This window comes from Hetaerina americana, unplaced genomic scaffold (genome assembly GCF_022747635.1).
Source record: "Hetaerina americana unplaced genomic scaffold, ioHetAmer1.1.p SCAF_247, whole genome shotgun sequence".
In the NCBI taxonomy this organism is placed as follows: Eukaryota; Metazoa; Arthropoda; class Insecta; order Odonata; family Calopterygidae; genus Hetaerina; species Hetaerina americana.
The window spans coordinates 258,282-319,515 of record NW_027286816.1 but is presented as its reverse complement, the minus strand read 5'-3'; the positions used below and the strand labels follow the sequence as shown (position 1 = coordinate 319,515).

Sequence of the window (61,234 nt, the reverse complement as noted above, 5' to 3'; positions counted from 1 at the left end):
AGAACCCCGCCAGTTGAGAAGTGAGGGCAGCGATTAAATTCCTCAATGCAAGAAACGTTCGCCCATGTGATATTCATCGCCAATTAAAGGAGGTGTATGGAGACAATGTAATGGACGAGTCGTCTGTTCGGCGGTGGTGTCGCAACTTCAACATGGGGAGGGGGAACACACACGACGATGAGCGTTCGGGGAGACCGTCTGTCATTACAGACCAACTGGTGAGCTCAGTTGACGAATTCGTGAGGAACGATCGGCGCGTCACAATTGATGACATCTGTGAGCATTTTCCCAATGTTTCTCGAACAATTGTTCATGAAATTGTTAAACACCATCTGCATTATGCAAAAATTTGTGCAAGATGGGTCCCTCGCAAGCTTACAGATGAGCACAAAACCAAGCGTATGGCTGCAGCACTGACGTTTTTGGGACGTTATTCTGATGAAGGAGACTCTTTCTTGACTCGCATAATTACTGGTGACGAAACATGGGTTTGTTATGCATCACCTGAGAGTAAACGACAGTCAATGGAGTGGCATCATGCTCATTCACCAAACAAACCAAAAAAATTCAAGACAGTTCTGTCCACCAGGAAACTCATGGCAACCATTTTCTGGGATCGACGAGGTGTATTGCTTATTGATTTTATGGCCCGTGGAGACACTATTAATGCCAATGCGTATTGTGAAACATTAAAGAAATTACGGCGGGCAATACAAAATCGGCGGCGAGGTCTATTGTCTACTGGTGTCATTCTCGTTCATGACAATGCCAGGCCTCATGCAGCTGGGATAACACAAAAACTTTTGCAGCAATTCAAATGGGAAACTTTCGACCATCCACCGTATAGCCCGGACTTGGCCCCTTCATATTTTCATCTCTTTACAAAGCTTAAAGACTTTTTGGCAGGAAAAAGATTTGACAGCGATGAAGAACTTAAAGAAGGAGTGACCCTGTATCTCAATGAGCTGGCGGCGAAGGACTATGCAGCAGGAATACAGAAACTTGTCACACGTTATGACAAATGCCTTAATTTGCTTGGAGATTATGTTGAGAAGTAGTTTAAAGTATCCTCTTTCAAATAAAATTTTTTATGTTTGTTAATATTTACTTTTGTGTCTTTATTTCACGAACGGGTACTACTTTCCGGATGACCCTCGTACATGTAGACGTGACAGTCCGAAGAGATTTATTCTCTATTCCCTCATCGTTCGGCTACGGAAGAGTGATTGAAGATTTGCGGGAATTAATCGACATTTTGATCCCCTGATCTCCTACAATGAACATTATACTAGAAGGGCTATCTTAGTGAAATCTATGTATTTTCATTTTACCCACCGAAATGGATTTCATTCGATAAATATTAGTACATAAGTTCGTTACTCTGTATCGTTGGCTCAAACTTTCGTTTATGAACTTTAGAAGAACGAAGGATTTTTATGTGGTGCGAGACATCGTCGTAAAAATTTTTTTTCTCATTAGAGTTTTTATGAAGCATTTGGGAAAAAAATTATAATGGAATAAATTTTATTGTGCTTGGGGACAAATGCCAGGAGAAAAAAAGTAAAATTTGAGATCAAACGGTCAGAACAATGATTTATGTGAAATATATGAACGGATGATTTTTGCTTATTTTTATAAGCCAGTTACACTCATAAGAGTAAGGTCAATATTAAACGGTGATAAGAAAGAAAATAACATGTCTTAAACACATTCTCGTTCTTCTCAAATAGATATGACAATTAAGGATTCATTTCACTGAGCTGCTGAAAATAAAGAATCAGTTAAGAAATAGATTTGTTAGAATATTTTACCATATGGAATTGAAACTAGTGCAACTGCAAGATGTGTTGGAGACATACTAAAAGGCACAATACTCTGCTGTAGATTAAAGGCATCAATTAAATTGGAGAGGTGATCCGATAATGCGAGTAATTATCAACTCCAGTAACTATCAATTTAGAGAATATGAGCTTTCAGGGAAAAATCAGCTGTCTGCATTATTCAGTTTGTATTTATTTCCCTATATAACTCCGTGATGTGCTGGTGCTTACGCTATGGACTTCTCTTTGCACATTTTATGCATCCCAAAATGTCGTACCACTTTTTGCCGAACTACTATGCATCACCATTGTCCATCCAGCTGTCCTCCACGCCTCTGAAATATGGGAATTCTCCCTGTCACGCACTCATCTTTAAAAAATCCAAACCTGAAAAATAAAGTAATCAGATAACTGACAGGAGCACGATAATTCCACTCGAACAAGCCATTGCCCGACGAGCGGGACCTCCTCCCTATATGCGAACATCTGCTCCTGAAAGCAAAAACTTTGCGAATCCGCTCATAAAAACCTTACGGAGCATGCTAGTGAACCAAACATCCACCTCGGGCCATCCTAGACTACGATGGACTGCGTTCTCTCCCGATAAACAAAGAAATATCAGAATCCATCCGAGCATAATCCACCTGAACATTCCACCACCTGTTTAAGCCAGTCCTGCTGAACACAGGAGTACCGTAGGAAGCAGATGCAAATGCAAATATTCCTGCCCCCTCCAGCACGGGACTAATCAGGCAACCCATTTATTGAATGCATGTAATAAGGAACCTCCTCCAATCTCACATCCCGACAGAAAATTAAATCACAGCAAAGTATTGCGTACTCGAAAACAAATGATAGAAATAAGAAATAGGCATATAAACAAATAAATCATAAAAGTCAATTAACAATATATGCGGGTGTGTATGTGTTTATATATATATATATATATATATATATATATATATATATATATATATATATATATATATATATATATATATATATATATATATATATATATATATATATATATATATATATATATGGCTGACACAACATAACACAAATAGAAAAGAATAGACACATATAAAAGAACACTTACACGGTAAATTGTTCGAGCTTTCGGCCCTCTCAGGGGCCTTCTTCAAGAGAGACTGAAAATATGCTATGGAACAGGAGAGGGGAAAGAGTTATGGGCGTGGAGGGGAGGTGTGGAGGGAATGCTGGGAGGGAAATTAAATATGGCGGTTAAGGGTGGGAATTTTAAAGGAACGGAAGGATAGTATGTAGGCGGATTCACGAGTTCTCACCTCTATGTTGGTAGCTGAATCAGGTAGGGATTCTAGGATGCTGAGGGAAAAACACTGGTCGAATGAAAGGTTGTGGGAATTGGCGTGTGAAGGGATAGGAAGAGAAGAGAGTGAGGCAGAATTACAGGAGTATCGGTGATTATTCATTCGGATGGATAAGGGGGTAATGCATTCACCTATGTAGAAGGAAGTGCAATGCTTGCATGATAAAAGATAAATAATATTTTTTGAGAGGCAATTAGCGTGGGAACGAGGTGGGGGGGCTATGAGGGGATGTAGGGAGAGGGGAGTAGGCATAATAAGAGGACAGGTTTTACATCGGGGGCGGTTGCAAGTTGGGGAAATATTGGGAAATTTGTCACGGGGGGGCGCCAAAGGGTTGGTGGATCTCAGAAGGTTTTTGAGATTGGCGGGTCGTCTGTATGCGATAGATGGGCATTGGGGTAGTAAGGATGAGGTCGCGTCATTGTCATGTAGAATTGGGAACAGTTCTTTAAGGAGGGTTTTCAGTCTGTGTGATCCGGGGTAATAGGTGGTGCAAAGGTTGAGTCCTGCGTCAGATGTGGGCTTGTTATTGTGTGGTGTGTGTGGTCGGGTGGAACGGTGGATTTTATTTCGTAGCAACTTTTCTGGGTAACCGCGTTTGAGGAGTGCAAGGTGTAGATTGGCAAGGTATTTGTTGAGAGTGGCTGTGGTGTTGCAAATTCGGTGTCCGCGGATAGAGAGAGAGTTAGGAATCGAGCGTTTTGTGTGTTGAGGATGACAGCTAGTGTGGTGAAGGTATTGCTGATGGTTAGTGGCTTTGATGTGTACTGAAGTAGTGAATTTGTTGTTTTGAAGTGAGATGTCTGTGTCAAGAAAGGTGATAGTGGAGTCTGAAATGGAAGAGGTGAATTTAACCGTGAAAGATGAATTTAAGGCGGATAAGAAGTTGTTGAGAGAGTCAGAGCCATGTGTCCAGAGAATAAAAATATCGTCTATGTAGCGGACCCAGAAAAGAGGTTGAAGGGGTTGCTGTGACAGGAAGGTCTCTTCGAGATGGCCCATGAAGAGATTGGCGTATGATGGTGCCATCCTCGTTCCCATCGCTGTGCCTTTTGTCTGTAGGTAAAAACAATTTTGGAAAGTGAATGCATTTTTTGTAAGGACGAAAGTGGCAAGATTGAGGAGAAATTCCGTTGAGGGGCGCTGGGGTAGGGGGCGCAGAGAAAGATAATGCCGGAGGGAGGATAAACCTTCTGCATGGGGAATAGAAGTGTAGAGTGAGGTAACGTCGATGGTGGCCATAAGTAGGTTGGGTGTGGAGGGAATAGAGACGGAATTTAGACGGTCGAGGAAGTGGTACGTGTCTTTCGTGAAGGAGGGCAAGGAGAGTACAAGTGGTTGTAGGTGGTGGTCAAGGAATGCGGAGATTCTTTCGGTGGGAGAATTGTAACTGGAAACTATAGGACGACAGGGGATGTTGGGTTTGTGTATTTTTGGGAGGAGATAAAACTGGGGTGTTCTGGGGTTTGGGGGTGAAAGTAGGGATATGTCTTGGGAGGTGAGGCCTTCTTCTGGTCCGGAGTGGAGGAGAAAAGACCGAATTTCGGTTTGGAAAGTTTGTGTTGGGTTTTTGGTTAGAGTGGTATATGTGGATGTATCATTCAGGTGAGCGAGGGCTTTGGAAATATAATCTTTGGTGTTTAGAATTACAACAGAGGAGCCTTTGTCGGCGGAGGTAACAACGATGTTAGGATTGGACTGTAGGGTTTTTAGGGCATGACGTTCGTTCATGGAGAGGTTATTTTTCGGTCTGAGATGTTTTCTGAAGGATTGATTGGAAACTTTTTCGATGAGGAGACGTATAAAAATTTCGACAGGATGGTTACTAGGAAGGGGTTTTGGCTCATGAGTTGAAGCCGGGCGGAATTTGTCAAGTGCGGGATTGGTTTTTAGGTTACTGAAAGGTTTACTTTGTGATTTCCAGAAGGCGCGCCATCGAAGGTTTCGGCAGAAATTGAGGGTATCAGTGAGTATGTTTATGTGGTTTATTTTTGGTGTAGGGGAGAAGGATAGGCCTTTGCTAAGAACGGATATTTCATTGTCTGAAAGGCTGGTGTTTGAAAGGTTTACAATGTCATGGGCATTGTCGGGGGGAGGGGGGGTGTTGGGATTGTTTGGTGGTGGCTGGCGTTTTGGAAAAACCGGAGGGCCTTTGGGAGGAGGGGGAAGGTTGTAAATGCTGCGGAGGTCAGGCTTATATTGAAAGAGTGGGGGTGGTTGAGGAGGAGGTGGCGGGAAAGGGTGAGAGTGTGGAATTTTGAGACCAACTCGGAAGTAGGAAATATACAAGTTGGACAGCTTTTTAAGGAGAGTTTGACGTTTTTGTTGGAGGGAACGTAGGGCAGACGAAATTATGGCGTTGAGTTGTGGAATTAGGTGAGCAGAAGCCAAAGAGATTATTTTAAAGAGGGAAAAAAGGTTTGATTTGTGTTGTTCACGAATGCATTGGTATTGCATAAGGATAAGGTGGGTGTATTCTAAAGATTTTTGGTAAGAGAATGCATTAAGTATGGGGTGGATATCGGGAAGAGTAGCAGATAGTGGTAGGGAAATGACTAGACCGTTGGGAACGATTCCTAAGGACAGGCAGGAGGTGAGAAACTCGGTGTGGCTTGTGTATTTGGCGAGCTTATAGGCGTGACGGCGAAAATTTCGGATCCAAGACGGAATGGGATGAGGGTGGTACATGTTTAGGCGATTGAGAAGGTTGTGGAAAATAAATAGGAAACGAAGGAAGACAGTGGTGAGGGAAAGGATAGCACATTCAAAATAGAGCAGAATCCGCGGCGCAAAACCTGGTGCTGGATCCCACGACGAACACAGAAGAGACAGGAACAGTAGCTAGGTAGCTTAATATCACGATTGTACGGAAAAACTCATACGAGCGGCACAATAATTGGCTGACACAACATAACACAAATAGAAAAGAATAGACACATATAAAAGAACACTTACACGGTAAATTGTTCGAGCTTTCGGCCCTCTCAGGGGCCTTCTTCAAGAGAGACTGAAAATATGCTATGGAACAGGAGAGGGGAAAGAGTTATGGGCGTGGAGGGGAGGTGTGGAGGGAATGCTGGGAGGGAAATTAAATATGGCGGTTAAGGGTGGGAATTTTAAAGGAACGGAAGGATAGTATGTAGGCGGATTCACGAGTTCTCACCTCTATGTTGGTAGCTGAATCAGGTAGGGATTCTAGGATGCTGAGGGAAAAACACTGGTCGAATGAAAGGTTGTGGGAATTGGCGTGTGAAGGGATAGGAAGAGAAGAGAGTGAGGCAGAATTACAGGAGTATCGGTGATTATTCATTCGGATGGATAAGGGGGTAATGCATTCACCTATGTAGAAGGAAGTGCAATGCTTGCATGATAAAAGATAAATAATATTTTTTGAGAGGCAATTAGCGTGGGAACGAGGTGGGGGGGCTATGAGGGGATGTAGGGAGAGGGGAGTAGGCATAATAAGAGGACAGGTTTTACATCGGGGGCGGTTGCAAGTTGGGGAAATATTGGGAAATTTGTCACGGGGGGGCGCCAAAGGGTTGGTGGATCTCAGAAGGTTTTTGAGATTGGCGGGTCGTCTGTATGCGATAGATGGGCATTGGGGTAGTAAGGATGAGGTCGCGTCATTGTCATGTAGAATTGGGAACAGTTCTTTAAGGAGGGTTTTCAGTCTGTGTGATCCGGGGTAATAGGTGGTGCAAAGGTTGAGTCCTGCGTCAGATGTGGGCTTGTTATTGTGTGGTGTGTGTGGTCGGGTGGAACGGTGGATTTTATTTCGTAGCAACTTTTCTGGGTAACCGCGTTTGAGGAGTGCAAGGTGTAGATTGGCAAGGTATTTGTTGAGAGTGGCTGTGGTGTTGCAAATTCGGTGTCCGCGGATAGAGAGAGAGTTAGGAATCGAGCGTTTTGTGTGTTGAGGATGACAGCTAGTGTGGTGAAGGTATTGCTGATGGTTAGTGGCTTTGATGTGTACTGAAGTAGTGAATTTGTTGTTTTGAAGTGAGATGTCTGTGTCAAGAAAGGTGATAGTGGAGTCTGAAATGGAAGAGGTGAATTTAACCGTGAAAGATGAATTTAAGGCGGATAAGAAGTTGTTGAGAGAGTCAGAGCCATGTGTCCAGAGAATAAAAATATCGTCTATGTAGCGGACCCAGAAAAGAGGTTGAAGGGGTTGCTGTGACAGGAAGGTCTCTTCGAGATGGCCCATGAAGAGATTGGCGTATGATGGTGCCATCCTCGTTCCCATCGCTGTGCCTTTTGTCTGTAGGTAAAAACAATTTTGGAAAGTGAATGCATTTTTTGTAAGGACGAAAGTGGCAAGATTGAGGAGAAATTCCGTTGAGGGGCGCTGGGGTAGGGGGCGCAGAGAAAGATAATGCCGGAGGGAGGATAAACCTTCTGCATGGGGAAGTATTTTTACTCTTGTGATCTGCTTGATTCCGCCTTCCCCACCTCTTCTGTGTTTGTCCTTTATATGTATGAATATTTGTTCGCCGTATGGCGGGATTTCGTGTTTGAATGTGTGTATAATAAGTATATAAATACTATATATATGTATATACATATATAAATACATGTATATACATGTATAAATACTATATATATATATATATATATATATATATATACACACACGTGTGTGTATATGTATATATATACACATACATACATACACACACACACGCATGCGGACACGTCTGTACACATTAATAGAATAATTTCAATAAAAGCCATGTCGCCCAGGTAAAGACCTCCTGAAGAGGAATACGAAAAGATACAAATAGGTATCTGCTAACACAGCTACTGCTGCACTACTTTTTCTTGGGCGTATTTAAAATGTTCACGAAATTCGATCAAATCAGTTAGTGACTAATGCAATGGGAATGCGCTAATGAGGGAGTGCCCATGCAGGGAAGTAAATTCATTGATGGAACAAGCATTACTAAATTGAACGTTTTAGCTTCTGTTACATTTTTTCACCGTAACATACGTGGTGATCCTCGGACACAACTTAATAAGAGAGAACAATCGGAAGGATCCAGAGCGCAACATTTCCAATTTAATTTCCTCTAAATTTAATGTCCAATTTCGGTTAATTTATTTATCTCCATTTCCAGGCATGATTATTTTAACTCTTGGCGATATCACGTAGTCACGTGTAATAATTATTTGCCCAATTGGTATTCGGTGAGTATTATGGAATAGGTCAGGCTCTAAACCCTGTCATCAGCCTGGGAAGCTATGTTTAGCCGTATTATAATGTAAGCTGTTATAGATTACCGAGGTATATACATGGAACACAATATGATTTAAAATTTTTCATGTACACTTTTTTGAATGGAATTTTTCTGGCCAAACTTTCCTTAGATATAATTCATTTATGGAGCTGGCCAATGCAAGGTTGCTAGGCCTTAAGATACTTTCTGTTTATTACGTAAATCTACATTGTACATCGTAAAGCTAGAATCTGAAATACTCTCTATCCAGGTGGGTATGAGGAAAGATATGCAGGTCAATGTTCGTACAAAATATTAGCGGATTGAACTAGATGACTGACAATAGTTTGCTAGAGTGTTGAGAAAATCTTTGCCTAGTGTAGCCTGGACACACATTCACATCGAAATGTCGCCCTCACATCATGACTCTCGCAATGGCCTCCGGTGCAATTGAGGACGGCGGACGGCTTTTATTAATATAAGATTCACCTCGAGGTAGTGATTCGATTTAGAACGGTTCTTGTGGTATTAATATCTCATGCCTAATTCGAAAAATGTTTTCACGTAAAACGATCGGCGAGCGATAAAATAGAGCATCTCAACTTTAGGAAGATAATCAATAAATGGTGCAGGATACTCGCGCAGGAAACCTACCGTTAGGCAGGGCTGCGAATTATCCCAGATATGGAGAATCATGGCCGTCCAGTTATGATGCACCCGAAAATGTAGTTGCTTGAAGTCCATATTGCTCATGTTCATCTTATTTCCGAATATAACGACATATCCTATCAGTGCAGTGCCGTGCCGGTTTATCCCGGTTAGGGTTGATCGGTTGCGTGATAACCCAACGGTCGTCGTTATGACACTCGCCGGTAGTGCTTCATGCCCTTCACTGCATCCCGATTTCCTGGTGTGTTGCTCCGATTCCCTTGATGGGAAGGGTAAGGGGCGAAATGAAGCACTTCCGCTTACCCGATGAATACTATAGTCACTATTTTCCCCTTTGCATTTGTGACATTTAGTGACCAAGCCCTTATGTCTCCTAATTAAAATTATGGATAAAGCATTGTCTTCATTTGGTGGATTGCTATGTCGAGGCTGATGAAAGAAATGGCAAATAATTGCGCATTCGATTGAATCGAGAGAACAAAATAGTTAAAACATTAGGAAATGTAATTGAATACCCTAAATTGAGGCGAAGAATTTTTTGAACCTTCAACGGTGTGTGGCTGTGAAGCGAGGAGTAAGGGCGAGTGGGACCTTGAGTTGCCGGTTGAAATAAAGCGTGTGGTTGGTAATACAATGATGCATGTTCACCAGGGCTCTTCAATGATTTTATGAATTATCGTGTTTGGCAGTAATGCATAGGTGAGGTGGGTATTATGGGTGGAGGTGTTGATGTGCGCGTTCTTCTATGCGTCGACGATGCGACATTGTTGGCTGAAACCCCACAAGACGTACGGGATTAGTTTCTGTGAAGTAACAGAGAGAGAGTGAGTGAGTTGAGTTGATAGTAAACGTGTTCAAAAGAAAGTAGTTTCATTTGATTAGGAGAATGGAAAGAATGAGTGCATTGTATTAAAGGCGAAATAATTGGGAAAGTGGATGATTTCATGTGTTTTAGCAGAATGTTTATAAAAAGATAGCAGAATAGATGAAGAGATTAAAAGACGCCCGAATTCTGCCGAAAGTCGCATGGTTTTTTGTCTCTTCATCTTGAAAGTATTGACTGTTTGTTTTAGACAGAAAAATACCCCTCAACTCGAGGAATATTAGAAGTATCGGAAAGAGAAGAGGACGTATGAAAAGTTGATGAATACGACGAAGACGAGAGATGCACGCAAATATAGGTCAGTTTGGAATAATTTTTAAAAGAGAGGAAGCATCCTGTAGTAAAATTAACGAAGATTGTTACCTCCGCATGTCCCTAAAACGAACGGTTTGAAGAGTATGTTTGTATGTATGTGCGCAGCTGTGCAAATTTAAACCAATCAGAAAAACCGGGTGGATAATCTTAAATATTGTCTGTAAGAATTATCAGCATTTTCGTTTATTATTAAGGGCGTGGTGCCTTTTCTGCCTCATAAGGAGGGACAGAATTTGCATTGGAGCAAAGTAATTAAATTTATGGGATAAATTTTAAAAATGTGTGTTGATCTCGACTGGTAAGGTTGAATTGGGACAGTTACGGGAGAAAGAAGGCGAGGGAGGGGGGACACCTTGCATCGCTGATGCTGGCCCGGCTGTGCGGCTTTATGGGGAGGGAGTTGGGGGATGAAAATGGGGACGATGGTTGTGATTGCCGGTGTTATTTTTGGGTGAAAGATGCACCACAGGGAGGATGACAATAAAGGGTATTTATTTAATGTCTGGGGTAGATTTTATATCAAAATTAATAGGATGTCTATTATGAAAGATTTTCTTTCTTTTTGCCGCGACTCTATAAAGTGTGAAATACATAGTTTTTGCTAGTAATTGAGATATTTAATTAACTCGGGGAGAAATGAAAAGGAGCGGGCAAGTTGAATTGAAGAGGGGGCAAATGGTCTCTTTTCTACCCCCTGTAACCATCAGTTTGTTTTTTTCAGGTTCAAAATCGCGCGAAAATTCCATAATTTATGTACTTAAAAAGGTAAAGATTGGACATGTACTGCTCAAAAATTAACACATATTCCTTTGATAATTGCTTCTGAATATAGTTATTTTTTGGGTAATATTTTTAATAATTGTGTGTATATTTTATATATATATATATATACAAACACACACATATATATACACATAATATACATATATATAATATATATATATATATTTATATATATATATATACACACACACACACACGAGGTATGTTCAAAATGTATGGCAAATTTTGAATTTTTGTGGGTTTCGTTTATTTGATTTTCGATTTTTTGTGGCGTTATGTTGGTACTTATGCCTCTCACTTATACCGAAAGGTTTGGCCATTTAGAATGTTCAGTTAATTGTTGACAGCTGTTTTGGTTGGACGTGTTTTAGCTTGTCTTCGATTTTTGCTTGTTCCAAAAAATGGATCAAAGAATCTGTGTCAAATTTTGTGTGAAAAACGAAATTAAGTGTGTGGACGCACTCCGAATGTTGTCTGTGGAATGTGGAGAAGCTATCTTGAACCGAAGCAACGTTTATTGGTGGCACAAAATGTTCTTAGAGGGCCGAGAAGATGTGAAGGACGAAGAGTGTGCCGGACGCCCGAGCACGTCAACGACAGACGAAAACCTTGATGAAGTGAAGAAAAAAGCATTTGCCTATCGTCGAATCACCGTTATAAGTTTCTGAGGACCTAAACATATTGATTGGCTCGTGCCATTCCCGTGGCCCGTGCATATGTCACGGGTCGCCGCGAAATTAGTATCAAAATTGCTCAATTTAGACCAAAAACAGCAGCGCATTAACATTGCTAAGGAGGTGTTGGACTCTGTCCGCCACGACCCGAATTCGCTCCAGAGGGTCATAACTAGTGACGAATCATGGGTTTATGGTTGTGACGTGGAAACTAAAGCTCAATCATCCCAATGGAAGCAGAGCCAAGACCGAAAAAAGCGCCCCAAGTTCGGTCGAATGTGAGAGTTTTGCTTACAGTTTTCTTCAATTACAGGGGCGTGGTGCATCATGAGTTCTAGCCACAGGGTAGAACGGTAAATAAGGAATATTACCTGCCTGTTATGCGCAATTTGCGTAAAAGCAATCCGCCACAAACGCCCGGATTTGTAGAAGAACAAAAATTGGCTTTTGCACCATGACAACGCCCCTGCTCACACATCCTTACTTGTGCGCGAATGTTTGGTCAAAAACAACATACTAATGATGCCGCAGTCAACGTATTCCCCAGTGACTTTTTCTTGTTCCCGAAACTGAAGAGGCCCATGAAAGGACGACGCTACGTTATGATTGACGAGATAAAGACAGCATCGAAGGAGCTGAACAAGATCACAAAAAATGATTTTTTGAAGCGCTTCGAGGATTGGAAAAAACGTTGGCACAAGTGTATAATATCTAATGGGGATTATTTTGAAGAGGACAAAATAGGTATTCATGAATAAATAAATATTTTTTGAAAAAAAACACAAACGTCGCGATATTGTTTGAACATACCTCGTCTATTCGTTCACATGGAAATAGATGGAAGGAAAAGGGATAGGAACGCATAGAAAGGACGAACACCAGAGAGGTGGGGAATTCTACGATTTCCCCCTCCCAAATCATCTTCCTAGATGTAAACGTATCATTTATAGACCAAAAATTTTACACTTCTGTACATATAAAACCCACCCAACAAACAATAATACTTACATTAAAACAGGTGCCACCCACATCACACCAAACGCTCCATTCCTTAATCCATGTCCATAAGAGGACACAGAATCTACACCAGTCCTCCTTGACGAGATTATCCTGAATCCCTTCTTAACAAAAGGATCCGAAGACTTGCTTACACTCCCAAACCTTCCTCCACCGCGGAAACCCACCCTCTTTCAATTTTCACCGCATACTTCCCGGGCCTAGAATCTCTGCGATTAATCCTAAAAGACCTCTACCCTAACCTCAAACACCATAATGTCACCGCCAACCTTTTTCCCAAATGTCCGATTGTTACTTTCAAACGCCCCGCCAACATATCAGATTTTCTCAAATCAACCAATCCACTCCTTAAATCCTCGCTCCGTCCCAAAACCACTCCCATGCCCTGCAATAAACCTAGATGCAAAACATGTTCTATTTTCAAAACCAGAATCCCATCCCTCTCCCACCCGCTTTTTAACTCTCTTTCACCAATTCCCTACCCCTCATATACCTCTAGCAATGTAGTTTACCTTCTGAAAAGCCAGCTTTGCCCTGCCTTTTATATTGGACAGTGTACCACACTCCTCAATATTAGATTCAATAACCAACGGGCCTCATGCAAGAATTCTTCCCTGATGGGTATGCTCCCAATCCCCAAACACGCCCCCGAACACAACACTCCCTTAGATAAATGCTATAGTGTATCCATGTTAGCATACCTCCCACCCTCTGACCTTCCACTGACACACAACAATAGAGCAAGCGTTCATCTGGCTCCTGGATTCCTGAGTTTTATTTATTTTACTGTTAAAAGCACCTAAGTATTCGAAGCGATAAACTCAAAGTAAATTTGTCAAAGATTAAATAACAAATTGAGTAGCTTCAAGCGTGATGTACTGGAAGTCGAACATAATGAATAACTGATCGTAGCACTTTTTATTTGATAAAATTTATTTTACGACCGGGTTTAGATATATTGCACCGAAATTCACCTGATTATGATGTAATGCATCGAAACCCGGTCGTATAATAAATTTTATCAAATGGAAAAGTGCTATGATTAGTTATTCATTTTGTTAAAGATTATTTGAAATAATGACTACGATTTATTTGTTAAGGTTCTCCTACAGCTGAAATCACTTAGAACCGTGAACTTTAGCAAATGAAACTCGCGCCTAACAATCCGACATTCTCGCTGGAGGAGAGATCGAACTTGCGACCTTCAGGCTGGCTGACGGGCGTGTTACCCTACGAGCTAACCGGATCGACTTACGTGTAGTCCGGCCAGCACTAAACGCATAGGTTGAGAATCAACTGCTCTGTCTCTTTAACTTGTAAGGCGTCTTGATGCGGTGGCCCATTCACTTAAAATGTTCACATTCTATTTTTTTTTATTTCGAGTGAAGCGGCTTAAATTCCGCGAAACGGTTCATTTTTTTGGCCGCTGCACTTTGACGCTGTATCCCCTGAGTAGTGTCCGTGGCGAGCGATTAAAAATGGCTCTGAAAAGCACGGTGGCACTTGTTCATGTATTATTTTCTCTGTGAGGTTTAAATCTCAGAGGTAGTGTTGATTCCCTTGTGGCTGGCTCCCCACTTCCTCATTCCCAATTCCTTTTTCCACGTGCTCCCGTCCCCCACCGCCACTTTTCCCACCACCCACCCACAACCGCAAGCCGCCGCAAACCCCCGCTCCTCCTCCCCTCTATCCCCCGGCTGCCCAGCAATTCTCTCCGCTCTTACGATCAGTCTCCATTTTGCTCTCGCCCATTATTAACCCTGACAGTGCATCCTTCTCTAAACCCTTTCGAAACAGCTGCCTCACGCGGAGCAAATGTTCGTATCCCGCGTGATAAGCGAATACTCATCTTCGTTCAATTTTCTCGGTGAAAAATTGGTAAACCCATGCTTCCGAAGTGACTGCTCTGTATGAATTAGCACTGCCGTTTTTCTCCATACATACGAGTGTTTCATGCTTGCCTTTTTGATTTAATCTGACAAAATCGTAGAGCGCTATTAATATCGCTCCCCCCTGGTAGAGAAACATTCAATATTATTATTATTACTGTTTTTATTCTAGATAATCTGATTGTAGTGTGTGAAGTCCGATTTGCATCATGTTTGAATGATCTGAAAAATATTGCAATTGATTTTGCAAAAGGTAAACGTCTTTTACTGGACACGTTCCACTTCTCGTACATCCTACCTCTTTTATGGCGTCCGAAATACCCGCTCTTTACCTCCCTCGACCCCGCTTATTCAGCATACCCCCCCTCCATTAAAGCTCCCACCCTTCCGCTATTTCTTAACATCTCCGACTATTTTCCCTGCCTGTTTCCTTTCGCTTAATATGCTCCCGAAAAACTTCTTCTCTTCCTCTGTCGGATCTGTTATTTATTTGTGTGCCTTCCTCTTCCTCCTTTTTCAAAATCACATCTCTATGTCCATAACTTGTTTCCATCACTTTACTGAGGTCCCTGTAAATTGATAATTTTCCCTCCTCTTTGCTGATACTTGACTAGTTAATGAAATGTGTCTCTTATCGCCCTTACTGTTATCTCCGTTGTATTATAAATTGCTACCCAGATAAAATTCACTTATGTTCTTATTTACGACCTCCTAATGCGACTTACAACTTCGCCTTCTTCTTGCTTGAAAATGACATCATTTTTGCTTTCTTCATAATCGTTTTTGCGCATTGTTAATCTTAATGTTTTACATTCATTCTGTGTTGAACTCAGCTAGGCAAACGCCGGCAAATCAGCTCTCTCACAAGTGCTCTTAAATGAAACTCACTCTGTCAGGCTTAAATTTGTATAATTCCTTCATATGGAAGGTCAAGAAAGAAAAAATTACATTATCTTTAGTCTGAAGATTACATGATGCGGCCCACAGGCGTTGAGTTTACGCAAAAAATGCTTTCTTTCCTCGTCCATCCTAGATAAATATAGCGATATGATTTCAGTGAGCATTTCCAGGTGTCGACATATTATTTTTTTTTTTAACACTAACCAATTTCTTCCAATCTGATATACCTTTGTAACTTTGTGGAATTTATTACTACCATTAACTAATTATTCATGAGTGTTATAAGTGGTTGACAGTCACTTCGGCTATGGATAATTTTCTATTATTCTGTTATGTTTTCTGTTTAAGTAATATGTTAGGGTTTATTAATTGAACATATATTGCCTCACATGTTTTCACAAATACTTTCACAACACTTGTTTACAATAGTCTCAATATATGATATTGCTATTTAATGTATTTTTATAAACAATCTAAAGCTCTGGCAGGCAAAACGAGGCCTCTAAGCAGAATTGTTAACGATTTTAACTTAATAGCACCTTGGCCTCATGTAGGGTAGGAAATAATTCAACAGGAAAATATATTAAAAGTTAGTCAAATTTAAGTGTTTATATTGTAGCAAGACATGTGTGTTTAACGTTTGATCGTCATAAAGGCGTTAAACGTTCAAACTTGGAAGCCAGTGTCCTGCTAAAATAATTAGCACTGACATGTAACTAAGTTGTAATTTCTTTTCACTCTTAAATGGAATGTCATCAAGTCAAGGCAACCGCAGTCAACTTTACTGTAAGCATTAATGGTTAGCCGCGGATAAATATTTTTGTATTTATAAAGCTTATACCTTCGTTATGTTCATTAAGCCTGTTATAATTCAAACTTTTTTTGCCAAGGAGACTCTCCTTGGTTTTGGTCAGTCCACCGATTAAATTCGGTTATCCCTATCTTCAATTATTGAATGGCATCTCGCTAATGCATTCATAAGCCTGTAAGGATTACTTTTCAGGAACTTTTGCGATAATTACCGCAGTTGTTTGAGTTATGGCACTTTTGTGGTGCGTCACAGTTCTTCACCGCCTTGTTAATTTTGGCAACACCTCATACCCAATCAGAAGAAAAATGGCGGGAGCACATCAGGCCATTCGCAGATTCCCGATCGCAGCGCAGAGGAGTAGTGAGGGATGCGTGATTCGTCGGGTCAAATAGCGCACGCGTCTCAATCAAACGTAGTATGTGCCATCAAATTTAGTCGGACTATTATTGCTAGAAACCAAGGGACACGACCGCATATATCTTCCCACAGCCCTCCCCCTCCAGCACCTCTCTTCTCCCACTTTTCACTCGAACTATGTGAACCACGTATTACCGAACCTATACGTATACTGACTAGGTTGCATTGCAACAATACCTGGGGCATGCAAAATAAGTCTTTGGAAAACGAAATGACTATTGTGCTTATATAACATGAAGCAATTTCATCAAGCGATATCATTGATTTGATTTAAAGAAATTGTTTTTGTGAGTTGAATATATTATATATAGTGAGTGAGTTGTATATATTTTAGCCGTATTATTCAATTTATAATGATATTTTTTATTGAGTTAACTTTCATATTAATTATTTGAACGATTATTGTATGGTATGGTAGTCTGTTATATTCGGCCAAAATTTAAAAATTTCATCGTTATAATTACAGCCACTTGGGATATTTTGGGTTGGTAATTCAGTGGCCTGCTAACCCAGAAGTTCAAGTCCAAATTGGGGATGGTTGGTATGTTGAATCTGGTAGTTGGGCCCCTGGGAAACCTGATGGCACGACAAAAATTTACCAGGATCTCTAGGGGCACAGAGACAACCAGAAGTGTCTGGAGATTAAATATTTTTGAAATTTGACAAAAAATGACCAATGTTAAATAAAAATATTTGACGAAAACCTCCAATTTTACCAATTGTTATTTTAAGAATGGTTATATTAACTCTAATGGGTTTTGTTGGCCATCCGGTAAAGTAATGTCTTAGTTTCATGCTCAAGCCAGTTTCTGAAGGAGTAAATCCATACTGTAATGCCTTGCTCCATAGCCTATTAAGGTATTGAAATGAACAGATTAGGCCATATAGGGTATTTCCAAAAAAACTGAAAAAAGTTTGGGGAAGTAGAAAAAAATGGCATTGATATACTTGATAATTAATTCCAAAGATTCAAATTTTGTATGCATTAATTAAAATTGAACTACTTAAATAACGCAATGCATTATTCTTTGTTTTATTTTTTCAGTGTCAACAAAATCAACAGATTATCAGACTTCCAGTACTGTCGAAATCTTCAAGAATTGTATGTTAGAAAAAATGAAATTAGAGATTTAAATGAAGTGTGCTACCTACAAGATCTACCCAACCTGAAGTGTTTGTGGCTAGCAGATAACCCTTGTGCAGATATTTCTTTGTAAGTTATGCTTTTTCTATATTAATAGATCATTAACTTAGGAGATCAGGAGCAATATTATTAGATGTCCGCCATCATCAGTTTTCATCACTTTGAAAAAACATTGGTGACATTTTGTTCAACATTTACAGGTCAATAAAGTCATCATTCGTGAACCATTAATTGAAAGTTGTTTTCAACAAGAGGGTTACTAATTAGAAAATAAGGGTTACAAATTTGATTGTTTTATAATTGAACAGAGTAATTATTGTAATTTCATGCTACATCTATGAATTGCCTTATTCTTAAAGTATGTATGCAGTAAATGCTGTGCCGAGATTTGGGGAAACATGAAAATAATTGTTATGTTAGTAATCACTGACTGACAGGTACACTGGTCAATTAGGATGGCATAAAATGTTTTGGGGATGAGGGCATTGGACTACTTAGGTCCCGGGTCCGATTCCAGGGCATGCATACCAGGCACACTCAGCTCCACCCAAGCAGTATGATTTTTTGGGTACCAAATCCTCCTGGGAAACCAAAGGCAGCACAGGGAAAGGAACTGACCCTGATGATGAAATACCCTGATGTGTGAATTTTACATGCTGTCGGGCATAGTACTGGATAACCTCTATCATCGCCAATCAAACTGACTTTCAGGTTGATTACTGTGTTAATGGTTTTCTTAAAACTATTGCTTGAAAAGTGCCTGCCAACCTTTGAATTCCAACATGATGGATGTTTTGACTCATCCACAAATCTTGGCTCACTTGACTGCCTACTGGCTTTTAAAATGATTGTTCAGTTGTTATTACTTAATGGCATAACTATATGTAGCCTATGTAGTTATTACCTAGGTAACTCTTGTATATTATGAGTACAGGTAAAAGAAAAGTACTGTACTACTTGTACTAACTTTAAAAGAATAAGCCATATTTTTATGCATTATCATAAATAATGTTACTCAGTTTTCATTGATAAGAATAATTATTTTTTTAAATGTTTTAGAGTAAAAATTGCATGTCCAGTTGTCTGTGCTCTCTTGTTTTTTGCATGCAAGGTATTTTCTTCAAATACCTTCAAATAGCCTGGTAGACTTTCTCATCTTTTCTAATTAAAGCAAATAATTGCCAGCAAAATGTGAAATTGAAATAGGAGTAAGTAAATTAGTTTTTAATAGAAAGATAGCTTCTAATAAAAAAATATATGCTGCAAAATATGGAACAAATTCAGGTCTTGGCATAAATAGCTCGGGTAATAAATTCATTCAGCAAATATTTCCATCTAGATTGTTTAGCAACTTTATAGTAATCGCTATAATTTTTAATTTTATTAGGAAGGCTGAAAAGTTGTACCTAGACGTTGATCACTGATACTGTAATTTCTTAGAAAACTTGTACACTATTTACTAATTAATTTAATTCACCAGTGCTTGGTTGAAGAAATTACGTTTTGTGGATGATAACTTGATAAGGTTGTATGAAATTCTTCTATCTTTATTAAAGAAATTTTCCTGAGAGCATGACATAATGAGTTTGCTGATCAAACTTTATTAGGAAAATAAGATAGAGGTCTTAGACTTGGTTTTTATATTATATCGTTCAAGTGCTTGAATTTTCTTGAACCTGTCAACTATTCAGAGTAGAGTGTCCACATTTTGAAAATATGTCTCCTTGTTGCTGGCATGTTGAAATTCAGGAAAATAAAATTTTGGATTTTTATAATTGACCAAAAAAATCATCTACAGCAAAATCAATCCGAAGGAAGGCATTCTCCACCAGGAGTTTGTGCCTCAGAGATAGACAGTGAACAATAAATTTTACATGGAAGTCTTCAAAAGGCTGCAGAAAGAGTGTAACTTGTCAGGAAGATGATCTCTGCCAACTGGAGGCTGCACTATGACAAAGTGTTGTCCCACAATGCCTCCCTTGTGACTGAGTACCTGGCCAAGCACAAGGTGTAAGTGCTGCCTCAGCCACCCTGCAGCCCCAATATTGAACTGCTAGATTTCTATTTGTTCTCAAAAATAAAAAGGAGTTTCAAAGGCAACCATTTTGGAATGCTGGATAATGTCAAAGAGACTGATAGGTTGCCTGAATGAGGTTCCCATTATGTCCTTCCATGAATCATACAGTGACTGGCAGAGGTGCTGGAATCAGTGTGACAAAGTACAAGGGTGCTATTTTGAATAATTGTAGTGCATACTCGGTACTTTTGTCAATATGAAATTTTTTCTCCAGATTTATTCTGCTTATTTTTGGAATAGACCCTCTACACATCTTGAGATATATGCATGCATATCTGATTGGGCGTAAATGCTTGGATAAAGTGTTGTTTTATACACATACATAATTTTAATATGTGGATTTATGGATGGAAAGACATTGGTAAGGGATAATAAAAATTAGTGATGTTTTCTCTCATTTCAATAGGTACCGTCCAACTGTGCTAAAGGCATTGCCTCGATTACAAAAATTGGACAATATAGCTGTGGAGCCAGAAGAGGTCCAAGATGCAATGAGAAGGGGCCTTGACCTCTATCACCCAGAAGAGCAACAACCTCATCCACCCTCTGAATATGAGAACACGAGCTCAAGAAGGAAGACTTCTAACCATTCACGTCAAGCGTCTCCTTCAGATTCCCCTGAAGGGTCCCCAGAGCAGTGTTGGACACTTAGACCAGAAACTCCGGTTCACCATCATCAACAAAGTCCAAGTAATGGGCATGAGGTAAGAATCCCTCAGAAATTGATAGAATTGTTTTTGTGAAGCACATGCAACTTAAACACATACTAAACTTCAGGCATTTCATGTAAAGTTTCATCCCTTTTGAGTAATACCTAATTCAAAGCTCAGTTTGGTTTGTTTTATGGATGAATTATGAATAACATCAACTGGTTTTGTAACTGTAAGTAGATACTGCATTTGCTCAAGTAATTTTTGCATGCTAATAAGTAATGCATGCATCACATGTATTACCATACATATTTGTATTTTTAGTGTATTAAATTGAAATATTAGTTCACCAACTAATTAAGTCTCACTTCAGAAAATGAATAGATTAATCTTCCAACATGGTGGCTTTTAGATGTGTTTGTTATCATGAGCGTATTTTAGTTTTTAGTCATAGTTAAGATAATTTTTTCAGCATCTGTAGTTGAAATTTTCATGTTAATGTACATTATGTAACTAAAAGTTGATTAAACCTGTTCTGCATGCCATGATGAAATTTTCTAATACATTCGTATCTTTTTCATTAGGTATTTCTGTTAATTAAATTTCACTCTAAATATTTAATTTTAAAAATTTTTTAAACAATATTAATTCCACTGTAAAGTTTGAAAAGAAAGTAAATGACAAATATTAGTGTGACCTTTATGACTCATGAGGCAGTTTTTTTTAGGTTGCCAGTCAAGGAAAGAGGAAGAATGTAGGTCTCATTGAGGTAGAAAGTCTGGATTGCATAGAAGATAGTATATAACTGTTTATGCATTAAAAATATTTCTGTGTGTGTTGAGCTAAACTTTTCTCTCAAAAATGGGTAATTTTTGCTTTACTTGCACCTTGGTTCTCATCTTGGATTGTGTAAGAGGAGTGTAAAATGGCCTAGGATATGTTTTCATGTTTGATTCCTAAATTACTTCATTTTTATTCATTAGTGTGATGCAGAGATTGGAGTATTTCTTTTATGTCGAAATAGAATTTACAGATTTGTTTGTACAATGCTTTATGCTATGTTTGATGAAACCAAATGCTAATACAAACTTAATGATAATTTTAGATCAAATTTTATTTAATCAAAACATACTTTTTACAAATTTAATTTCACAATGCAGCTATTCATTTTAGCTCCAGTTAAGGTCATAGTTTGTGGAGATTTCCTATTTGGGGAGTAAATGAATAGAATTTGCTTATAAGTTACTTAGAATATTTATAATAAATAGTAGAACTTAAGATCTTTTTTATTCAAGTAATGCATGGGTATGTAGTGTGATAGCTGGGTTGGAGTGGTTGAGCATTTTTGTTGAGAGGAAAGTCCTGTATTGAAACATAGGTGATTTCTATCACCCTCTATCATATCAACCATTGGGTTCACTCAGTGGTCAGTAATGTATGCATGCTGATGCATTATTACTAAAATACAAATAGCCTTAGTCATTGGGAATAAACTTGCAAATGGACAAGAAATAAGGTAGGATTTGCTATCCTAAGAATGATGAGGAAATATTTTGATCTCTGGACACTTTGAGTTCTCAGTGCACCCATCTAATCTCGACAAGCATTCTTTTGCCAGTAGATTTCACCTGAACCAAACCAGCAGAGTTTATCTATGGCCAAGGCAAGGCTAGAACCCGTGACTTATAAGTTAGCGCAGAGACACGGGTATATTACCCACCAAACTAACCAAGTCAGAAACTCTTTGGGAATAGACCCCTTTATCCTCCACATCTCTCAGCAATCTCACACAAGGTGACCACTCATTTGGAACAATCAGTAAATTGGGAGCCTGGCAAGGGGTAGAGTACACTAAAACCTAACAATAGACCAACCTTGTCAGAGGAAGGAGGAAGCTTTGCCCAAGTTATCCCGAACAGTGCCAAACCCTGGATGAACTCTACTGAAAGGGCGATTAATGGCATGAGAGCCCATTCACAGCCCCTAAGTGGGTCCTGGGCAAATGAAGTGTATTGAGTCTAGCCATCAGACCAGCAGTTGAGCAATTCTGGTGTAGCACATACGTGAGAATCTACATTTTATGCACTCAAGTAAACTTAAAAGAAATGATTTGATAATTAAAAGAGAGTTATTGAACTGAACACCAGATTGAAATGGAAAAAATATGAGATGGTTGGTCTCTAAAGTAGAGAGAGGAATAATCCTATAGGCAATCCCAGTAATAGATACATCTATAACATTTGATGGGAGTTTTTTCCTCTTTTGGTAATTATTATTGTATTGGCAATAGAGTGATTCCCCATTTATAAATGATATATTTGCTTTATCTGAATGCCATATTTAAAATTGAATGATGCTGGAACCACTTGCTAAGCTTGCCATATCTAGACACACAGAAGAAAAGGAACAAAGAGTAATAGGATGAAAATTAGAGTAAAATTCCCACTCTGCACCCACCCTGATAATTGAAATACATAGAAACTTAGAGTTGGGAGCAAGTAAATATGCTCATTGATACACATTGGAATGTTTTCATACTAACCATAAATTTTGATCAATGTTTTTTAGGTAGTTAACCACAGGAATTTTCATGAAAGAATGCTAACTTTTATGAGACTAACAGAATGGCAGCCTCAGTGATCGTATTTACTTGACCTGAAAAGTATCCAAGAAGATTACCCTAGATCCACTAGTAAACCAGTTTCAGTTTTTCCATGAATTTTTCTGTCATGCTGTTTCATTTAAAGTGCTGATTTTTCCGAGTTACCCCATTTAATAAATCAAAAGAAATTGAAGGCTTTCTATGGCTATATGTGTAGGCTTCTGTGCAGTCTTCTATATTTTGCCATGCTGAATTGTTTTCATATTAAGCTTTAGCAAAGTAGCAAAATTTAGATGCTCTGAATTATATAAATTGAATATCTCTTGTCATGGACAGTGCAACTAGAGCAAATGCAGTATTTACTTTACAGGATTACTATTGTCTTCTGTGCCACAATTCTGTTCTGTATATTTCATTGTTTTGCAGCAATTTATAAATCTTTATTCAATATTACACAATAACACATAAACATCTATTAATGTTGATACATAGATGCTTGTGGTATACATTCACAGTTTTCTGATATCTTCATAGCTAATCAACCATGCAGTAATTTTTATGAACTTTACAATAGCAATTTAGGTGTAGCATGCACCTTAAATAAGGCAATTCATTCACATTGTAAACTTATAAGTTCATAGAACTTTCATTGTAGTACAAGTGATTAGTCATGCACAAAGATTTATATTAAGTATCATTACTTCAGAGTTATGACCATATTGTTGTCTACAAATGAAGATTAATTTCTCTCATGTATGAGATGTGCATAGATAAAAAGTTGAATTGAAATATTTCATACTTTCAAATTGAGTAGCTTCAGGCGTGATGTGGTGGAAGTCGAACATAATAAATAAATAATCGAAGCACTTTTCCACTTGATAAAAATTTTTTTTATTTTACGACTGGGTTTCGATATATTACAGCATCATCAGCATCATAAGTTCACCTGATGATGATGTAATACATCGAAACCCGGTCGTAAAATAAAAAAAATGTTATCAAGTGGATAAGTGCTTCGATCAGTTATTCATTTCATACTTTCCTGGTGAATGAACTTTCCTGATGAACTCCTCTTGAGATTGGGCAATGTTTCTCTCTGGTCAATGTTTTACTCTGCCATTGTTCTCAGGGGTTTTAGTGCTGGGCCAAGTTTTTTGCTTCACTCTAGGGTTATGCTTGAGAGGAGATGTTTTAATCTCCTCCATTTTGCCTTTGGGTCTCATTTTTTCTCGAAGTGTATATAAACAGAGAAAAAACTTGACCCAGCACTCAACACCCTGAGAATAATGGCCGAGCCAGCCGTCAAAACTTGGTCACCACACCTGTTTGAAATCCCAGGAGGACTTCATTGATCAGTTAAACTATTTATCATTATTTATCATTATGTAGAATATAAAGGTTGGCTGTTATTTTTTGGTAGCTCTGAAATTCATGCTTTTCTAGTTCTCGGAGAAGATTTAACATATGCACCTATAAAGCAAAGCACGCTTAAGAATTGTTGCACGCCACTGTTGAATGCTGACTTATCTTTGAAGTGTAGGTATTTAGGCAATAAAATTGATCATCCAACTTATTTTCATCCCTATTGTAGCCACCTCTCAGCAAACTATGTTATGACTCTTAACGTAGAGCTAGAACTGTTATGCAGTAGCAAAGAAAGACATTTTGTTGCTCTCTGTTTAGTGTTTATTTTGGTTTCTGTGTTCACTTAGATCAAGATCAGACTTCAATTTGGATAATGCAGTTAAAGTTCATGATCAAGAAAATTGAGATTGTCTATAAAAATTAAAGAGAATGTTCAACTATTTTGTGGAATGCATTATTCTTTTGCCTCCATCCTCAAGGCTGTCTTTTAGAGGTGCTGACTTGGTTAGTTTGCTCGGTGGTAACTAAATGCTAACCCAAAGTTCCATGGGTTTCATTAACTCCTCCAAATTAGACCTCATGAATTCATTTAATATATTCTCATTTGGGAAGAATGGTTCAGTGTAACTGGTTGCTCTAAATTAAAGAGCGCACCACTGTCACGACATGGTACCTACATATATGTATTTGTTTGCATTACATAGATTTAACGGTGTTTGTATGTATTTTTATGAATATGATTTGTCATCACTCGACTTGATAATGCCTTCTAATGGAAACGTTAAGTAATAAAGATATAACTATGTAACACTTCAATTTTCTGTTTGCATTTATGAATTGTAATGTGTGTCATTCACAAGGTTAGCTTGCACTCAGCCTAAATTTCTTAGTTATTAGGTCTACACACAATCATGGGACGTGATAAAGTTCTCACCTCACTAAGTATTCATTATGGGAAATTTTTTTTTTAATTTCCTAATGTTAACAATTAGACAACTCTGCATAATATTTCAGTGTGGACTTCTTATGGGACATTACATCATGAGCTTTGTTTTATGTAACTGAAGTGAGTCTGTCTCTGTTATCGAACATGTACTTAGTAATGCTTATTTTTTACTCAAAATTTGGCATTTATTGGTAAAATGATAAGAAACCCCATTAAAGTATGATTCAAAGTTTAAAATAAGATATCTCTAAATTCTGCTGGTATCTTTGGAACCATGTTTTCCATCGCTGGAAAGCCATTTTGACCATTTTCTCATTATGAATGAACACACTTTTAAGCAATCAGAATGAAGGTAGGGGGTTTGGAAACAGCCTATGAATGGGGGGGGGGGTGTAACAAAGGAGATGGAGGACCTGTAACATTTCACTTTTTACTATTTCCAGAAGGCATGAATAGTCTTTTGCCCTTCACAGCAGTTGTAATTTGTATATTGATTGCCCCCTTGTGATTCTTACTTGGGAGTAAATTATTTCCTTTGAATTTGGTCATTGTCAGTATAATTATCATGGCCTAGTGTGGCATATTCTGTGACTTTCTCACTTTTGAAATCACTGCTATGATCTTTTGTTCTTGTTTTGAATATTCTCTGAAGTTCACCATGTTTTAAGATTTTCCCTTTTTTTAATCCTATTGGTAAAAAAATCCTATGTTTAACCATTTATATGAGTATGTAGAACTGAGTTTTTACCATATAGATTGATAATTAGTTTTTTATGACCATGGGATATGATGTTTGTGATATTACAGTCTGTGACATAGGCATGATGTTGGAATTTACAATGTATAGCTCTTCAAGTACTCATATTGGGTTAGATTATGCAATTAAGTGTGTAAATGATTTTAATGGCACTACAATTTGTAATCTGTAAAACATGTCCATGGGTAAGTTTTTGTAAATGTACTTTCAATTATTAAGTTAGTGAATTAATTTGTTACATAAGTAGTAATTTCAAACTTATACTGCATGCTACATTAGTAGTTACTTTTATATTACCAATTCTCACTACTAATATCTATGGTAAATGTTATTTATTATTGTTGACTAAATAATTCGTTTCCAGAATTATTAGTCCTAATGCAATACCTTTATTTTTACTAGTAGTTGAAAGGAATTGAATTTATGTGCTGGTATCGGCACCAACAATATGTACTTGCAAGAAAGAAACGCTTTTGAACTGTGGTTGACACTTCTAATTTATTGTTGGCATGAGTATTAGCCTGTGCGTGGGAGCTTGGGAGTGGCCTAAATTGGAAATAACCTTATTCATGCAATTACAGTTTATGCTCATGTGATACTATAATATTAGGAAATTCACTTACCTTATCATAGGTATGGCTGTTTGATAGTTTCATTCCAGATGAAATAAAGGGACACCCTGCATTTACATGAACAATTCTTATAGATAAATCACAATACAGCTATTACAGCTACAGTATTTGTACTAGTATGATTATGCTTTGAATGAATTTTATTTTGATGATTGTTTTAAAGTAAACACTTGTTAACTCATGGTGATTTTCTAAATTTAGAATTAGTATATTATATATATTGATTTTGGTCCTATTTACAATTTTCTGAGTTTCTCATATATTCTTTGCAGTTTAAATCTCAATACCTTATGTGGCAGATTATGAATATTCTACAATTAGTGCTGATTTCTAGCTGACTATATTATGTAAATTGTTTCAATGGTCTGTGAAGTCCTTATCAACTATATGCATATACACATTGTGTTGTCAGAATTGTCAGAATTTGTCCCTATGGTAGGAAAAATAATTTTGGAAGTGGATATCCTTTCCACAAAGAGCTTTACCTAGTAGTAGGAAGTTTGCATGTATGTCACAAACAGGAGGGGTTTGAGGAAAAGGGGGAGTGTCCTGAGGAGGAAGCTGAGGCATCTGCTGAGAAGTCAGCCAGTGCAACCTTGATGGCTGCATCATCACCACATGCCGACGATGAAAGTGGTGAGGGAGGTGCCCCACCACTGGAAGATGTGGATCTTGAAAGGGTGCGCCCTACTGCTGTTTGATGGAGAAAAGATTTATTTTAAAGGGGGGAGGGGAGCAAGGAATTAGGGCAGGTGTTGTAACAGGCACTTGTGAATGTTAAGGAAGTGAAAATTTTGATTTTTTTATGTTTAGGAGGGTGAAATGCATGCTAGCACCTAAACATTATATTGGTGGCAGCATAGAACACTGAATGCTGGGATAGAAATTGCTATTTGGCCATTTGTATATGTCATGAAGATTGAGAAGTTTTGATTGTGCCTTGGAGAAATGCATTTTGTAGTTGGTTCATCTGGCAATGTAATTAGAAATTTAGTTTATGCTTTCGATTGTCATAGAAACTTGAAAAAAGTTACATTCTATTTCCACCTTTTTAGACTCGCTCTGTTGTTAGGCTGAGATAATTTACATATGTCTAATCATTAACTTCAAATTTCATGCAAAAATGTGTACACAAAAGTTCAGGGATTTGTGATGAATCTAAAAGCATGCATGCTTAAATAAAGTATTAATCATTACTTAAAAGGTAATATTGTTCATAGATATTCTGGGTACACATCTTGCACATTTCAGTGCTCACATGCATAGCTTAGATGATACATCATACAGGGAAATAATCAGAGAGAGACCCAGGGTCAATTTTAAATGGAACCTAATGAAAGCCAAAAGTTAGAGTTTGTCAGTGCTCTATTGACATCTTAATATAAAGTAATTGCTGCTTAACATGTTCACACTAATTTTATCGATATGCCGAGGAAAGAGTTTCAGACTTTATTTTGTGTAAGTTGTTCATTGCAGATATAATGACAAAAACAGTTTTAACTCCTCTTTATAATTTTTTATTGGCATGACCAGGGTTTTGTCACCTTTTGCTGGGGCATGATGGATGGCAAAATATACTGATGCATTTTGAGGAACTCCTTGGGCTGTTTTGTATCTCTGGCTTTGTATTAAATTGATCACAATATTTGGAATGATGTAAAATTGAGAGAAACTGAAATCGCTAAGAAAAAATACAGAAACAAAGTATTACCGTATTTTCCCATTGATAAAGTGCGCGTCATGTATACAAAAATGTTGAGATGGTCGAAAAAATAATGAGGCGCGTTATATAGTGAAAATCAAAAAAATCCAAACATTTACATCCCTATGTACACAACAGTTTCTAGAAGTATCTCACAAAAATATATTAGTCCTTCTAATTGCATTCTATTTTATACAGATCTGTTACAGATATTTCATCTCATAAATCTATGGGAAAAGAAGAAACATATAATTTATATTTTTCAATCATTCTAATATGTAGTACTTCTTTATTCTAATACATAGTAATTCACATATAAATAGAGTAAGTCGTATCATATACGCGCACGTATAAAAATATGATAGGATAGATAGATCACTCGAATCCTAGAAATTCATCGCCTGAAACACAATGAAATTAATTTAGTGCATTTATTATCTCTTCAGGCACATCATTGAGTTCGCTCTCCGAAGTTAACTCTTCCTCATCTTCTGACACTGGCATTGAAATATTGCCTAAAGCTTTTTCAAATCCATTTTTTGCACTAGTCACTGTGACACCCTGTGGAATGCACAGATGATTTTGTTTCATGAATCGAAATCCCCATGATGGGTAGGCTTTAAAGGTTTCTATTTTGTGTTCTTCCACATGTACTTTTGCCTTCAGTAATAGGTTAGTTTTGACACTTTACTTTCTTTTGCTCTCTCGCAAATGACCCATTTGCAAAGTGTTTTTTCAAGTTCAGGCCAGAAGCATTTCTTATATCTCGTTATGTGTTTCCTTTGATATAAACACTTCATCGCCACTTCTCCTTTCCCAGATGCTGGACTCTCCCGCATTAAATTTTCTGGCAGCCTCGCAATTTCCTTTTTCTTTCGCGAAATTAAAAACTTCTAGCTTAAACATCACTGTGTGCAATTTTCTTCTCACCATAATTTTCTTCATTGGTAAATTTTTGAGAATAATATACTTGGAAGGTGTCTAAGAACAGCTGAGCACCTCTACTAACAAAGCGAAGTAAATTGTCTTTATTTGCAGTTAATTCCAATCACCTGGCTCTAATCTTCTGTCTACTTACGGTAGATATAGCCATAGGCAATTATGATTCCTTGTACTCAATGGTTGTTAACATCTATTAGTATATGGATATAAATGTATTTTCACTCACAATATATACAATATGCCGATGCGTGGCATCTATACACATTCAAGATAACTATGAAGCCCTGGGTGCGCAGTATCTATACAAATTCACAATCTCTTCAAAGTTCTGGATGCAAGTTATACATAAGGTGCGCGTTATTGATGGGAAAATATGGTATTTGTTAATAGTCACCAACTATAAATATAAAAAATTCTAATATATATCAGTATTATCGACATCACCACTCTTATGCATGGATTCAGGCCCACCACACAAGTTTTGGCAGAATCACACACAAGAATGGCAGATAGGCTACATCTGTGGAGTAGGACTGTAAGTAGCTGGCTTTCCTGATTCAAAAGCATGGGAACTACTTCAATTTTAACTTTTAAAAAATTCTTTGTTCTACCTTTTAAATATTACTATATTACTTCTTACTCTACAATGATTGGAAATTATGCTATTTATCGTATGTATTCCTTTTTTACTTTGTAATACCAATTGATACTATTGGTGTCACTTAAATATAAATATTGTTGCTTTATGTGCAAAGTCCCCAGAATTTCTCCTGAGGTACATGTGTACTACTGGTTTGCTTTTGAAAATATATCCATAGGTAATTTGTGAATTGGTTTGTCTTCACCTGAAAGAAGCAGCCTTTTATTGTGCATTGTCAAATTCTATTGTTTTTGTGCTGCCTTAATCTGAGTAAATTAACTGAGATGGCAAATTAGTCCTTGCAACACTAAAGTAAATACTAAGCCATCATGGAAACCATATTGGTAGTTATTAACTTGATAATCCTATTTAAGCACCACAAACTCTTTACTAAGGGTATTTCATGTAAATTTTGTGACAGTTGTCTGAGGGAGAACTTTCATAGTAATGAACATCTTATCTCTAAATGTATGGCTCTGATCACAAAGCATTAATAGTTGAGCATCGAATTCCTGTAGTCTTATATGTAGTTGCATTGTATGAAACATTTAATGTAAGAAAAGTTAAATGGCTCTTTGACTTCAGCCTGACTGTTTTACTTCATTAATGTGTCATATGCTGTCATTAATGTAGTGTTAGTGGGTTGGTATTTCACTTTGAGTTCATTTTAGCATTACCTACTCCCAGGAAGTTTATACTACATCTTTGTGCCTAAGTTGCTAATAAATCAAACTGCGATCACTGGTGTTGTATGCTCATATGAATTTTTTAATAGTTATTCAGTTATTATTACTTTCCCCTCATATTATTTTATGAAGGAAAAGATCTTATTCATTTACCATTTCGAGCCAAGAAGGTAGTCTACCTTATTTTTTATTTGTGATAAACTGTAAATAATTATTCAATTTCATGATATTATTTTTTTCTGTAATTTATCGGCATAACTTCATTTCTTAAGTTCAAATAAATATTAATTAGGAATAAAGAATATTTTAGGTTTGTTTATCCTGCAGACAAGGCCTATTATGTATTTAATGCCATTGGATGAATACAAGAATTTGGATTTACTAGTGCGTACATACTTCATTATTTTTTAATCCAAATTTATTTATACAGATGATTTATAATTCAGTTTTATTCTACTTTTTCCATTTTTTGAAGAAATTTTTCATTTATTTTCACATTATAGTTTTTCAGTCCGAAATGGGGTTTCAGAGAACTGTCTTAAATGGTGCAAATTTTCATTCTCCACCATGACATACTTGCTCCCCTTCCAGCTTTGTTTAAACATTGCATTCCATTGCATTTGCATTGTAAATGTTTGTCATTGCTATTAAATTGATTCCATGACAAATATTCTGTTTGAAGCTATGGGCCTGTAAGCTTATAGGTGTTTTATTAGTGGCATGCTATGCTCCCCATGCTTAGTATCTCAAGAAATGTGTGGATACAGCTGGTGATTATGTTGAAACTAATTTGAATGAAAATTTTCATTTGAAGCTACATGCTGCTTTCTGTTTCTCCATATATCCCCATGATATATTCATTGAATTGCTGTCTGATGTTAAATAGATCATTATATATAAGTGAATTGCTTGGCATTTCATATTTTCTCCTTCCAAATGATGGACCAAAGAAATCCTTAGTCACATTTGAGCCGCAGTAATACAATGGATGGGTCAGAGTTAAGAATTTTTAGAAAATTCACCATGAATGCCAGTATACCTGTTAGGCAATGATAGGTTATATATTTACTTTACATAGTACTTGGATATACAAACGTATTTTATTTCACTCCAGAAAAATGTTTTGCTCACCTGGATCCTTAAACTCAGCTACATTATCATTTGCATTTGTAATAATAAAGAACATTTCACACCTAGAGGGCCTTTTTCATATCAACGTCAGCAGGTTGAACTGCAGTGAATCCAGGTTGGAGATTCTCAGTCATCATGACCTTACTTTCCCTCCCCTCACATTTATGGATGCTATTTCCTTCCAGCACATACTCTTGAAAGTTGCAATGGCGTAGTCATGACCATTCCTTGTAGGTATCTTCTGTTTGGAAGCTATTAAATATTTGTGATAAGCATATTCTTCCATCATTTCTTGTCTTTACATTATGATAGTTCCTCTCTATAAATTATAAAGATCTCTATAAATTCAACTGAAAATTTTTCTTTGCTATTATTGCATTTTTATGCCAGGATGTATGTGAAATTGTGTTGATCTTGGAATGACCAATCTACTTCATCAGTCTTTCTCTTTAGGGAAGTGTAATCATAAGAGCATACAAATTTGTTTTTAAATATTAGAAATGTCATAAAAATCCAGTGCAGAAGTCAACTACAAGATTAGCTATCATAGAGAGGAGCAAACCAATTTGATATATTGCTGAGTAGGCTAGATGTTTGACTGTTGTTTTTATAGATATGCTAACTTACTCGCCATTTACAAGCATTTTTCCATTTATTTTAATTTTTTAAAGTTATTTTCCTTAACTTATGGATTTAAGCAGCTTCCTAAATGTGTTTTGAGTGTTTCTCAATCCATGTTCACAAAAAAACCTATCCATGCTTATTTGGATTTCTTTTTGTCTTTTTATGTATCTGAATTCAAAGTTAACCAACAAATATCACTCATTCTTAAAAATGTAAAAGTTATTGTTACACTATTATGTTTACACTTATTATTCTTTAGGTTTTCATTATTGAATTTAATATTCTGTTGAAGAAAATCAATACGCATCTGTGTATTTTAAAAATCTAAATGCATCATCATTTGCGGATCTTCCAGTTTTGACTTCTACATTAATTAAACGATTAAAAATTTAGCTTCATTGTGGACCTCACTAAAGAACATACTAAATTTTATAGCATAATGAAAAGAATTTTTGGGGATTAACAATCTTTTTCACAGGTTTAAATCTTTCAAAATTCATGTTATCCGATTCTTTCATTTCATTTTATTAAAAAAAAAGTTTCTTTGAAGGAAACCAACTGGGAAAATTTTTCCCTTCATGTATTTCATTGTTAATTGCATTCATTCAGAGGCCATCTTTGAAAATTATTTCTACCGTAAATGGCATACTGTATTGAGGGTGCCTAATGGAGGTGAATTTGTGTCCACATAAATATCACATATTTCCATGCCCTAATAAAGATGTACATATATAGGCTTCAAAATTTGGCTTACAATTGTATCTAAAAACTTTCCCTGTGGTGGAGGGACCTACAACTTATGTGAAGAGGAAATATTTTCCGCAGATGTCTAATTTTAAGACCCGAGCTTAAGAAATATGATGTACATAAGGAGAAGATTCCCTGTTGAATTATTCTGCCATTCAGAATTGTTATATCAACACCTTCATCATGGCCTGTGAGACACCACGTAGGAGTTCTACTGGGAGAGTTAGTATAGCTGCCTTTAATTATGCCCAAGAAGGAAATTAAGTTCTTTTCATGAGTGGAATGCCAAATAACTAGACTTTCTTTTAATCATAATTGTGGGTAGCTTAACATTGTTGAAATTTTATTTGAGGACTTTGTGATGGGAGAATTAGTATTTGATCTACCAGAGTGGGAATCTCGTACTCATATTTGATGTAGGTAGCCTATTCTTCCAGTACTCACGATGTGGGCTCTTAATAATATCATTTCTTCAGAAGTAAAATTACATTCATGTGTAGATTGAACAGATTTTGTGTTTTCCTGGATCCCTTAACCTTTTGGGAAACATAAATGGCAGATGATAAGGAATTGAATTGCAGATCCTGAAAATTTACATTTGTATGCCATTGGGCTTGTTAGTGGGTGACTTTACCCTCATCTTGAAATTATATGAGGTAAGAAATCATATATATCAAACCAATTTGTAGGTTTGTATGCTTTTTTTGTTTTTAACTGAATTCTTTTACTGAAAATGCTGTTCATTGGTTGCAAAAGGTTCTCATTCTGTCATAAAAGACTGACGTGGATATAAATGTGGCTTCAAATATTAGCACTAATCGTGCTCATATGTTTATAATTCTTGCCATCTTATATTATTTAATTCCTATAAGATTTAATTTTTGAGATACTATCAATGGACACTTTATTTCGGATAAACAGTGCCTACTATTCTGTTGTGCTTTTGTATGATTTATTTCAGATGGAAACAATGAAATATTTATGGCTGGTTTTAATTTGTTAATTGTGTTTATGTTTCATGGAATGATAATTTAAGGTAAAGTGCCTATGATTTGAAAATTTCCTTTGCATGTCATATACACCTTGTGCTAAAATTTTTTAATTTCATTTGATGAAAAGTTGGCCATGAATTAGCATATGGGATTTAGAATGTAATTATTTGTCTCTCCATATTTTTAACTTCTTGATATTTTGTGCTGCTCAGACTAGAAACTGCTATTGAAGTGCTATCTCGATTTCCGTTTTGTACCTGTACTGATTCATATATGGTAGGTTTTCTCTCTCATGAGACATGTATTACTATGCTTTATGAATATTTTTAATGTTTTATTGCAGTAATAAAAGGTCTTAATAGTCTGTATGTTTTGAATTATAGATTCATTTTATGCAAGGGAAAGCATGGAAAATTAATATTAGATATCAACAAAACGTTATATTACATGCTATGTTTTTATTTGGGGATTCTATTTTCAAGTTCTTTCTGTAGCTGAAATGTGCATATTTTGATGCATCCCTGTATTTTAATAAATTGTAAAAAGTTTTTGTGTTCTGAAAGAAGATGAATTCCTACATTATTAGCACTGATAGGTACTAGTTTATTAGGTACCTGCCCACTAATATTATTAAAATAGTGTATGATCATATTTGAAACTGTGATTGAAATCTGTGATAGAACAGCGGAAGAGACGATAATGTATTGAGTGCCTTTTCTGAATCAGTTTGACTTCCGCTCCCCTACAAAATTCCCCATTTCACAGTCCATCCACTGTGTTAAATATGAGTATTATTTGTGCTAGATACTTGTATCATATCATTCACATCAATAGAAATAGTCTAAAAAATTTGTTGCTTTCCATTTATATGCTTAGCTTCCATTCTTTACAATTAATTCATTTATTTCGATTTATTTCTTGTACTACTATTTATTCTTCAAGTCTTTCTGATTGATTGGTGGCAGACTCCAAAAGGGGAAAGATGTTGATTTCCTGGTATTTTTTCCTTTTCGTATTGGTGTTGTTTTGCACATGTGCTGTTGAAAGGTTTTAAAAGTGCTTGTTGTTCACTTGAAAGGTTTTTGTGTGCTTGTGAATAGTAGTCTTTTTATGGTGAAAGTGATCTCACTTAGGTGGAGCTGTGGCAAGGAGGAGACTCAGAGGAAGATGGGGAAGTGATGAGAATAGTGGCTTGGAGAGAAGGGTATGGCGGTGAGAGGAGGGAGAGGGGACCACAACCTGGGAGGGGTGATGAAGAAATCATGGAAAATAGATATGAGGTAGGCGGAGGCAACATGTCTCTCCGCTCGCCTAGGTTTTGACTAGCCTGTGTATGTTCTTGCTTGCTGATGGTGATGGATATATGTATGGAAGCAATGTAATGGTATTTTTTAATTCTGCATTGAGAAAGAAAGCATCTTCTGTTTGGTTGTATTTTAAGTGGTGTTCTGGTTGCTTATTTTATACTGTTTTCCATTTATTTTAATGCAACTAAATATTTTTTCAAAAGTAAATTTGTACTTTTTTGTTTCTGTCTTTCTCTTTGAGATAATGTTGGAGGTCTTTTTGGTACTTTTTGTCAGTAATGACTCTGCAGTAAAACCTCTTGATTTCACTCATAATTTCACTTCAGGGATAATGTCATCAAATTGCGCCTCTGCCAAATGGAAAATTCTTAGTGATATCTGTCTTCATAAAGTTGTCCATAGAACCAATGTGAGACTATTTTCTCTCAGTCCACCACAAATCTGTCTAATGTTTGCACCCAGATTAGGTAAAAGTGCCAAGTGCATATGATTATTTATATATAATAAATATATTTTTTATCTTTTGCAAAATAAAAATATTTTTGTGTATGTAATCATCTCTGGTATGATACATTTTATCAACCACACTTGAATTTAGGCACTGGTGCGAAGAGGCTGGAATGGAATAAATAGGTTGTGCGAAAAAAGTTGAGCATTTATTTGATAAAAGGCATCTGGTGCAGTTTTAAGTGTAATAACAAATTTGAAAGTCTTTTTGGGTAGAATAGTATTTAATGTTGAAAATACGCCAGTTACTGCCTTCATATGCTTCACTACATTCATTTATGCTATGTTCAGGAGAGTGAAAGTTGGGGTTTTATGATAATGGTGATTTTGATTTAATATTTATATATTTTCTGTAGTTGGTACCCCTCTGGCTAATCACTGTGGAATTATCCATAGAAACTGTGTTCTTGAGAAGCTATAAAATTAGTACCAACCCACCTACATGTTTGAAGTAAGCCATTCAATTGCTGGACAAAGAAAGGATTAGAATGAGGGACTATGGCAAAAATATGAAAAAATATTACTGCAGAATTCTTATTGATGTCCATTTCACCATATCGGTGGGTGACTTCTTCCTACACTGATGCAGCTTCCCTTTTTGTGCATACCACTTCCACAACCAACTCTTGATTGGCACAAAACCTGTGTTGCATTTACAGAATAATTGTTGGACTGGGCACAAAAATATTTTCATCAGAAGCTATACATCTGTCACTAAAGAATGCTAAATTTACCAAGCTAGGATTAACCATAATTCTAATTGTGCTTTTCATTAATTTAAAGAATTTTCATAATTTAAGGTGTCCACATAATTAAAGATAAGGAAGTAATAAAAATAGGCTTAATATGAAAGTTGTGAATAGTTATAATAGTGGCTGGAATAATAGCATGTTTGTGTAAATTTCATGAAGAAAGAGTGTGAATTTTGTCACCTAAGGTATTTTCCACCACGCTTAAACTTCCAAGCTGGTCATACAAATAATCATAGAGACAGATAATCAATTAGATTCTTAGGGAATGAGGGAAGTGTGAAAAAGAAAATGAGTAGATAAACTGACAGAAATCCCAGATGCCTTGCAATACAAATGATTATTCCACAATAAGGTGAGGATTTATCAGAATATTCAAAAAGAGTTACCTCCCTTGCGAAACCGTGAAAATATATGATGAAATCTGGGGAAATGAAATCCTTAAAAAAAATGGCATATAAAACTTAGGCCATAAGTAAATAGTTTAATCTACCCACTGTGTGATAGAGATACATCAAATTCACCTTATGTATTTAGTCTTGTCACTCAAGCAGCAATAAAAAATTACTGATAAATATCTACTACCACCAAGGTTCACCCAGCCACTCCTAGTGGCAGTTCAATATCCTAGGCGCCATGCTAATCTGATCCCCAGATGCCTTCTTTCAAAATCTGGCATCAGTTCTAGTAGATGGAGCTGTGGTTGACAAAGATTAAGTTTTCCAGCTCTGGTGTTCGATAAATAAAACAGTTTCTCGCGTCACTTGGTGGAAATTCTTCATATTGAACTTAAAATTAAACCACTTAGCTTTTCCACATAAAAAACTTTTATTTATGACCTAGGTTTCATTATGGTATTACATCATCGGGTAAAAATATAAGTCAAACACAGTATAAATAGCTCTGGACATAGGGGAAGAGGAGGGAGGGTGGAAAGTAAGGATTAGTTGAGGTAGGAAGAGGGGGCGGAGGAGGAGGAATGGTAACATTGATAAATTAGCAGGCTGGGAGAAGGAATTATTACATTGTTGAAAATATAAAATAAAAAAATATACATTGTTGAAAAAAAATATATTGTTGAAAAAAGTTTTGCTTGGCGTTGATTAGTTGGCAGAGGAGTGGGGGAATGGGTACTGCGAACGGCACTGGGTAATTAGGTGTTTAAGTAGCTGGCTGGGAGGGGTTACTACATTGTTGAAAAGGCTTTGCTTGGTGTCAATTTAGTTGGCAGATGGGCGAGGAAAATACAATAATGGGGAACGCAAAGAGTAAAGAAATTCGTTGGTCAAAACATCTCCTCAGTAATCCATGTGCTGAAGTATTTCGAATTGCTCCAGAAAGTCGAGGCAGTGACCTTTCTTCTCAAAATGCAGGATTTCGGAGATGAAATCGCTACTGTGACCACTGTCTCTCAGATGTTTGGTGGAGAGTGATGTGGAGATGTTTTATCTAAAGCATGTTTGGTGCTCCTTTATTCTCATCTCAAATCTCCTTCCCGTCTGGTCTATGTATATCTGGTTGCAGTCTTTGCAGAGGAGTTTGTACACCCCACTCTTGTGTATGGGTTTAAATTGGTCCTTCGTGTGGCATAACAGATTGCTTGATTTTGTTTAATTGTAGAAGGCCGGTCCCACCTTTTCTTTTTTGAGGATTCTTTGCAATTTTAATGACGAGTGGCCAAGAAAAGGGAATCTCTGCCACTGGCTGGTTTTCTGTAGATGTGGGAGAACTATACAAGGCTAACTTGGCTAAAAGGGATAGTTTCTTATTTTAAAGTTTATTAATGAACACTTCCCTATACCCATTGTTCACTGCAATCTGTTTTAATATGCTGAGTTCTTTAAGAGTGTTCGCTTTAGACTTGGGGATAGAACATGCTCTGTGTAACATGGCATGGAAGGCCGATAATTTTTGTGAGAAGTAGGGCCTAGAATTATGGTGAACGACTTCGTCTGTATAACACTTCTTCCTGAAAATGGAAAAATCAAACCTATTGTTTTTAATTTTAATAGTTAAATCTAGAAAGTTGAGGGATCCATCTGCTTTCTAATTTCTTTGTACATTTTATGTTTATCTCTAGAATTAAGGAAATTTAAAAAACTGTCTAATTGTCTGTCAGAACCCGTCTAGATGCAGAAAACTTCATCTACATATCTATACCAGCAAAGGATATTCTTTAAGAGGGGATTCTCTGAGGACAACATTAGTTGCACAAAATTGTCCAGGTTAATGTCTGCTAGTAATGGGGAAAGCGGAGAGCCTATAGCCAAGCCGTCTTGTTGTTGGTAAATTTTGCTGTTAAACACAAAACTGTTTTGTTCTACACAGACTTTAAGGAGGGACATAATTCAAAAATCACCGGGGTTAGAACCTTTGTTTTAACAAGGGTAACTTCCGCAAGGTTTAGAGCTTCTGATCTTGGAACTTTGGAGAATAAATTTGTAACATCAAACGATACCATTATGCACTTGGGGGTTACTATTTCTTTAGACAATACATCCACCAGTTCTTGTGAATTTTTTATTCCAAATTTCGGGGAAAATTTGGAAAAAGTTTTGAATAAGACGTTCAACTTATTAGCCCATAAGTGGTGTGGGGCTAAAACATTGGAAATCACGGGCCGAATAGGAATACTGCTGCACAGATTGTTTACACTGATTTTGTGGATTTTTGGCAGACCAAAAAATCTGGGCACTGATGGATTCATTTGTATTAGGTTGTGTTTCTCCCGGGGGCTTATTATCACTTCAATTGAGTTGATGGAAGCTTTGCACACTTCCTGATATTCAGGTGTGGGGTCCTTAGTTAAAACTATTGCTTTGTTGTACAAGTTGAAATCTTCACACTTCTTTATGTAGTTACTTCTATCCAGGACTACTACTGCATTACCTTTGTCTGCCTTAGAAAAAATAAGGTATTTTTTTGACATTCAATTTAAGTTCTGGTGTTTGATATTTGCATATAAATTCCCTGGCAGTGCTAAAGTCTTTATAAGTACATCCACATTTCTGGGATAAAGTTGTTAAATAGATGTATTTCAGATATAAAGGAGGGGGCTCTAATGATATAATTTTTCTTTGCAATATTATAATTATTGGTTGTTTGAAGTGTAGCAATATAACAAAGTATTCATTCCATTAACTTTTAGGAAAAAGTAATGCTATATATTTCATCCAGCATAAATGAATTATTGGTTGAGTTTAATGGTTTGAATAATTTGCATTATGAGTATCTGCGATACTCGTAATTACCTCCTTATCATAAGAAAAATTCTTTATTGAGACAGCCTATGTATTAGATATGGCAGCTTCAGTATGATATAGTTTAAACACCCACTAATTGAAGCATTAGTGGTGGAAAATATTCTTTATTTTGTTTATCACCCTTTCCTCTTTATTTCATGGCATTTATAGTTAACCGATATATATTTCCCAAGTTTCTGTATACTGAGGGGCTTCTTATTAATTACTATATTCAAGGGATTTCACTGCAGAAGAGAATAAATGTAATGTTGTATTAATATCATGGATTTGGTTTGTAATTTTAGGGGAAGAAATGGGCTGGAGTGCTGACTTGCCTTTTAGAAAATCTGCATGAATTAAGATGTTAGAAAAATGTTTTGGGCATGTTTAACAGTCTGTATACTACACATACAGGGATTAATCTGTTTGCAGCAACCGTCCTTTGGACCTCTGTATGGTTAAAGTATTTAAATAGGTACTGGACCTACTAATGATATTGAATTGCATGAATATTATTATTTTGTGTAATAATGTGTTGTTTTCATACATTTTGATGTGTACAAATTTAAAAAATTTATTTGTTAAATACTACATGCATAATGTCAATTGAGGGAATTCTTGAAAAACAAATTGAAAACAGAGAGCTCCTATTCGTATTTCATATTTAGTAGTTCCCCTTTGCTGGTTTCATTTTCAGCCTCTCATATTATCTAATTCATCTCTCTCATTTCTTGTGGCATCCAAAATATCTTATTATTTTTCTTCTTCTTTCTTCATCAGCTATTTTAATTAATCATGTAACATCCGTTAGATTTCGATTGCCTTCCAATATATCCTCCATTCTTTTGCATTCCATGAATATCCTTTATCAAAGTCCTCTATTTACCCATCATATCTAGAAATTATAAATTTTTATGATACCCACATAAACTTACTTCTTTCTTCCATTCATACTTTTATTTCCCATCTAAATCTACATTCCAAAAATCTCCAGTAAACTTAAATTCTCTTCTTTTGAAGACCAAGTTTCTGTACTGTTTAATGTAGCTCTCCATTTTAATGATTTGGAGAATATTTTCTTTACATCTCTGCTGAGAGTCTGTATCATTTATTCCTATCTTATGAAAATACTCCTATAGCTCAAAATTCCTCACTTGCCATTTTAAACTTTGACATATGTGTAATATCACTTAGGGAAAGAGGTCCTGTTGATTTATATTTTGCTCTTCTTCATTGATATTTATCTTAACCATCTTCCTTCATCAAAATAATCATTACCATCATCTTGTGATCGATCCTCATCCCAAATTTGTTATTAGACACATTCACCAAAAATGGCCGCTGGTATTCTACCAACTTACTTAATAATCAATCATTGGGAAGTTAACTGACTTACTCTGTTACCTGCTTTCTGTCGTTAAAGTTTCAAAATTTACTCTGCCATGCTAATTATTATCACTGCATTCTAAAATAATTGATTATGATTTTCCTGCTGCCTTTGACATCTGTCACCTTTGTATGAAGTGATTAATTAATATATTTAGGACAAAATTGCCGTTCTTATGATCAACTCCCAACTGAATGCTTCCATTTTCTTGGTCTACTTATCTCCCTCAAAAGCATTCTCAAATTTAGTGAAAAATTGAAAACAAGCTGAACTATGTATTAATAGTCACTTATTGTGTGCACATTCATGAAAATCTTATCTAAACCAATGGAGCATTCATTGAGTAGATATGCAAAAAAAATATATTTCTTTTGCTTGCATTATAGATGTGATTACTTACTCAAATGATTAACTATTCCACTGTATTGGCTTTAATTTTTTGGCCTTACAGAAAATCTAGACTATCATTAAAGTCTTTGAAAAATAAATGTAGTATTCAATTGGGTTGGCTGCCTTTTGGTGTAATATCATGTTTGTAGAGTGTTAGGAGAAAATGCAGTTCTAGAGATCAGTTTTCAAACTTCGACTCTTCTCCCTCTGAAATGGCAACTAAGGACATTTTTTGTGGGAGGGATTCACTTTACCATTATAATTTTCTGTAAAAAATGTATCTCACTCAAATAATATTTTTCCCATTTTTTCTCTCTTGGTGTTATTGTAATAGATGTTGCCATGTTGAATGTGGACGGATGTCTCATAATTCTTCATTAAGCTTTTGATAATGAACTAGTAATTTTATATTTCATAGTGTTTATGCTTTAATGTTGTATGTAATTGTAGATTGTATTTTTGGGGGATGTTGATTTATTTTTATGCCCAATTGCTAATGTTTTCTTTCTTTGATGATAAAATGTGCCATATTACCTAATTTGAATGATAATATTAGCTTATTTATTTTTTTGCTCAATGTGTTAGTTGTGTATTTTTTCGTATTTACTCTTTATAGATTCTCATTTTATATATCGTATTAAACAGATACATAGTGTGGATTGTAAACTTTAATGTATGATAAACAGAAAAAGTCAATTTTTATGATTTTATGCTCAAAATGTTAACTCAAATGTTGCATCTAAATGAGTCAATTTTCCGCTCAGCATATGTCCATATTTTTCTTGTTCAACTCTACTTTTATATCAGTTTAATTTATACAGCTTGTGTACTTTTATGTTAAGTTACACATTCAATTTATTATTATTTTTTAATTTATTATATGATCATTGTTTTTAATAAAATAATCAAATCAATCTAATATGTTGGTGATACCAACATAGTTATTTATAGAGTAACCAAAAACTGGCATACTCCATCTGAACCTGAAAATTAGGCACATCACTTGTTCTTTACCCAAAACCTATAAAATTGATCCTGCAATCAAAAAATAGCACCATTCTCAACTGGTTAATGGTCTTCATCAAACTGTGCATCAGGGAGAACCTGATAGCATATGCAGGGATGCTATGGTATTATGTATGTAACAAAGTAATGAATGATTTTTTGCTGTGCCTGCCTTTCTCAGTGATCCTACCGATGTGTAATGGCAAAGGGGGGTAGGTTCTAGAACTATCTTATGGTGGTCCAATTATTGAAAGTATTGAATGATGTGGCAGAACATGGAGTTGTGCATTTCAGCGAAAGAAATTCCTCTGCCCTAACTCAAAAACAATGCCTGTGATACTCATAGTGGGCAACCATAGAGATTTGTTTTGTCGTAACAAAGAGGATGTGATTCATTTGCATAGAAAAGAGATGTAGCAATGCATTATTGAATCAGTTTTTAGAAGAAAATTCAGCAATGTGATTAACATTAGGTGAAATTATTGAAAAGAGTTTTCCTGAACTATTGGAGTTGTGACTTTTGTCAATCCAAACATTATTCTTTGATAGAGTTGCCATGGTCCAATTTATTTAATAGCTCTTCAGTATTACTTGTTAAAATTGGCAATTTTGAATGTGTTGCCTATGGTTAGTGAGTTTGAGTTCCCAATTTTGTAAGTTTCAAGTTTTGTGATACTGTAGTTATTTGAGCATTTGAAAAATAAATATAGTATTAAATCTGCCATGTTTATGTGTTCAGATAACTGACTATTTTTAAAGTGTATATATTTGTAGTGGTTGACTTTTTTTTCACTTTTCCTGGGGTGAATATCTAGTCAATTTGTTGCCTAACTAAGAGGAGAGGAGTTAGAGGTTCCCTAAACCTGTGTGATTATCTCATATGCACTTAAGGGATGTAATTCCTTTGCCCCCCCAACCCATCTAATACCATATTATTTATAATTTATTCTTTGTTGCAATCAAACAAAAGTAAAAACACATTTTGAAGAATTTTAGTTGTTTAAAATTTAAAAATCCTGTGCTCTGGTGCAATCTTTATTGATCTAAGAAAGTTATTGTGTGTGGTCAGCTAAATATGAACCAGTTTTACTGCAGCAGAATCCTAATTTCCAAACTAATTTCATCTTTATTAGATCCTTCTGTACATCTTATATTGCCCATGAAATAAGTATACCATAAAATACATTACAAAAAAAACTTTTCAGGTAATGCTTTTCATAAATTTGGAACTAGCGTAAATATGTAGGCTGTTTAAATATCAATGATTTTTTGGTAATGACCCAGATTAACAGTATCAACTTAATATATAATGTGTCTAATCATTGCATTTAAGTTCATATTTAATTTGCTTTTATAAAATTAGTGGGAGTCAAATAAAAAGCATTTTGAGATTTTGTTGAGAGTTATTTTAAGACAAGTAATTTAAACGTACATTTAAAAAGTAATTTAATGCATATTGTACTAGCTCATGTTAATTCAGCATTTTTGGCATATTCTAATATAATTATGAGTATCTTTTATATTTCTTTTCACAGAGTAGACACATCTTTGGTGTTTTTCTGTGTAGTAGTAAGTTTGGTCTGTTATTTATCTAGTGCAACAACTAAGACTTGATATAATATGCATGACATTTATACATCATTATAGCATGGGAATTCTTATAATTTTTGGACATTTCTTATGCATCTTTTCAGTTTTAGTATGTATATATGGTAGCTGCTGCTTATCATTTCTCTCCTTGAATTAATCTATTAGATCACTTAAGTACCTTGTACATATAGCAAATTGTCTTGAATTGATTCTGTTGGTAGTTTCACTGCACCCTTTTAGTGTTTTTCATGTGTCCACATGTGTTTATTAATTTATTTATTGGATGTATACAATGCTTATGGCACCTATTATTGGATTAACTCCAAACTTAAATATATTTTGGTTATAGTTCATGTTAAATGCATCATGAAATTATTATTAGTGGCTATGTTGAAAAGTTCTGATAAATTTTTGCATAATCCCACTATAGGAAAATGATCTATATTTGCATGATGATTTCAATACAAACAGCCCTTAACTCAATTAATGGATTTAACATTGCCACATTGGGACTTTAAAGATGCATGTTTAAGTTATAAAGTATGCCTGTTTTTCCTGGCAATGTATTCTCGTTTCAAATCACTAGGAATAATGGATTGACAATAGATAAAAGTTGAATTTCATGTTAACTGCAGACCTGTTTAAAATTTATGTTATATTATATTTAATAGCTCTAATGAATATTATTATTTCATTGCCAAAACTTTTTGGGTATACACAGAGAAGCCCACCTCGTCGTCTTCAGCGGCAGTCCTCCGATCGGGACATGGAGATTGGAGAGGGGACAGCGATGAGGAGAGGACCTAGTGGTTTGTGCCCAACAACTCCCAATGATGAAGACATTGCCTATTATGACAATGACCGAAGGAATGCTAACAATTCTGAGCAGCCTGAATATGGGTACGTCTTACCTATTATTAACAGCATAACTGGGAGGGTTGGGAGGAGGCATGAGAAATTAAGATGATGTTATGGAACCAATGAAAGAAATGGATCCTGTCATCAACCATGTGCTAGAGTTATACCCTCTTAAAAACTCCTCACTGAAACCATTCATTAAAAGCATTATTCATTAAACATAACAGTTTCAGGTTTAACTTTGTGGAATTCCTTCATTATGAGGGCAAAAAGAAACTTACATAGCCACCATAAAGATTTAATATTTCACGACCATGGTTTCGATTCGCAGCATTGAAACCATGGTCGTGAAATATTAAATCTTTATCGTGGAAGTGTTAAGTTTCTTTTTACCCTCATAATCATTCATTGAACTGAAAACACCCTTTAATTGGTGGGTAAATAGAATTCCAATAACTTTAAACTTGTAGTTTAAATTAGCAATCATTAACCCTCAAATATTGTTTTGTCATAATAATTTCAGAATTAGTAGTACGAGGGTCATCCGGAAAGTAGTACCCGTTCGTGAAATAAAGACACAAAAGTAAATATTAACAAACATAAAAAATTTTATTTGAAAGAGGATACTTTAAACTACTTCTCAACATAATCTCCAAGCAAATTAAGGCATTTGTCATAACGTGTGACAAGTTTCTGTATTCCTGCTGCATAGTCCTTCGCCGCCAGCTCATTGAGATACGCGAGGGACCCATCTTGCACAAATTTTTGCATAATGCAGATGGTGTTTAACAATTTCATGAACAATTGTTCGAGAAACATTGGGAAAATGCTCACAGATGTCATCAATTGTGACGCGCCGATCGTTCCTCACGAATTCGTCAACTGAGCTCACCAGTTGGTCTGTAATGACAGACGGTCTCCCCGAACGCTCATCGTCGTGTGTGTTCCCCCTCCCCATGTTGAAGTTGCGACACCACCGCCGAACAGACGACTCGTCCATTACATTGTCTCCATACACCTCCTTTAATTGGCGATGAATATCACATGGGCGAACGTTTCTTGCATTGAGGAATTTAATCACTGCCCTCACTTCACAACTGGCGGCGTTCTCAATTTTTTTAAACATTGTAAACAATCACAGAAACAACACAGGCAATGCTAGCGTCACGCAACTTGGCTCAGAGAAGGCAGACAAGCCACTGAAGCTATCTGACCTCGTCCAGCGGCTACTCGCGTCGTCAGCACTTCATGCGGCACGAACGGGTACTACTTTCCGGATGACCCTCGTACATTAATAATACAACAAAACAGCAATAAAAAATCAATGAAATATGGCATAATAATAATTTTTCAATTTATTTATTTTAATTTCTTTATTATTATACACATTCTTTCACATTTCTTCTCATACAGCTACTGAATAAATAATTTGTAACTACAAAACATGTTTTCAGGTTCATGTTTATTAGAATTTATTTTTTTATTTGATATATTCCCCTACTATGCAAGTTGACATAACTTTACAGGCTCCTGAATGCTGAACTTTCTCAAGAATGATAACCCATATTAAACTTTTTTTAATGGCAATTTTCTCATGTGTTGCCACAGCCCCAATTGACATTGACCAAAAAACAATTGACCCTCCAGCTTATGCAGGTCCAGGGAAAAATATAATGACTTCTATTTCTTTAAAATATAGAATTATGTAGTATTCATTTTTTACTATAACTGTATTATATATCTGTATTGATCTGTATAACTGTATTACATCCTTAGCGACTATATGTTAATACCCACTAAATCAATCAGTGAAGGCAGTAGATCATAATAGAAGTTAAATTGTCAGTTTGAGTTGCAAGTGATCATAGGGAAATGTGTATTTATTTTTGAGAGAGAACAGGATGCTCATGGGAGAGGTGTATTTGCAGGAAGTTGTGAAGTGTAGAGAATCAGGGGGCAAGAGCAAGTGAGTAGAGAAGGTCATTTGACAGGACTAAATGGTGGTTTCTAATTCCTTTATTGTTTCACCCAAAATCTTAATACTCTGTGTAAGAAATGGAGAGTCTGAAGGAATTTTAGTCATCTTTATAACTCTTACTATTCTAGCCATCTAACTCCACAAACGAATGCCAAAAGCCTGCAGTATAAGTGGGGTTGGACTAGGATGTTGGTGGACTCAACTGCCTTCCTTTGCCACATGAGCATATGCCACTGCCATTTAAAACCTATATGTTTGTGATCCCTCTACCAGTGCCTGTGTAATAAGCTGCCCTCAGGCCTCTAACATGCCAAAATGCAGAAATTTCAAATCCATGTTTTGAAAAAATACATCTCACAATCTAAATGTGGCTCTAAAACAAAATATTTTTATATTGTATGTTGTGAAGATTACAGAACTGGCAAATTGTAAAAATTTTATATGTACTTATTTATTTATTTAAATGGCTGTTTGAAGTACAATTTTTGTTAAGAAAATTTTTCAATCATCTACTAGTCTAACACTATTTTTCTATTCAAATTTTTTCCTACTTATACGTCTGTGTTTATGTATTTTTAAACTGTATCTCTTCGACCCTTCCTATTGCATCCTACCTCTCAAAGAGTATGAAATAGATGGTAAATCATTTTTTATTTCCGACAACCATAGTTATTTTCTTTGTTTGTATTCATTTCTTCTTACACCTGAGCCTTTGTTTGTATTCATTACTTCTACTTAGTCATGGTGGAATCAGAAGGTATTATCACTCAAGAGGCAGGAGACAGAAAGACAGGGTATACATAAAATTAAATGAGGTCATTTGAGATGAGAGGAATGAATATTTATTATAAGCTCAAATTTAGTTGTCCCAGTAACCTTCAGTTCTAGAACAGGCTTGATGCAGAATTTTGATCACTATTCCTATCAGATAACCTCTTGAAATCTTTGTAATTGTTTGTCCTTATTTGTCTCACATCCTAGGGTTTCCATCACAGATCTTCCTATTCATTTGGCCTGCCACAGTTGTATCATTGAACTATTATGTCTTAAAATGTCTGATGGCTTTGTTCCTTTTTATTTTCAGAGCTCTCATTGCATTTATTCTTTGCAGTATTTCTATCGTTGATGTTTAACCATTTCAATTTATTGCCCCTCTGGCAACATGGTTTCATTGTTTACAATTTTTTCTCTGATGCTGTCATCATTCACTTCTCACATTCATGGAGAATTGCACTTAATGAATGAATTGACATTGATACTTATATACTGTGGCAATTTTTTTGTATAGTTAGACTTTTATTAAAGATTGTCTTTTTGACTTGTCAGATTCTACTCTGGCCCAATTAACTTTTTCAATAGTTTTGATCATGCTTCCCAAGCAACAAATCTCATTGATCTTTTTAGATTTGGATTCTCTCGTTTTCTGTTTTTCCCATGGCTTTACATCTCTTAGCTTAGTAAGTATTTATCTTCACGTTATAATTTTTCCTCACCTACCTCAAGTTAATGCATGCCATTATTAGATACCTATTCACTTGTTGTAACTATCTTATCACTTGCCTGAATTCAAATTTGGGATTGGGGAGTCAAATCTAGATTCCTCACTTTCCATCCTAATGCTTTGGCAAGTTAAGCTACATTTCATCTCTGTTTATTGACAAAAAGTACAAAACACAAGAGCAAGTGCCTAACTTCACTTTTAACAACTGACACACCTCTTAACACTGTGAACGTCTAAGGGCTTTTGTTGCACCTTTGGGTGATACTATTTTCTAGTCAGTTATACTGATTCTTACCTTTCTGGTTCACCTCTTTGTTTTTTCCTGAATCCTACCCAGTTATCAACTTCTTGATGAATTCATCAAATATAAATGGTGAAAGTGTATATCATGACCTTACTTTTTTATTCTAATTTAATTGTTTATAATTCTAAATTTTATGGTAGCATTAAGTCTCTAAACAAACTGTAGACCAAAAATCTTTGTTAAATGATACTCCTGTAATTTTTAGAATATACACAAGTTATTATTATTTATTCTCACCTGGTGTAACCTGGAAGGAACATGATGTATAAAAATTAGATATGTTTCCCTATCTCTCAACACAAATGACACAAGAAAGATTTAAAACCTTTTCTTATGATGAACATGGATAATTTTAAATGCAATGTACCAGATCACAAAGAACTTGTAAGTAGGTAGATAAATTCAGAAATCCTTGCTGAGAGTGACATGGCTAAACAGCTAAAAAACACATATCAGAAAAGAGATCAGTGTCATTCTCATCAACTCCACAAAAAAAATATATTTTCCTAAGCACCTTCGATTTTAACTTTAACTGTTTTATGCATTCTTTAAACATTGAAATAGTTTGGGAAATTTTTAACACATTTTAATGGATTATATTATTATAAATAATGAAAAAATCTTCATCATCTAGACTTTATCATATTTCTTGAAAGAGTATTGAAATATATATCCTCCAAGAATTCATAAAACAATTAGATTAATATGAACATGAGTAATTTAGCATTCAATATATAATAAGTTCAAGTCTATTTTATAGCAACTGGTGCCCTGTTTCTGTTGATATTTTTCGGTGAAAATCATATTCTTTGATAATTTATGAAATCATAACCTTTTTATCAAGACATTTCTAATAATGGCATGATTTAAACCAGTCATTGATGGTTTGTGTCATGGAAATTAAGACTAATTGGTTATGTGTTTGGGTGTGATAATTTTTCTAAAAGTCATTAAATGTGCCATTTTTGAGAGTGGTTTTGTGGATAATACCAAGTAATTCATTAGTGCAAAATGTACTGAATTAGCAACTGGCTGATAGTCAAGATAACCAGACAGCTCAGTACATGTTGATTTTTTTCCATCCTGGGGACCATGGGTTTGAATCCTTCCTTATGTATAATGAATTCTCTGTTTTTATGTAGTTTATATTCTGTCATTGAAAATATGGTGTGGCATGGCCTTAGTTATATTCACTTTTAGATTCCTGTTAAGTTAAGTTGGAGAAATTAAAATTTGTGAATAAAGTAAAAAGTTAAAGTAGTGAATAAAAGGTCCAAAATTGAGGGACAATATGGAGGGGTCAAACTTTTTGAAACTTTTCTGTTTCTGTTGACTCTATTTTTTCAATTACATTCAAATTCAGTGCTTTGGTGTGAACCTGGTTCTAAATTTGTTACAAAAGTAGAATGCCTAAGCCTAAATAAAACTCCCCGAGGAATCAAAGAACGTTTTTTAGCTCAAAGTGAAGAGTATATTTTTAAACAACCACTTGCACGCAAACAATATGCATAAGAATTCATTGGATAGGCCTGAGAACTTGTCACTTCACACATCACTGTAACCCTTGAATCAAGTGGGAAAGCACCACATCTTGAATGGAGAGACACAGAAAACATGAATTAATTAATGCAAGGCAATGATTGCAAAATGTATGGAAAGTTTTAAAAATTAACAGGAATATCCTCGGTACCTTGTGCTAGTCACTTTATATGTTAATGCATGACCCTTTCACCAAATGATGATTTTAAAATATGCGTTTGAATTGTCATTTCTTTAGTTCATATCACATAATTTTATTTTTTGCAGGTATAGTAGGCAAGTTACATCTTACAGTTCAAGTTACGATATTCCAGCACAAGTAAGTTGGCAAATTACTCTCCATTAGCAGCTAGTATCTTCTAAGAACCATTTGGTTTTTTCAGTTTATCTGCTACTTTTTAATGCATTGTATAAATAATTATATAATTTTGCCTGTTTGGTTTTTTTGAGTAGTTCCTTATGATTTGTCATAAATCGCCATTATCTTTAGGGTGAAGAAGAGCAGCAACATTATGAAAGAGTATGCAGGCAGCAGATGCAACAGTCTCAGCATCAGCGACCAACAGGTTTGCATTTGCAGCCTTCAGCGAAGCAGCCCTCAAGTCGTCCCAATGCTGGAAGACCAAAAACTCGGGTGAGATTTTAGGTTCAAGTGAATTAACCACATTTATTTACTCAAACTTAAGGCTGATATAGAGCATATTATTCCTATAAAAGCTTTACTTCTTTAATCCTGTCCTGATTTAATAAAAAAATCAACCTAATTTTTTCCTCTAAATGCTTAAATAATTCTGAATGATTCAAATTTTATTTTTTTAAAGTAGTACTGTACTGGGTTAGGGTAGATTTTTGATGGACCCTGGCACCAGACACTACTGTAATGTTATATCTGAACTGTTCTATTTCTCTTGCATGTTTGCTTCTATGAGAAGTCCAATGTTTTGTCTGCCATATTGTGCCTGCTGAAGGAGCTTGATTACCCAAGTTTAGAAGTTGTTGAGATGGCAGTTAGATCACGAATGGATGAATTTGAAGACTGACTCAAAACCCCTCCCACACCATATGTATTTCTACTTTGGCATTGGGGAGGGAAAATACCAAGGCTAATGGAGTGATTTTTAATTCATTAACGAAAGGTACTTGAGCTATGAATTTGGAATTCCAATGTTTGCAAAATAGTGCAGAACATTTTGGACCAAGCAAATAATTAACCTTGATCAGTAAATACAAATTCCTGATCATGGAAGAGGCAATGCTGTATATTTGTCTAATCTTGAAAGAAATAACAGGCTATCCTAACCATTGTGATGTGAATGGTGATCTTTAAGGACATCCAATGTTTTCATAAAAAACAATGTTTGTGTTTTGACTGTGGAATGTTGAAATATCTTACCACATCCAGAGTTGTTGTTTACCTAAGTTTTTATAGAGTGTAATTGTTGCTTACAGTTTAGGAGCAATTATGCATAGTTAGCCGTCCATGTCTTGCTGTTCATCCATAGGGTATGATTTGCGGGATTATTATTTTATCACAAGTTTCCGCAATGAACAAACTAAGTCAAATATGAAGGAGCAGCAAGTCTTTTGTTCCTTCCATGTATAGCAGTGTTTTAAGAATGATGACACTTTTGGTTGTGAATAAAAGATCATATATTTGTAAATAGTAATTAACAAATTGATTGTTTTATCTTTGCCTGCATTTTCCTCTGGGAGAGTATTCATTTAATTAGGTTTTGGGTTGAAGTTGTGTAAAATGGCTATGTTCTAAGCAAGTCTGTGGGAAAAATTAAATTTTACCCACAGTTTTATCAACTTACTAATGATCTCCATTTATAGCCCTTTCCTTAAGCCTAAGGTTGTGTCTAATAAAAAATTTTTTGCTATATGAAAAAAAATGTGTAGAAAAAAGATATGTATTAAAATTTGCATTGCAGTAATGACTTGTTATAAGCTAATGGTTACTGAAACAAGTTCTCAGTTAATTCTCACATTTCTGACATTCATATGTGTGGATTTCCTGGCCTCCATTTCAAATTATGGAGCTGAATGATGAGTAGCTGATGTTGATTGAAATACTAAACTAATTGCCGTGCCTGCACGTATAACCAACTAAGCTGTCTTTGTATTTGGGGAAATGAATTTCTTTGTTTTAGAATTGAGTCATATGTCAAATGAGTATTGTTTTTATAACCATGTTTATTAAACTTCCCTGATAGGCTTACATTTGAATTGGGAAAACAAAGAAATACCCTTAATCTGACTGCCTAAGGACCAGGCTAGAGTTTAATTGTAAGACTCTAGATTTTGGAAGCTCTCTTGTAACTTAACTGTTAACTATTTCTCATTGGCTGATGTACATCTTTGATCACCAAGAGTGGTGAACTTCATCTCATGAAATAGATCCATTATATTCTGCTTTGATGGTGATTATATCTAGGGAGATGAATGGTCTTTTACTGTGTCATTGGATGAAATTTTGACATGTATTCAGAATTATCTGCCTTCCCCTCATATAAAATGTTGGGTGTAGCAGTTTATGAATTTGGAAACCAAGGAAATTATTCATTAATAGCAGCATTTATTTGGTTAGCATTACCAGCCTAACCTTTTTCCTTTTTTTGAATTGCTAGGGAAACAATTCATTGCATTAAATATACCACTGTATAACATTGTTTTCATGAAGTAAAATTCATGTGAATGGAAAAATGTTTTATTTACTTATGTAATCATTAATGGCATGCTTAGGAATTGATATTTGATCCACCCATCATGTACTCTTAAAATATTGCATTATTTTATTGTTTTTTTTCACAAAATAAACTAAAAAATACTATGCATTAAGAATCATAAAATTATTCATAAACTTTCCAAGTTCTTCATGATGATTATTAGCCATGGAAAGTGAAATATGTACATATGTATACATATATTTTATGCATCAATATTTACATTTAACTGTTTTTAAATATTTATTTCATTGTACTGTATACTAGCTGTCTATTATGAATTTTCAGAATATTTTCTTGTCTGCTTTTATCAATGGCATAATGCTCTTCTAAGCACTCCAATGTCCTTCTGCCAAGGTTTTCAAATCTTTCTAAAGAAACCTAATTTAATATGCATCTGTTTTGTCTTTTTTTTAAATCCTATCCCAGGGTCATTTTATGATGAATGAAAATGTAGAAATTCACCCCAGGAAAAGATCCTACCTTTGACTGTCTTGGGCATGGGTGTTTTTAATATCATTGTTATTCATGAACAATGTTAATGGCATGAAATGGAAAGTTTTTCTCTGCAGAAGAATAAATCTCTACTTAATTTCTATCATATATTTCTCCCTATGGTCTATGCTCTCACTAGGATACTGATCAGTCAGTATGAATTTTCAGGATCCAAGTATTTATCTGAGTTAATAAATCCCCCATATCTGGCTTTGATTTTAAATACCTGGTCATGGAACTAGAAAGGTGCATGCTTTGCCAACCAGACTATCCCAGTTAAGAGTTACTGATTTTATCTATGCTATACATGTTCATGTGATACAATGTATGATACAGGAAAGTCAAATACTAAACAATGTGGCTTTTAGATTTTTTGGGTGAAACTTTTCATAATTCCTTTAAATTTTACTTAGAATCTGATTCTAACATTATTGATCCCAATGAAAATATGCTGCATATATGTGCAACCCAAATTAATTAAGATTGCATATTCTAATATGCAATATTATGAAAAGTTTAAAACTATATGTGTGTGCATAGGTTTTTATGTGAATGTCATTAATGCTGCGATCTTGGGAATTGATGCTCAAATTTAGCTGTTCAGTTTGGTATTTCTATTTTGCACTTGCATTGACTGCCATAAACAATATAGTATTGACTACCATACGATGGACATGAAAGGCCAGTATTATTGATCAAGTAATAGATTTGTCCATTGGCCTAGTCATGAAATTAGAAAAAAACTTATTATCCTTTTTTTGCATGGTCTGCAATAAAAATTAGTCATATTTTTTTCCAGACTGCTGGAACCATGAAACTTATTCCTTCTATCTCCATTCAGTGTGGTACTTGTAGCAATGATAATTTAACTATTTTTAGTGAAATAATTTTTGCATCACCCATAGTTTTTGATTACATATTCCAACTTCCTCACATGCACAATAGACTGGATAATCAAGAGTTTTCTCTCATGCTATGATGATGTTGAATATTAGTTGAAAAATTGTGGTATTTGAAAATTCCTGGTTTTTATAATCTCATCATACCACTCCGTAATGCTAGGACTAGCGTGAGTACACAATCTAGTGCTACTTGGGTACTTGCATAAAAAGTGCATCCTACAAACTCATCCCATCAACCTGTAATAATATTTAAAGTGGGGTATTATTATTTTACTTTAAAAAAATGCAAAGATTATATTAACTGACCTGCATCTCCATTTAATGGGCAGTGTCATCAACACTTTTACTACTTTGTGAATGTTCTTCATTTCAGGTACATTTGAAAACCCACTTAAGTTTTCTCTGCTTTAATTACTTAAATAATAACAACAAGATAATCTTAAATCTTACTTGAGCTTAATCAAAGTTAATGAAAAAATTGTGTAATACCATCGAACAATATTGATAAGTGACCACTTAAGGTAGTTGTTTGTTTCTGGATAGACTGCATAAGCCATCACATGGAAGGATTTTTATTGATTGATATAATTATGACAATTATCATTTGAACCATTTAATTATTGATCAACATTCTTCTAGCTTTTGGAAATTTTATTTTAAAGGTAAGGAAGGCAAAGTAATGCCAAATTTAGGGAAGACAGGCTCTTATCTTTGAAGATTTTTATTGCATACTCTTTGAAATTCAAAGCAACCAAACCATTTGTTGCTTTCCAAATTTACACTCATATTTATTTTAGCCAATGATATTTTGGATAGAAATTTCCATTGTTTTCAATATTTTGTTTTAACATGGGGACCACTCTACTTCTTCAAGAGAATAATATTGTTAAGATGCCATTGCATCCCTTTGAGATGCATTGCAATCATAAACATAATTCTTAAAAAAAAAGCTTTTTTGTGAAAGGCTAATTAATGTATGCAATCCATATTTTCAAATATTTTGCAGAGTTTATTGACATATTCATTTTCTATGCTGATTAAAGAAGAAAGTGATTATATATGCATGCAGTATATTTAGGATATTAAAGGCAACGTTTTTGTGCTAAAAGTGACTGGAAAATCCAGGATTCATGAAAAAAATTAATAAATTTTCTTTTGGAAGTATGAAGCCAAAGTCATTGAAGAAACAGTTTTCAGCCAAGTGGTAGTTCTGGGGTCAAATAAGTAAAACATTTGATTTGGCTGTGATCTGAGGCTTCTTGATTTGAATCTGGGTGATACCTCTGCCCAACCCATCTGAAATGAAGTTGTGTGTGATTTTCTGATTATCAGAACTTTGTAGGACTGCAGGTGGCACAGGAAAAGGAACTTGCTTAATATGTGATTACCTTAGGCCTTAGGACCTCTATCCTCACCTCTGTGGGGGCTATTTAAAAAAATTCCCATCATGATGATTCAATAGTTTTTATAATTGGCAGGTTTCAATGAAAAAAATTGGGATATGATTTATGCCAGGCTATTTTTGTGGTTCCGTAAATAATGATACTCATCATCATAAAATCTTTCCTGCCAAACAAGAATCCAGTACATATGTTATTATATATCATAATTCTACTTACATATATATGAATTTTATAGATGATAGCACCATAACTTCCAATATGTCATGTGGTAGCCTAGTCTGAAACAGTGATGTGCATCCCCTCAAATTACCCTTCAGATCTCCTCTTATCTATTTCGCTCCACATAAAGTGCACCACTGCCACAACTGCTTTCCTCTATGTAATGTGACTCATTGTGCTATTATGTACTGTAAAATTTAATGCATCTCTATGTACATAGCTTTGAATATTTAATATCCTCAGATTATTTGAAAAAATCTGCGAATTGAGAAAAAAAGGAGTTTATGCTGGCATTCTGCTTTAAAGCTTTTTTTTGGGCAGCAAAAAATGAAATCTGTCATTAAAGAGTATTCTGGCAATGTATTCTCTTTATATTTAAACGGTCTCTTTTATCATCCAAAGCACACACATCAATAGGCATTCACTGATACCAATAGTGAATGTTTTTGTTCAAATCAATGGCATTTGAAATAACTTCAATTGAGTCAGTTTTCCTAATGCAGGTCATTATAGAGAATGGGCATGCATAGTGGGCTCTGAAAATATTTCTTAAATTATTGAAATCATAATGTATTTGGATATTTTATAATATCTTTGTTATGATTTAGTAAATTAAGTAGTTATGTAGTTTAGTTTTTTTATATGGCTTCATGCTGTTCATTATGGAAGGCATAACTTATGTTTATTATATTTATTTTATTACATGCAAAGGGAAGTGCTATTGCAGTGTAGAAGCACTAATGATATTAAATGGCCAATCTTTTTGAGAATGTAGGGTAGTTTATTTACCAATATTGAGTGGGCGATTTATTTTCAGTGTAATCATTAGGAATAAAATTATGTAAAAACTGTTTCATCTCATTTTATCATCGGCCATTATTATTTAAAATGGCCTTTTTATGTAAGACTTTTAAATATGGAGTGTGCTGGTTTTTGAGTAGAGTACTTTTTCTACTCAAAACTCTCCTCTGTTTCAGTATTTCAATGAAATTATAACCCATTGGGCTTAATGTAGGGGCTTTGGCAATTCAAAGTAGTCTCAAAATGCACTTTAGTTATGTTTTATATAAATACGCTGACAGGAAATCCAGGTGTGTTTCATTGCATTGAATACATTTTGAGGGACCAGGTTTATGGACCCTGAAAATGGGCTGATTATTAGGGACTCATGTCATTGGAATTATGAGATAATAACTATGAAATAAAATGAACCAATAGCTCAGTGTAGTGGGAAAGGGTTCCCAGATAAACTTGGATTGAATTTATGTATCAAATAGGTAGCCTGCCTGAATTGGCAGAGGTTTCCCATAAAAAGAATGCTTTTTATATTACCTAAAGAAAAGTTGGCTACAGATTTTAGACAGTTTAAAAATGGCTATTGACCAATGTATGGCTTCCAGAAACAGCATGGTGGACCAGGGTTATTCAGTGTGCCTCCAATAATGCATTTTCAGAATTTATGTAGTAATATGTGTAACATTAAAAATACCTTATCAAACTGATAATGATTGGTGGTAGATTATCAGATTAATGATTTTTTTAATAGTAACCTTTTTTAATATTAAGATATTTTCATGCAGATTTATCTCCATCTTTGAATTTTTTATCACTGCTGCAAATGCAGGTATAACATGTTGGTTGTGATGCCACTTTTTCCTAATTTCTTTGTGTCATCCTACGTGCAATTATTTTATTCCCATGTTGTCACAACAAATTTATAAGTTGGACTTCTTTCTTCCAATACTTATGAAATTATGATTGGATACATAAAGTCTGTGATATTTAATTGTTTTATAACTTGCATCAGATACTACAGGTACATACTATGCCAGTAGAATGAAAAATGGTACTTGCATTTGAAAGGAGCTTTTGCAGGTACTATATGAAGAATAGAATACATCATTTATGCTTTTGAAAAAAGTCATGTTAATGGTTTGAGGTGGTCCAGATGCTGCCAAGATTAAAATCATGGAATGTAATTATGTTTTTATTTCATGTTGCTTCTGTTATTAAAATGATAAATCATACATTTATGTTCATTTTTAGTTTTGAAATAAAGGTTCTAAAATTTTTATTTAATGCACCTGCATTACTTTGGTATTTATATGATAAATGAATAGTTTTTTTCATCATTGATCTTTAAAGCACTTAATTGTGTCTGGTGTCAATACTCCTGAATGTTGTAGTTAGTCCTACAAAGTTGAAAACTATAGATTCAACGGTCCATGATATAGATTCAATTGTCCATGAGCTGTAGAAGCTCATGGACATGTTTCAATGTAATGGAGAGGTAAGAGCAAAAATGATTTTGGGGCATTTCAACCATATTTTTTTCTCTTTTAATCCTCATGCTGGTTAGATTTTGAAAATGTTGAACAAACTTTTTACAGATTTCCTTTCAACCAATGACTGAAGTACTATTGGGTATGTGATATGTAACTATGTTGACAATTTTGTAAATAAAAAGTACCAATAAAACAGTATCATTACTTGTGATTTTAATTGTGTATAAAAGTACAAACTAATGCTAATGTATGTATTTATTATTCAGCTCAGAATTTGTGCCGGTTTAGTAGTAGCAAGGTGTTTTTACAACTAAGTATCTACTGAAAATTTTGAATCTAGCTTTTGTTATAATTAAGATGGCATTTGAATTTAAAATTACTAAATTAATGTACTCTGCTGGAGTTCAGACTTATTTAATGGAAGCCTAGTAGGTATTAGATTTCATTTTGCTGAGTGTGGAATATTTTCGTTTATTTAATTAAATATTATTGTTGTGGGAAGTGGGTCTTTATAGAAGTGATTCATTCACCATGTAGCTGCGCTATGTAGCCTGGAAGCCCCCTTGTGCAGAAATAATTGGCTACAGCCATTTCAAGGCTTGATCAAAGGATTTAGTTCTAAGCCTTTGAAGAGAATTGAAATCTTTTCCATGAGCATTACTTTATTCCAACTTTGGACTAACTTTTATGCTAAACAAATCCAAAGAATAGTTTTTGTTGAACTATGCAGAAATGGTATTTGGCTTGGCGCTTCCATGGTTGAGGTCAATACACACTTCAAGCTTAGGTCTATTAAAATGCACTTTGTTACTTAAACCCTAGATGGGATTTAAACCTGCAATATATGAACTACACTTACTGAGTCAGTATTATTTTATTAATTTTCTTTTCTTTATTGAAGTCATTGTGCCTGCCAATGGAAAACTCAAAGAATTCCTAGGAATACCTCTGAAAATGTAGTGGATGTTCAGGAAAGATTGGTAATTGACACAGTTGACATAGAAAAGTTTCTTCACCCTCATTTTGAGATGCATCCTAAGACACTAATGATTTATGTCTATATATGTCAGTTCTTATTTACAGCCCTTGCAATACTTGACCCTCCATTGAGATGATATAGACTGAAGCAGCAGTTCATGCTTTAAATGAAAATAAAGGCCTGTATTATATCATATATGCCACAAGTTACTGTTGTGTCTACTGTTGAAGCTTTCCGTATGATTTTCCACTATTTTTTTACTTTCACCAGTGGCATCTACTCAAAGCAAGCACTTTTTCTTTAACTTGAGTAGAAAGTTAACGAAAATATGAATAAGGTTCATACCTTCTTTCTTGTACCTGATAACTGCTCAGCAAAACCCATCCCATTAATTCCCATCCAGGCCCATCACAGTAATACTTTTAATCAATGGACAAGTTTGATGGTTCTTCCATTCTCCAATTTGAAATATAAACATGGAAAAATAATACCGAAGTCTTTCAGCTTCAAATCAGAAACTAGAGTTGATAACTTGAGCACATTCAGCCATCACTCTGTGGAAATAATTAATAAAGGAGCACTTAACTTTGTATCTGTTGACATGCATTTTTTTGCCTTACCTCTTCCAACCTCCTCCACCTCTCCCAACCCCTCCCCAAAAGCTCATATAATTTTTCAATTATGTTCTTAACAGCTACCATCCCCCCTCCTTCCTCACACCCCTGATCTTATCCTTTAGCCTATATAATGAAAGATCTGCCTTATATGGGTTACACCTGATAATAACGTTGTAAATGGTTGCAAAAAACATACAGGAATAGAGAAAAAGTTACATATTCCTAATACCTAAACCTAGCCATCTGGAGTGTAATGCTACATTCTAATATCGTTATACGCTGACTGCAATGGCAACTATAGAGAGACAGCAGAGGATGTGCATTGCCTGGAAGTCTGAGGTATGGTATGGCTAGATAGTTACCACCACAGATTTTGGTTCATATCTGTAGTATTTCCCCTGGCCTCAGAGATAGCAATGGGCTCCCTTCACAAAAATTCACCATTACTTTGATATACACTTCTCCTAAGGAACTCTCGTCAAATGAGAAATTTTGGCATAGGAAACCACAAAGAGATTCCAAAGCTGGGAGAGAACTATATGATTGGGCCAAAATCCCTAAGTCGTCATGTTTTTTCACTCAGATGGATTTTCCTCTTTATCCATCCAACTGACACTTTCAATACTCACTGATGAGCGGCATGCGCGATACCTCAATGTACCAGAATAGAGAAGCAAAGCCAAATTTGCGCTTATTTTCTCTGTGTTTATTAAATTTCTTTAGGCTTTAAAGGGTGGCTAAATTGGGCAAGCATTCTTCCTCGAAGAATTAGGAAACGGTTGCATAAACCATTTCTGCGCGGATCTTTGCAAACTATTCATATCGCGAATACTATGCTGCAGCCAAAAATCAACGTATTTTC

At 35.5% G+C, this 61,234-nt stretch overlaps 1 protein-coding gene across 1 annotated transcript; it reads left to right on the top strand.

Annotated features, from left to right (window-relative positions):
• Positions 1 to 17,768: 17,768 nt before the first annotated feature.
• LOC139689560 (uncharacterized) lies at positions 17,769 to 54,359 on the top strand. Its single transcript, XM_071586716.1, has 8 exons — positions 17,769 to 17,965; positions 20,380 to 20,677; positions 27,447 to 27,605; positions 35,523 to 35,669; positions 45,288 to 45,466; positions 51,014 to 51,065; positions 51,237 to 51,380; positions 51,679 to 54,359. Exons 1-8 carry the CDS (start codon positions 17,769 to 17,771, stop codon positions 51,784 to 51,786), a joined length of 1,284 nt encoding a protein of 427 aa, XP_071442817.1. The 3' UTR covers positions 51,787 to 54,359.
• The last annotated feature ends 6,875 nt before the right edge of the window (positions 54,360 to 61,234 follow it).

Bases quoted from the DNA above. Each gene is read 5' to 3' on its own strand.
- LOC139689560 (XM_071586716.1), top strand. From the start codon at position 17,769: ATGCATTATTCTTTGTTTTATTTTTTCAGTGTCAACAAAATCAACAGA. The intron at 27,606-35,522 runs GTGCGCCCTACT...GATCTCACTTAG, and splicing joins AAGATGTGGATCTTGAAAGG to GTGGAGCTGTGGCAAGGAGG. The intron at 45,467-51,013 runs GTACGTCTTACC...TATTTTTTGCAG, and splicing joins TCTGAGCAGCCTGAATATGG to GTATAGTAGGCAAGTTACAT.